Here is a 72089-nt window from a genome sequence, read left to right as displayed (position 1 = left end):
GGAATAAATATTACTTAACAAACGAGATATATCCAAAATGTGCAACAATTGACAGAGACAACTGACTATCTGGGCAATCACCCAAAGTCTCGTTTGCAATGTTGAGTCAACCAACTTTGGCTAAGGCCTAACATAACTGACATACCATTTTCAAAGGCAAGGAACTTTTCAAAACTATCTTACCCTGTCTTGGCAGGATATGACAGTCCTATTTTATCCATTGATGCACGCTCTGTATCTCTGTCAGTGGTTGAGGTATGGGCATTTCTTTGCCCAAAGGCCAGTTCTGCCAAAAAGAAAGGCTCCAGGTGGAGTGTCTTTGGTGCTCAATATTCTCTCGGGAATAGAGCAGTGTTGCCAGGAGCAATTGTGTCTCACTATCACGAAACTCTGAGTTAGATTAAAGGCCATTTTCTACAGCTCTTTGAAGAGGTTGAAGATTATCTATCTATACTGAGTATAATCTCTATATATCTAGAGAACCTGATTGGTCTAATTATAAATGATAAACTTAGATGACTATTTATCTATATAATTCTCAATATCTATCTAACTTAAAGACTAAGACAATAAACAACTGTGTAACAAATGAGGATAATGACCTCCAAATATAAACACTGTACAAATAAACATTGCAATATGGTAAATATATATCAATACACAGACATTATATAAATATCTTAATCAGAGGTAGAAATGTACACGCAATATGGTAAATATATACAATATATATGTATATATCAATACAATATATGTCAATACATAAAAAATGTTTTAAACAGAGGTAGAAACATCATGCATACAATAGTCAATATAATTTAACTTTGTATCAATATACAAGAATCGATACCAATATATTTGTCTAAAAGCAGTAACTCACAATTATAAATCTATTATCCCATCATTCCCTCTTTTTTTTTTCCAAAATAATCCCTGAGCTTATAAAATTCCTCCCCCAACCTCCCAACCCCTAAATGATGTCCCTAAACCCAGGGGTAAACTTTACTGGGAAAGGGGACATCGTCCTCTAGAATTACTTCCAGCTGTCATGGGGGCGACGTTCTTTCTGGGGGATCCTGTGAAAGTAAAATGGTGGTTAAATTTCAAGATCAATGTCTTTTAAAATTGCAAATAGTCTCTGAGTATTTTGTGCAGGTCTGGCCAAAATGTTGTATAAGATGTGTACCATTTCAGCTAACCAAGTTGGGATCGTCTTGTGCAGCTGGTACCCAAAGCAGGTCTTGTAGTAGCGCTATCAGTATCATGACGTCATATCAACCAGGTGGAGTTGTTGTTATGGGGCCCCATCTTCTTCCTGGAAACTTCAAATGTCACTTCAGGAAAAACTCATTGTTCATTGTAAAAAACTTAAACATAAATCATATAGACATATGTGTATATATTCACTGAAAGGCATGATAGATATATTCAATGAAAAGTATGATAGATATGAAGAAAAGCAAAGATGTTTTCTAAACTCATATTTCTTTCTGTCCCATATCATGGCTCTTGACATGAGACAGAAACTCCAGAAACTCTGGGTTTTTCTCTTACTAACAGGCTTGGAATTGGAGAGGGACTGAGCCAGAGTCCAACTTCAAAACCAGCTTTATAAATTTAGAAATATGGTTTAATATTACTTACACAACCCATTCAGTTTTCTTGATATTTCCTATTGGGCAGGTATTTTTCCATCTGTCAGTATCCAAACATCCAGGGTCCCTTGAATTTTTCAAAGATGAGTGTTTTCCTGTGGAGATAAGAACAGAACCCTGCCCCCATTCTATATGTTTTTCTTACCACCTGTATGAATATCATCATTGTGGTTAAGTTGTCATTTCTCCTTTCCAAGAGGTTTCTCCTCTTCAAATCGAAACTTTATTAATTTTGATGGTATCCACAATTTTTCTTCTCCTGTGGAAACAAGAGCAAAACCCCTTCCCCAACGTAACACATCTCCTGGCTTCCACTGAGAGGTCAGCACATCTTTGAAATAAATCGGTTGATTTAGTTCAGCAGACTTTTCCATTATCCAATGTCTTTCTGCTGCTGTCGTTCCTTTCTCATTAGCGTTAAGAAAATTCAAGGTTAATAAAGCATTATGTAATCTATTTCTGGGGGTATTTTCGGTCCCTTTCTGTTTGTTCAGCATATCCTTTATAGTACGATTTGATCTTTCTATGACTGCTTGACCTGTAGAATTGTATGGTATACCTGTAACATGCTTGATATTGTAATAATCAAAAAACTGTTTCATTTTCCTAGAGACATAAGCAGGACCATTATCCGTCTTTATTTGTGTAGGTATACCCATGATAGCCATGACTTCTAATAAATGAGTGATTACTGAATCAGCTTTTTCTGAACTTAAAGCAGTTGCCCACTGAAAGCCTGAATAAGTGTCAATGGTGTGATGAACATATTTTAATTTGCCAAATTCTGCAAAGTGGAACACATCCATCTGCCAGATTTCATTCCTTTGGGTGCCCTTTGGATTAGCCCCTGCAGACAGTGGCGTTTGGTTATAGAAAGAGCAAGTAGGGCATTTCTTTACAATCTCCTTAGCTTGTTGCCATGTAATTGAAAACTCTTTCTTCAAACCTTTGCTATTAACATGATGTTTTTTATGAAATTCAGAGGCTTGTAACACACTACCAATCAATAATTGATCAATTTCTGCATTACCTTGTGCTAGAGGACCTGGCAGACCCGTATGGGATTGGATGTGTGTTATGTACATAGGGCAAAGCCTGTTCCAGATCAAATCTTGAACCTGGAGAAACAATGAGGTTAGTTCTGTATCATCAGGTATAAATTCAGCAGTTTCAATATGTAAAATAACACTTTCTGCGTATTGTGAATCTGTAACTATATTAATAGGTTCTTTAAAATCCCTTAGCACCATAAGAATGGCATATAATTCCGCCTTCTGGACAGAATTATAAGGACTTTGTTCCACCTTACCCAAGTCTTCTGATTTGTAACCTGCCTTCCCTGATTTATTGGCATCAGTATAGAATGTACGGGCTCCAGTTATTGGAGCATCACGGACAATTCGAGGAAGAATCCAAGTTCTCTTTATGAAGTTAAGCCGCTTGCTTTTAGGATAGTTGTTATTAATGTCTCCCAAAAAATTAGCACAAGCTCTTTGCCATGGTTCATTATCTTCCCATAATTTCTTTAGTTCATCAGCAGTGAAAGGCACTATAATTTTTGCTGGGTCTATGCCTGCTAGTTGACGAAGTCTCAGCTTGCCTTTTATAATTAACTCAGAGACTTTTTCCACATAAGTTTTCAGTTTCTTACTTGGTTTATGTGGTAAAAAGATCCATTCCAAAATAATATCATCTCTCTACATTAAAATTCCTGTAGGAGAAATTTTTGATGGTAGTATGACGAGAATACAATCGAGCTCTGGATTCACCCTGTCCACATGTGCCTGTTGTAATTTTTCCTCAATCATTGTCAGTTCCTTTTCTGCTTCAGCTGTTAATTCTCTGGGACTGTTTAAATCTTTATCACCATCCAAGGTTTTGTTCAAATGAATTATTAGATCAGGTGTTATTCCAATAGCTGGTCGTAGACTGGAAATATCTCCTAACAGTCTTTGAAAGTCATTAAGAGTCCGTAGGCGATCTCTCCTAATTTGTGCTTTTTGTGTCTTAATTTTTTGCAAACCTATTTTATAACCTAAATAATTAACAGAATCTCCCTTCTGAATCTTTTCAGGAGCGATTTGCAATCCCCATTTAGGTAAAAGTATCTTTATTTCTTCAAACAGTCTGTTCAAGGTATCCATGTTTGAATCGGATAACAAGATGTCGTCCATGTAATGGTATACTATAGATTTGGGAAATTTCTTGCGTATTATTTGCAATGGTTGGTTCACAAAATATTGGCACAGGGAGGGGCTATTTAACATACCCTGGGGGAGGACGGTCCAGTGGTACCTCCTCGAAGGTTGAGAATTGTTATAAGTAGGCACTGTGAAGGCAAATTTTTCTCTATCTTCTTTTTGCAAAGGTATAGTGAAAAAACAAACCTTTAAATCAATAACTATGAGAGGCCATCCTTTTGGTAATAAAGAAGGCAAAGGAATTCCAGATTGCAGAGGGCCCATAGGTTGAATAACCTTGTTGATGGCCCTGAGATCTGTCACCATTCTCCATTTACCTGATTTTTTCTTAACCACAAATACAGGAGAATTCCAAGGGCTGGTAGATTCTTCTATATGTCCAGCATCTAATTGTTCTTGTACCAGCTGTTCTAAAGCCTGTAACTTTTCCTCAGCTAAAGGCCATTGCTTTGTCCATATTGGTTTCTCAGTCAACCATTTTAGAGGTAAGGCTGTTGGTATCTCTGAAGGGACATCAATTGCTTGTTCTTGTACAGCCTGAATGGCCGGTTTTCTGCGTTTATAATATCTTTTAATATTATTCTCAGAAATATAGACTCTAGAAGTAGCAGGAATGTTAATTTCGGTATTCCATTGTTGTAATAGGTCACGACCCCATAAATTCATTGCGATATTGGCTACATATGGCCTTAATTTTCCTATTTGTCCCTCTAGCCCTATACATTCAACCCATCTCATGCTCTGCCTTACTTGAGATAGGGTTCCAATTCCCAGGAGCTGAACATTTACATTCTGAAGAGGCCAATACGGATGCCAAGATTCTGGGGTAATGATACTTACATCAGCACCTGTGTCCAGCAGGCCAGTAATAAAAATGCCATTTACACACACTCTCAGTTTAGGTCTTTGATCATTTATAGAAGTTTGCCAAAACACATGTAACTTATCTTTCTGATCATTATTGCTTGTAACAGTAGGCATGGGGTTTCCTAATTGTCCTGTCGAGGCACGTTCTCTGCAGAAACTGGAAATGACTGAACCATGTTTGCCATGGGGGCCTGTAAGGCCCCCCCCCCCACGTTTCCCGTCTGTATCAGGTTGCCTTGTCTATTTCTTGTAGACCTGCATTCATTCGTCCAATGTCTGCCTTTTCCACATCTTCTACATAAACCTGAAGGCTGAGTCCTCCTATTCCTGGTATTTCTAGAAGATGTATTATTATTATTATTATTATTATTATTATTATTAATTATTATTTCTGAAAATCCGTTGTCTACAATTCCTTTTCATATGACCCATTTTGCCACAATTAAAACATTTGGTATTCTGGTGTCTCCTTTTACCATTGGAAATTGCTTCTTCTACCCATGCTTCAGTGCCATAATCAAATGTATCAACATTGAGTGTATGCAAGACCCATTCTTCCATGGGCGCTGATCTGAACTTTAAAGGGCCCAAAATCCTTTTTCATTCCACATTTGCATTTTCATAAGCCAAAGACTCAGTCATTATACGTCTTGCTTCTGGGTCAGATATCCCTATTTGTACAGCCTTAGTTAATCTTTGTAAAAAGTCACTAAAGGGTTCTCTCTGACCCTGTTTAACTCTGACAAATGATTCCATTCACTGTCCTGGGTCTTGTACCCTGTCCCAAGCCCTTAAGGCTGCTGTAGTACACATGGAGAGTGTGTTTTCATCCAAATTAGCTTGTTCCTGAGGGTCGGAAAAGAGCCCTTCACCTAGAATTTTATCTAGGGAAATGTCAATTACCTTCACTTTTTCCTGCTGTTCTAAGAGTCTAGCCTCTTGCCTGAATAAGCATTTCCATTTCAATTGCGGTCCACTCTCAAGTACCGCAGAGCTCAGCTGGAGCCAGTCTGAGGGGGTTGCTCTGCTTGTCGTGGCCCCAGTTCTTAGCATCTCTTTAACAAAAGAGGCTTGCATCCCAAAAGTCATGACAGCCTGTTTTATTTCCTTGAGATCATTCATACGGATAGGCTCCCATGTATCCTCCTTGATGACCCTAGGGTTTTGGGAACCAATCACCTTCTCTGTTGTTATTACTGGAAAGGCAGGTAGAGCTGTAGGTAGAGCTTTGTGGAAATTGTCCCGGAGAGATTTACCCACAGATGTAGTTAAAATTTGCCTTTCTACCCTTTGCTCTTCTTCATCAGAATTTAGAAATTCCTCAATCTTTTCAATTCTATTCACCATTGCCTTCTGCAATGTCTGAATCTCCTGTCCAGAATTATGTTCCAAAGCCTTCATTGAGGATTCTAAAGTATGAAGTTTGTCCGTTAGAGATAACATCTCATCTTTGGACATAATTTTTATGGCATAAACCGTGCCTTCTTGTATTGACAATCTTTCCGTCAATCTGTCATAAGCTTTAGACAAAATCCGATTGTCACATTCAGCAGTTTTGATTCTCTCAGTTAATGTTTCATTTCCTACAGAAAGGGACTGAAGCTTACGATCCAAATCAGCTGTTCCCTCTTCCATAGTAATGAATTTCTCCTTAACATCAGCCTGGAGAACTTCAAACTGATTCTTGAGAAGATCGTTGTCATTCTCAATTGTTTTTAAGCGTTCAATCTCTGCCTTAAGAATCCTGGATTCGTCTCGTAAAGACTTTATCATATTTCTATGATACTAAAATATCAATACTATTGTGGAAAGAATGTAGTATTTTTAGTTAATGAGCAGGCTGGTAGGTTAAAGATGGTTGCAGATTCTTTAATGCTCTTCCCTTTGAGAGGCAGGCCTAGCTCCCTACCTTGGTTTCTATTATCAAACCATTTAGTAGTGCCAATGAAAACTATGAATCCCAGAAGGATCCATAGATGTGGTGTGATAGACACCTCTTGTAAAATCTCCCACATGGTACAATTAAAAAAACTGTTAAATTCTTGAACAGTAATGTGTTCAGACATTTTATTTATAAAAGAAAAATGTTTTACCTGCAATGATCGGTTCCTGCCAGTGGTGGTCTCTGTGTTTTTGGAGCCTGTCCTAGAACTAGCTCTTGTAGACCAGGCTGGCCTCGAACTCACAGAGATCCGCCTGTCTCTGCCTCTCAAGTGCTGGAATTAAAGGCCTGCGCTACCACCGCCTGGCAGGCCTCAAACTCACAGAGATCTGCCTGCCTCTGCTTCCCAAGTGCTGGGATTAAAGGCGTGCGCCACCACCGCCTGGCCGGCCTTGAACTCACAGAGATCCGCTTGCCTCCGCCTCCCAAGTGCTGGTATCAAAGGTGTGCGCCACCACCGCCCAGCCAAGTCACTTTGTATCACACCAAATCTGCCCTTGTGGCAGCTTTTGTTGCAAAACCGCAGGTACTTGAGTTTCTGCTAATTCAGGCAGTGGGGTTCCGCTCCAAACTTAGCCAAGGCAGGCAGGGAGGGGTTAATTGCTCTGGCGAGCAGGCGGGGCAGAATGGGCCTGTGTGGCCGAGTGTGTCTGGGACTCATCACTGGGGCCCGAGTCAAGAACTAAAAAACAGCACCCAGGAGGGTGCTGTGTTAGATAGCGGGCTACCTGCTTGAGTCCGGGGCAAAATAGCCCGACGTTGGACGCCAAAATGTAACGGCGTAAACGAATGCAGACAGATTGTAAAAATATATATACAGCTTTAATGGCGAAATAGACTTACAGAACCACCGGTCCTGCCGGAGACCAGGAAAGCAGAAGGGATGGCTGGGAGCACGCTGGCCAAATTTATAGGCAAACATTAGCCCGAGGCGAACACGCCCCCTAAGGGGCGGGACTTATCCCTACAATGATCCATACTTGTCACCTGGTCATGAGTTTCATTGTGAGTTTTGTAAACTTAGCCTCTTGGTTTGCATAGCTTTTACCAGGTGACGTCTGTCTCCTAGTTTGGGAACTCTGTATGATTCCCAGGTTCAGATTCTTGGTGTGTGTTTAACGTTCTAAGAGCCTGAAAATGGCAGCGACTACCCAACAAGTCTCTACCAGGATTCTTGTTCCCCACCTTCAGGGCTAATCGAGAAGGACTAAGAGACCAACACTACTCCAACAAGCCTCAGAACCTGTTCACCTTCACACCCCAAAATATGCGAGTGCGTGCTGCTCTCAGGCAGGTTTCCCTGGCCTCTCTCTCCCTCTGACGCCCCTCAAAGCACCCAGCGATGAGCTCTGGTGGGGGTTAGCAGACGCAGAGCAACAACCTCGCGATAGCACTGGATCGTGTTGTCCGGGGACAGCGTTACCTGCGTGCAACCGGATCCCTCGGCTGTGCTGCTTTACAAGGTTCCGTGAGTGGATGTTTAGTAAGCAGACACCCACGGCTAATTATATATATACACTTTTAATTGGAGAGATAAACTAACAAGACAAGGCAAGAAACTTCAGCTGATAAAGGGTTTTGTGACACCTGAAACATTCAGCTGATGCGCACTGTTTTCGTGGTTGCTTTTCTTGGGCATTATGCTTCCTCGGATCACACAATGAAAGAAGCTAGTATGGAACTCATCGTCCTTAGCTCTGATAACACACCAGAGAGGAAACCCCTCCAGTAGGATTACTTACCATGGCGATGTTTATTCCTATAAAGTTGGATTTGCAATCAGCATAAGCCAAATATTAATTCGCTAAAGCTTTAGGTTAAGGGGAGTGGGGAGGACGAAGGAAGCTTCCTGGAAGGATGAAAGGTTTGTCTTCGCGGTAGCTCATTTTGATTTGTGCTTCTCAAGTGGGATTATTTTTTCCTTACTTGCAACTGTGTGAACTCAAGAACTTACAATTAATTCATGCTGAAATCACCAAAAATTAAATAGCAAAACTCGATGAGGTGTAAATAACAATTCTGGCCAGAGAAAGAGAGATTTTAAAGGGAGACACGTGTATTCTCAGACTAATGAAACAATGCTCTCCAGAGAATTAATTCCTCCCCAGGAATCTCATGCTTGAAGGGGGGAAAAGTTAAAACCGAGTGCCAGCCAGAGGAGGACCTTACCTCCTCTCCATCAGGAGATTGACACAATTCCAACCACTTCTCAGACCACTACATGGGACAGAACAAAGTGAAACAATGAGGGGTCAGTGGTGAGCCGGACTACACCTGGATCAGAACCGCTTGGCTCTGGACATCTCTAGCCCTCTATTTATACCTAAACATTATGTTAGTGCTTAATATATATTTAGTGTTAGATATATTTAGGGGCTCACTGGACCCCTTTTTTGTTCTTCTTCCCATTGTGACCACATTGAATAGGTATGTCTCAGCTTTTCAGTAATAGCATCTCTGTAACTGGTGTACTGGGCATGAATAACCACGCTTAGCTTACTGGGATTGCCAGAGCCTGTGATCTTCGACCCTAAAATTCCCAACAGTAATTTTGGAATGTTGGGCTGGAGAGATTTCTCCCTAGATAAGAGCACTGGAGAGAGAGAGAGAGAGAGCAGGGCACCATGCACAGAGGCTCACAAGCGTGTTTATACACCACACACACTAACTGCATGCACACATGCACACACATCCCTCCCTAAACACACACAACAGCTGTGGGTCATCAAACCACAAAAAAGACATTTGCACTCTGGACTACTTTCAGCAAGTCAGCCCTGAATGGAGTCTCCCCAGATGGGGAAAGAAGATGGAACTGACCCACACAGCTTCCAAGGTCATTGAAGCACCTTTCCTCTCCATTTCAGCCTTCATCTCTTTCCAGTGATGCAGAGGAATGAGTGCCTGGTCTCTGTAGACCCTGAAGTCTGATGCTTGGTAAGTCAGGGCACCTCAGGATTGTTCTTCCCTTTCCTTGTCCGGTTTGGTGTCTTTCGAGTTGTTTGGGTTCTATTAAGCCCTTTGGCCAACCGCCATTTGTGTGACTAGCCTTGTCCAGGGTTCCTTTTTTGAACCATCTGGGTGACCACTATTTATGTGACAGGCTTGAGCAGTTGGAAAGCTCTTTGAGAAAATTTGGGGTTCTGATGAACTATTTGGGCATCTGCCAGTATTGGCAAGGAAGCTAGAATTGTGTTGGAAACTAGCTGTGAGGGGCACCCAAGAAACAAAGGGTTAAAGACACCTCTATTGTGGCTGTGTAACCATGAAGAATGTTACAGCTACACTATCTTGGTGCATTTAGGGAGAATTACAGTTGACTAGTCTTTTTAACACAATGTTTGCATTTAGTCTTTGAGAATTTCATATTTGAATAATGCATTTTGGTTGCATTTATTCTTCACTCTCTCTTCCACCTTCAACTTCTCCAGGATTAGCCCCCGACCAATTAAATTTGGTTTTTTGTTTGTTTGTTTGTTTGTTTTGAGACAGGGTTTCTCTGTAGCTTTGGAGCCTGTCCGGGAACTAGCTAAGAACCTACTGAGTCTACTTGTGCTGTCCACATGTACTTGGGAATAGCGTCATCCCCTAGAGCATTGCCAGCACACCTAGGACCACACCTTAAAGAAAACTGACTTTCCCTCCCATAGTGGCTACCAGCTGTCACCACAGGTGCTGTGAGCTCATGCGTGCAAGAGTCCTGTCACGTCCAGGAGACACTATTTGGTCACAGTCTTCCCTGAATCCTGGCTCTTTTCATCTTTCTTTCTGCCCCCTCCTTCGTTACGTTCCACAAACTTTGGTGTGGAGAGAATGTGACAGAGATGCGCTGTTTATGGCGGAGCATTCCACAAACCCTTATTTTCTTCACTGTGACCAGTTTGTATCTCTGTATTAATTGTCATCTACTACACAAAGACGTTTATCTAATGAGGACTGAGAGCTGTATGCATAATGTGTGTATAAATTCATATTATGTTCATGTAGCAAAGCAATAGTGGCAGATCCACTGCTGGGCCTACGAGCTCCCCAGAACCAAATTCTTGGACAGATCTGCAGTATCTGGCATGAGTCTCTTCCTGTGGAGTGAGTCTTATAATCCTAAAACAATTGATAACCCCCATAACATTAATGTCATCATTTTTCCCATGGCATACTTTGCCAGATTAGTTGGTCATTATTGTAGCCCACAGGGTTCGTAGCTTGATAAGACTGTCTGTCAATAACATTTTTTCCCCAGCAGTTTGGAGAGCATCTCCCAGCACTCTGAGGACTGGCCAGCAGGATGGAAGCTTCCAGATCAGTACCAGCTTGACTTCTCCATGTCCTGTGGCCATGCAAAGAGCAAGAGACCCCTCTGACCAACATCATGTAGAGAGGTACCCCAAACCTGGCCCTCGGTGTTTTCTTTGGCAACCTATGGCATCTGGGAGGAGCATTTTCCCCTCGGCCATTTTTATTTCTTCTTCTTAAAGCTCTCTGTATAATCCCATAACCCATTTTTTAATTGGGTTAGGTTTTGTTTGTGTTGGTTTTGATGGTTAATTTTAAGTTCTTGCTATATTCTAGACACTAATAATCCTCTGTCAGATGTACAGCTGGCAAAAGATTTGTTTCCCATTTTGCAGGCTGCCTCCTTAGTAGATTAACGGTTTCCTTTGCAGTACAGAAGCTGGCCAACACAGCAAGCTCCAGGTCACCCAGGACTACACAGCGAGACGCTGTCCAGAGACAGAAGGGGTGAGACCACATGTTAGAAGCCTTACAAAAACAAAACAAAAACAGTTCAGATAGTATGCGATGTTTCCTTTTCCTGCAAAGGAAAAGATCTGTAAATGAATTTATTAAGTCAGGTGAGATTTTCACAGGGAAACAGCATGAAGCCATGAAAAATCAATTCCTGGATGAACAAAGCCTCAACAATGAATGCTGTACAGTGGGAAGGGCTTCTCCTCACACACGTCAGCCCTGCTGCTGTGTACAGCGGAAACTGCTGAGAAGAGCCTCTCCTCGAACACAAGACCTTCAGGATCAAACTCAACTGAAAGAGAATCTGGAGCCTGGATGAGGAGCCACCTGGCAATATCTTACAACTGTCGTTTCTCCACACACCAGCGCTGAGAACCCTGCAAAGGCTGCTCACGTTTATCCTCTCTGAACGGTGCAGCTGGCAGAATCCACGTCAGCTAAGCTGAAGAACAGCAGGCTTGACTCGACCACTCCCTTGCAGCAGTTTGCCTGAAGCTCACTCAGGAAGGAAGGAAGCCTCTTCCAGAGATGCTTCCAGATGTCAAACCAAGCCACATCTGGATTAGGAGCTGGAGCCAGAACCAGTCAGAGTCAGGGCCTGAACTAGACTCTGTTGGAGAATAGTCCTCAGAAAAGTGATCCAGGCTGTGATCAATGGTTAAGAGAGCACGGTGCTCCTGCAGAGGACCAGAGTTCAGTCCCTGATACCCACTTGGGGTGATTCCCAACCACCTCTAAGTTCAGCTCCAGGAGATCTGATACCCTCTCCAGGCCTCTGTGAACACTGCAGTCTGTACACACACACACAGAGGCAGAGAGAGAGAGAGAGAGAGAGAGAGAGAGAGAGAGAGAGAGAGAGAGAACCTAAAAAACAAACAGAAGACCACAGTTGCCTGTTGTTAAGCAGATTACTATACACAACACCCATCAAAACTCTGTCATAACTCACGAGGAGAAAAAAAACATTTCCTGAGAAAAGCCGGCTAAAGGCAGTTATGATCACTAGGCCAGCTCTATCTCTAGAGGATAAGCTATTCTTCAGACTGAAGAGAGCAATTAACATATCAAAGAAACTCGGGGGAAAAACATGATAATTGAACAGTTGTTAAACATAACGATTAGGAAAATACCAACACTACAAAAATTTTTTTTAAGGCAAGGGGGCTGGAGAGATCACTTGTGATTACGAGCATATACTGTTCTTGCAGAAGGCCTGAGTTTGATTACCAGCACCCATGCTGGGCTGTTCCTAGCCACCTGTAATTCCAACTCCAGGGGAATCTTATGCCTCTGGCCTTCACAGTCACACACACACACACACACACACACACACACACACACCCCAAAAAAACCTGAATATGAATGGTCTCAGTTCCCCAACCAAAAGGAAGGAAGAGACTCAGACACACTAGACCTGGCTTGAATTCTGAGACCTCAAAGCCCACCCCTAGTAACACACTTCCTCCAACAATGCAACACCTACCCCAACAAGGCCACACCTCCTAATAGTGCCACTCTGTAGTGACCAAAGATTCAGATACATGAATCTATAGAGGGCATTCCTATTTAAAAACATCACACTGATTAATGGAAAAATCTGGCATTACAATTCTAAACATATATGCACCAAACACAAGCACACCCAATTTCTTGAAACATATACTGCTAGAAAAAAAAATGAACTTAACAGACATCTTCAGAACATTCCACCCAAACATCACAGAATACACATTTTTCTCAGAAGTCCATAGAACTCTCTCTAAAGCAGACACTATATTAGTTTCAACAAGTACAGGAAAATTAAAATAAGTTTTGCCATTCTGAGTACAATAGAACCAAGCTAGAAATCAGCAGCTAGAAAAACTACAGAAATAAACAAACTCATGAAGATTAAACAACACACTACCGAATCATTAACGGATCAATGAATAAATCAAGAAGAAAATTTAAATTTTCCTAGGATTGGTGAAAATGGCCTGGGTATGGTGGTGCATGCCTTTAATTCTAGCTCTCGGGAGGCAGAGGTAGGTAGATCTCTACTTAAGGCCTCATCTACATATTGAGTTGTAGGCCACCAGCCAAGGCTACACAGAGAGACATCTTTAAATAAATAAATAAATGCAAGAAAGAAAATGAACACATAGAATACCAAAAATATGGGCCAAAATGAAAGCTGTTTTAAGAGATGTTTATATCTACAAGTGCCTACATGAAAAACAAGATCAGATCTCAAACAAATAGTTTAATGTTGTATTTTAGGACCTTGGACAAACAGAAACAAGCCAAACACAAAAGCAATAGATGTAAAAACCCAATCAAGATCAAGGCAGAAATTAATAAGTTAGAAACAAAAAGACAATGAAATAAAAAGTTGGTTCTTTAAAAAGATAAAGATTGATAAATCCCTGACCAAACTAAGAAAAAGAGAGATGACTTTTAATAAAATTAGAAAGAAAGGGGAGGAAATAGAGAGCAAGGAAATTCAGCAAATCTCAAGGACATACCTTAAAAACTTATTTCACTAAATGGAAAAAAAATCTAAATGCATGTGATTTGCCAAAGTTAAACCAATATAAGATAAATAAGGTAATAGAGCTATACAAAAATAAGACTGATCCACAGGCTTTAATGCTACCACTTGGGAGGCAGAGACAGGCAGATCTCACCTTATTAGACCTGGATGGAGGTGGGTGGTCCTTGGACTTCCCACAGGGCAGGGAACTCTGATTGCTCTTTGGGCTGATGAGGGAGGAGGACTTTACCGGGGGAGGGGGAGGGAAATGGGAGGCGGTGGCGGGGAGGAGGCAGAAATCTTTAATAAATAATTTTAAAAAAGAGATGTAAATAAAAAGAGATAACAAATAAAAAAGAAGTTGAAGTCAAAATATTCCTATTTACAGATGATACACTTCTATAAATATGAGATTCCAAATCCCCACAGAAAACTCATAGATCAGCAAAGTGGCAGATAGAAAGTCTTTATCTGTCCTGCCTCCCAGCTCCCAAATACCCGGATGGAGACTTCTTATTAAATATGAAGCTCAGCTGATAGATAGCTTAGGCTTTTTTTAAAAACTAGTTCTCATAATTGAAATTAACCCATTTCTATTAACTTACGTGCTGGTCACATGGCTCGTGGCTTGTTAACTCATCTCTTACATGTCATGCTTTCTCTGTGTCTGGCTGACATCGTCACCTTCTTTCCAGCATTCTCTCTCCCCCCAAATCCTGCCTAGCTATTGGCCATTGAGCTTCTCATTAAACTAATCACATTAACATATCTTCACTATGTAAAGGAATATTCCACACATTTCCCGCTTCTGTCTAAATAAAAAGGAAAGGTTTTAACTCTAACGTAATAAAACTATAAACAACAAAAATAATATCAAGTAAGAATTGCATTCACACTGTCCAGTCCATTTGGCAAATTTGGAGAAAATACTCCATTAACTATCCTCTCTTGATGAGTCCAGAGCTTTGTAAATAATTTACTTTCTATCAGGATCACGACTCAGGAAAACTCTATCTCTACTTATCTAGTTTTCAACTTCATCAAAGACCCCAGTAGGATATAATATTACCTGAGTAAACAGGAAGTGCAGAGCAAGTTAGCACAAATCAAAGACTGGAAACCATCCCTATGCAGCTAACTGAAACAAGCTCACACTTCTGGCATGGACACAGAGGCTCTCCAGAGTGTCTAAGGGTAGCCTGTGGCCCACCGTGATATCACTGGATAGAGATAGAGAATGCTAAGGAGACAGGAAGTTGTATATAGGACTGCATGTAACAGAACATGTAGGAAAAAGCTTTCCTATGCCAATGATCCCAAAAGCCCACACTAAGGTAACAGAAAACGCAAGCTCTGCAGCACTGTTGAGCTGCTGAGCCTCCCTGGCCCAGCCAGATTCCTCCCTTGGAAGTGTATGTTTTCCTAATATTGCTTCTGCTGCAACTCCGTATCTCTGGCCAATTCCTTGCTAAGGGATTAGAAGAACCTGGAATCCCTCTAGGGATACTCTCTAAATTCCGGTATCAGTCGATACCAACAAGAACCTTGGTACCATTCTGGTTCTGCAGCCTTGCTCTTACGTGATAACAATGGTTTTCAAAGCAGCCAAATGAACATTCCCTAAAGGCCGGCAGCACTAGAGAAAGGTGCTGAATGAATAAGCAGGTGACTTTAGTGGGAACAGTCACTGGTGTTGGTTCAGGTCCATAGCGTAGATTCCAGCACCCAGAAACATTTGCCTAGCATGCACACAGCTCTTGGATTGATGCTGAGCACTGCAAGGGGGGCAGGCAGCAAAGAGATCCACTTGTCCACTTTTCGTAATCTGCATTTTAAACAGAAGCCAGATGATAACTTATACCTTTGTCCCAATCAGGGACTTAAGACACTGGGAAAGAGCCATGCGATACAGCTCACACCTTCCCTGGCTGGATGCAAGCAGTATCGTTGTCAGGAGATGAGCCTGCAGGTCCTACCCCTCCAGGGCCCTCATGTATAAGTGATGCCTGAAATGTGAGGCCACGCTGCTCCTTGGCAGAGAAACCAGAGCAGAGGAATGTGTGGATGGATTGACGGGCTGAAAGCTCATTGCTCCCTTCCCCATCTTTCTCCCCCACGAAAACTACCTCTACCTTCATCTCAGAGACGCTCCAACTGCTGCCAGTCCCAGGAAGAGAGGCCAGTGATCATGAGAGCACCCCAGGCTGGTGGGACATGAAGATGTGAGCCAGTGTGAGGATCTTGATATTCTGATGACCATGAGCCACCAGTTAAAGAGCCTGGAGGAGGAAGGTGAGTCCTCGTCTGGATACCAAGGGTCCTACCTATCAGGTCTCTTGGCACAGCGGGTATAGGGGAAGCCATCTCAGGAGGCCTGGGAAGGCCCTGCATTTGAGTTCAGGTACTGCAGCTTGAGCTGAGCAACCTCAGGGTGGCCACTTAGCCCCTTCCTACCCACCAGTGGCATGAGGGTCGTTGTCACTTCCTTGCAGAGCTCCTAGAGGAGCTGAAAATGACCTGTGCAGAGAGTCATGCAGAGCCCACGTTAATGAACTTTCTGGAACTGGCCACCCATCTGTATGATCTTAGGAGCTCTCCATTTACAGATGTCTCTCCGCAAAAATTCTCATTCACCATGTCTGTCTTTCTGTCTGTTGTTCAGAGGGAGATAGGAGAGAGTTCTAAACTTATGACTTTTCCAAGGAATTAGGGAAATGTTGGACTTGGAGCTTTTTGAATAGAGTAACCGGAGCCCCGTTCCAGTCCGCAGCTCTCACGGTGAAACGGGCTGCTGCCAGGAGACTTCCCAGAGCGCGACCATTTGCCTTCTCCTGGCCTTGGGCCCATGGTGAAGTGAGAAAGTCCTCAGAGCAACTCTCCTGCATGGAGGATGAGGATGGAGGGGTGAGGCGGTGTGGAGGGTGCTGGATGCTGGGTAGTGTGCCAGGCTCATGTTAGCCCTAAACTTCAACCATCCCACATTCTCCTTCCTCTCCCCACCCCCACCCCTTGTTCCCTCTTTCCTTGCTCAATAACAAGCATTGAGTCTTTCCTGGAGAGCAGTTGGTTTAACTGTGGAAGAGGCCTTAGGCCAAGCAGAGGTGGTCTGCTGCAACGGGGACACTCCCAGAGTTAGAGACACTCTGAGCTTTGCCTAGGTAGGCTATGAATAGCCTGTAAGCCAGGAACTCTGGCAGCACTCAGCAGGTGGTACAGCCCAAACCCATACCCAAAGGCCTCCTTCTCACCAAAGGGCACCCTCTCATCTCTGAGCAGTCTTTTTGTATCTGGGGCTCAAGCAGATCCCCCTGGGAATGTGATTACAGCATTTCTGTGAGCCTGTGAGGAAGCCAGCCAGTCCCTAGGAGACAGGAGAAGCTGAAGAGGCCCTAGAAGCTACAAAGAGCGAGATTCTCCTCCATTGCCATGACTCCAACTTCTCCTATTAGTTAAACACACCCTACACACAGAAGACTGTGTTAACAAACGCTGACGTCCTGCGTGTCACTGGCACTTCCTGGTTTCCTTGTGCATGTGATTACTTCCAAAGTGACCGGATTACAGCCATGTGCCACCAGGCCCAGCTCCTTAGGAATATTTTGAAATACTTAATTTGTATAATCATTTATTTTTGTGTTATAAGCCAATTCCATAATCTCCTTTAATCTTTCTTAATTTGAGTTTTTCATACACTATTATCTTGATCATTTCCCCTCCCCCAACTCCTCTCAGATACTCCATCTCCCTACCCACCCAACTTGCTGTTTTTTCTTTCTCAATCTTTCTCTTAAAAAAAAAAAAACCTCACAAAATGAAAATCATAACAAGCAGAAGACCAATAAGACAGAAAATGCCAAAACAAAACAAAACGAAATGAAATAAATCCATATGCAAAAACAAAAGTAAAAAACATGGAGTTCATTTTTGCCAGCTACTCCTGAACATGGAGTGTGGTTGATACACTCACTGACACTCCACCAGAGAAAACTAATTTTCCTTTTCCCAGCAGGTATCAGTTGCAAATAGCTTCTTAGTTAGGGGGTGAGACCTCATGTCCACTTCCCCTCTCAATTCTTGGACCCTGTCCATCTTGACCCCTGGCAGCTCTTGTGTGTGCTGCCACAGTCTCTTTGAGTTCAAATGTGCCTAGAAGAACATGTTGTACTTAGAAGACACTGTTTCCTCGGAATTCTCCATCCCCCTGGCTCCTCTTCCTCATTGATCCCTTAGCATTGAGAGGAGGGATTTGATGAAGGCATTCCATTTAGGACTGAGTGCTCCAATGCTCTCACTGTCTGCACATTGTCCAGAAGTTGATCTCTGTGTTGACCCCCATCTACCAAAACAAGAATCTTCTCTGATGTGGGCTAAGGAACGCATTAATCTCTGGGTGTAGTGATGTCATTAGGAGTCATATTATTGTTATTTTATCAGAATAATAGCATTTAGTTTTTCCCTAAGCCATGACCTATCTAACCTCAGGTTCTCGGCCACTTTAGCAGTGTTGGGTATGTGTTCCACCTCATGCAATGGGCCTTAAATACAATTTTTAAAAGTGGTTAATTGTTTCCATAACATTCGTGCCACTTTTGCACCAACATATCTTACAGGAAGGTTGCTGTTGTAGGTCACAGGGTTTGTATCTGGGAGATTTGATGATAACCTTTCACCTCTGGCAGGGCAAAAGTTCTTTACGTTACCGTGAACTCTATTCAGTAGGGCTGTGGCTTCCAGTTAGGCACCAGCTCCACTTCTCTGTGTCGAACGACGTAAGTAAGGGTTGTCTTCAGGGCCTTACCATCAGGTTGTGGGGAGCAACCAATAGCCTGTAATGTTTGGGAGGTTCCATGGTACCCTTTTGGCCAATAGCTCAAAAGGCCTTTAGTGTTTGTTAATTGTCCCTCCCCTTATTTTCTCCCTAACCCCACCTCTCCCATGCATGCTTGGTGCTCACAGAGGCCAGAAACGGGCACCAGATTCCCTGGAATTGGAGTTACAGATGGTTGTGGGGAATTGAACCCAGTCCTCTGGAAGAGCAGCCAGTGACTTTAACCATTGAGCTATCTCTCTAACCCTTATATTATGGTTTTCTTTTACAGAAATTTTAGACTTATAGGAAAACTTGGCATAAATTACTTTCCTTTATCTTGCACTAGTTCACTGCATGTTATGACCAATATTGATACATTCTTTTCAAAGTTCAGGATCAACACTAGGATTCATTCTTTCTGTTGTTTCTTCTATGGTTTTGAAAATGCATAATGTCGAGGTGCCACATTGGACTGCCATCTGTCAAAGACCAGCTTCAACAAAATAAAATAAAATAAAAAATAAATAAATAAAGCTCATACGTTCTAGGGTAGGAACATGAGATTTAGAATTAAGCAAAAAGAACAAAGCTATAAGAGAAACAAGAGACAGAAACACAGAGGGCATTGGGAGGGACATTTTGGTAAATACTGACTCCTCCTCGTTTATTTTCCACCTGCTTATACATTCCACCCCAAAAGGGGAGTGGGGGAGGCAACAGACTTCATTAATATGATATAAGGAATACACTTGAATTCTCCAACCTTTGGTCCAGGTGGATCGGATCCACCTCTATATCCAAAATACTAATTAACCACACCCTCGATCAGATCTCTCGTTTGTAGCCACGCTATTGTCAACATCTTTGGGAGAGCAAACATAAGCTCAAACTCTCTGACCTCCAGTCAAGGTGGAGGTGGAACAGGCTCACAACTGTGGGTCCCCACTGCACAGTGATTACAGCATCCTTATTAAAGTATACTGTCACAATATTGTACAGAACCGCATGTTCCCAAATGCCCTGTGGCCCACCTAGTCAGTCTCCTCCTCCCACTCAGTCCTGGCATCCTCCGATGGTTTCATAGTCTCTGCAGTCCTGGCATCCTCCGATGGTTTCATAGTCTCTGCAGTTCCGCTTTCCTAGAGCATCGCAAAGCTGCAATCGGACAGAATGAAGTTTTCACAGGGACCAACTCTCACTTAGAAATGTGCCCTCGAGGTTTCCCAACACCCTCTCCACATAGCTTGACAGCTCATCTTTTCTTCTCACTTAATAGCACCCCATCATTATGTCTCAATCTTGTAGTGAACTTGGGCCACTAGGTGTGTGGCCTTCACATACAGCAAATCTCTTTCACCCTTAGGAGAGACAGAAAGGCTGGAAGCGGATGGAGTCAGACACTTCTTTGACCTTGGGGCCGTTAGTTTCCTTCTAACAAATGGCCCTGTTAAGGGCTGCATGTGGTAAGGGCAGTGTCTTAGTTAGGGTTACTACCGCTGTGATGAGACACCGTGACCTGAACCAACTTGGGGGGACTTAGTTGGCTTATCCTTCCACACTGTAGTCCATCACTGGAGGAAGTCAGGACAGAAACTCAAGCAGGGCTGAAGCCCAGAGGCAGGAGCTGATGCAGAGGCCACGGAGTGGTACTGCCTACTGGTTTGTTCCTTATGGCTTGTTTATCCTCTCCAGAGCAGGGATGGCGCCACCCACAATAGGCTAGGTCCACCATCAATCACTAATTAAGAAAACAGAGTACAGCTGGATCTTATGGAGGTATTTTTCTCAATTGAGGGTTCCTCCTTTAAGATTACTCTAGCTTGTATCAAGTTGATATAAAACTAGCCCAGACAGACAGCATAATGTTCTGAGCATGCTTCAAAATGTACTGGTTCCTCCCTCCCTAACGGAGGCTCCAGTCTTCAGTGTGAACTGCTAGGGTTCCTGGCAGGAAACCTCATGAAAGTGTTGAGGTAACGAGGAAATGAGGAAAATGGAGAGGACATTGGGAAGGGACAGAGCCTCCTCCTCCTGAGATCAGGTTTTCCATTGCATGCTGGCTAAACATCAAGAAACTACAACACAACTGGTAGGGTCAAAATTATCCACGGAGATAATAATGATCAGCTTCCAAAAGCCCTCCCAAGCAAGGATGTTTGAAACAGGAAAATAAGTAAAAGGTGTTTATTTAAGGTAAGAATATTTGTAACGTTAGATTTAAACATTAGCCCCTCTCATCTTCAAACCCAAATAATACACACCCTAAGACCACTTTACAATTTCATTTCCAAATGAGACCATGCTAAGAAAATCAGCAACCTAGCTTACGTTTTGTTCTTGTTGACTCTCCGGCTGCTATGATAAACACCGAACCATAACCAAAAGCAACTTGTAGAAGGAAAGATTCACTTAGCTTCCACTTCCAGGTCACAGTCTATCACTGAGGGAGGAACTCGGGGAGGGAACTGAAGCAGAAACCATGAGAAGTGCTGCTTGATGGCTTGCTCTCTTGCCTGGCCTCTAGCTGGCTTGTTTTTATATAGGCCAGGACCATTTTCCTGAGGAATAGTTCCCCACAGTGTCAATAAAAAATCAAGACTGTCCCCACGGACGTGGTAACAAGCCAATTTGATTGAGGAAATCCCTCAATTTAGGTTCCTACTTCCTAGGTGACTCTAGATTGTGTAGACTCTAGACTGAACTGACAATTTTATAAAAACTAAACATTTTACTTCCATTTAAATTTTTATTTATTTTTTAAATTTTATGCATATGAGCATCTTGCCCGCATGTAAGTCTGTGCACCACATGTGTGCGGTGCCTGCAGAAGCCAGAAGAGGGCACCAGATCCCCTGGAACTGGAGTGACAGACACTTGTGATCCTCCATGTGGGTGCTGGGAATGGAACACAGGTCCTCTAGATGAGCAGCCAGTGCTCCTCACTGCTAAGCCATCTCCCCAGTCCTAGTTTTCATTTAAATTTTAAACTTTGCTTAATGTTTAAATCTTGTTGTAAATTATACCCTTTGAAGGTACAACTCAAAAAGCCATGGGATCATAAATATAGACATTGAAAAGACACTCGAATGCAGCTTTTCTCTCTCTCGAGAAGCTCATGTCTTGACTACATTCCCAACCTCCTAAATACAATTTTTCTTTTTGAGACAGTCTTTCTATGTAGCCAAGCACTGATTTGCTTCCACTCTTTAAAAAATTTTAAATTTATAGAGGCTGGAGAGATGACTCAGAGGTTAAGAGCACTGGCTGCTCTTCCAGAGGTCCTGAGTTCAATTCCCAGCAACCATATGATGGCCCACAGCCATCTATAATGAGATCTGGTGCCTTCTTAAGGCATATGCATATATAATAAATAAATAAACTTTAAGAAAAAATTATATGCTTACTTACGTGTGTATGTGTGTTTACTTGTGTGTCTGTGTGTGTATGTGTGTTTGTGTGTGTGTATGTGTGTGTTTGTTTACTTGTGTGTCTGTGTGTGTATGTGTGTTTGCTTGTGTGTGTATGTGTGTGTGTGTTTACTTGTGTGTCTGTGTATGTGTATGTGTGTGTGTGTTTGCTTGTGTGTGTGTGTCTGTGTGTGTGTGTTTACTTGTGTGTCTGTGTGTGTATGTGTGTTTGCTTGTGTGTCTGTGTGTGTGTGTGTGTGTGTGTTTGCTTGTGTGTCTGTACATGTGAGTGCAAGTGTCTGTGGAAGCCTGAAGATGGTGTCTGATCCCCTGGAGCCGGAGTTAGAGACAGTTGTTAGCCTCTTGACATGGGTACTGGGAGATGCACTTAGGTCCCCTACAATAGCAGTATATGCTCTCAACCATCGACCTCTCTCTCCAGATATGCTCCCGCCCTGTTTTTTGAGACAAGATTTTACGTACCCCAAACCAGTCTGGAATTCAGTGTGTATCTGAGGTTGACCTTGAACTTCTCACCCCTCTGTCTTTGCCTTCCAGGAGCTGAGATCACAGATGTGAATGTCCAGGTCCATTTTAATGGGCTGGGGAAGCAGTTCAGAGGTTGAGAGTACTGCAGTCTTACAGAGTACCTAAATTTGGTTCCCAGCAACCATGTTCTTTGAATCACAAGAGCCTGTAACTCCAGCGCCAGGGGATCTTAACGCCCTTTGCTAGCCTCTGGCTGGTACACACACCCACATGCATACACACAGAGAGACACACCCACAGACACACACAAAATAAAAGTAAAAGTAAATCCTTAAAAAAAATGAAATAGCTCCTGTTCTATCATAAAATTGAGATCGAAGGACAAAGGCTTGCATGGAAGTTCTCCTATGCTCTAAAGAGCATCTGGGACTTACTTACTTAATCGGTTGTGGCCGTGGTCATGGTGTCTCTTCACTGCAATAGAAACCCTAACTAAGACAGAGGCTGTTCTCATTCAAACCACCACAAAATTGAAAGTCTGCACATGAATCTACTTTGATCCAAAGAACCACAAAACAGGAAGAAGAAAGGCACCAATATAGATGGATATTCAAGGTTTAGGTAAGATGTCGGGGAAGCCAGCAGGTTAGAGGAAGACAGTAACTCTCTCAAACTAGGAGCTTCCATAATAGGTCATTGGGATTGTGGAATGTACAGGTTCATGGTTGAGATTTCTATAGCAAGACAGATTAACAAGAGACACCTGTACAAATCTACTTAAGTTTTATGAGACCCAAGAGTTTCAGAAACGAAGACCTAAAACTCTAGAGAGAATTGGACTTTTTTAAAACTTTATTTTACGTGCATTGGTGTGAAGGTGTGAGATCTCCTGGAACTAGAGTTACAGACAGTTGTGAACTGCCCTGTGGGTACCGGAATTGAACCCAGGTGCCCTGGAAGAGCAGCCTGTGCTCTTAACCACTGAGCCATCTCTCCAACCCCCGAGAATTGTACTTTTATGAACTATGTTGAAGAATTAAATAGAGCATGAGCTAATATTGGTCAGCCATGAGGAAGTTCTGTCTGCTCAGCTTCTCTTTTCCTAATAGTGTGTAGAACGGGACCCCTCTCTATCAGAGTGCGTCTCCAGGGGTATGAGGGAGGGTCAAGAGAATGATCATCTGTGGTTTCTCAATTTTCTTCAGCATAAAGCTCTCAATATAGCAAGGTGCTATATTTGAGGGCATCATGCTTGGAGCTCAACAGAGCTCGTAGGCTCTAGGAAGCGCGTTGGATTTTTGTTGCCCAGCCCCTACAAGGGAGTGATGCTTTCGTGGGCTGAGTCTTGTGGAGCCATCACTGTCCATTTTCTGCTTTTGCAGGTGACAAGTCAACAAGGAGACCCTCAAGGAAACAAGCTTCCACAGCTGCACGTCCCCAAGACAGGCACCAAGTCCAGTCTAGCCGGAAGGAGCCAACTAAGGGTAGCCCCAGGCCAGGGTCTTCCAGGAAGAGGCAGGTGGAACATGGAAGCTGTCACAAGGGGCTTAGGGGACAAAAACAAGTCAAGGTGGAGAGACCTTCCCAGGGGAGGAAGAAGGACCAGAGGACTTCCCTCAAGGATCGGAGAACACCTCCAAAGAAGGAGAGGGAGGCTCGGCGGAAGGAGACAGACAAGCAGCTGAGGAAAGCCAGGTGTGTTGTAGCTCACACTGGGACTATCTCCCTCTACTCAGCTATCCTCTTCCATGCCCTGGCATGGGGTGGTTTTCACTTTTGGGGAAAAGTAGCTACTGCCCTCGCTGCTACTTTCCCAGGTCATCATATGTAGACCCCCCCCCCATACACTGTTCATTATAGCAGCTCGTATTGTAAGTGAATCTCTGGGTGTGGGGAGATGGCCTGGGGCGAGTGGAGATAACAGCTCAAGGTTCCTGACTTTCAGCTGGAGACTCACTATCACTCCAGCTGAAAACAATGAATGGCATTGGATTTGGAAGTCGTACAGGGATCATGCACACTCCTACCCTTTGTGTGTATGTACCCTTCTCACTTCTAGAAATATGACCGTCTGGATCTTCAAGAGTTCTGCCAGCTCTTAGGCTATGGGCATTTGGGTAATTGACCTGGAGTCCTTTGTTTCGCTAGTGTATGGGGTAGTAGACAGGCAACTGATGGAATCTACAGGTCGTGTTCCTTCCATTTTGTGGCTTTTGGTGACTTCTCTTTGTCACTCATTAGAGATAGTCTATGATTTACTCGCTTCTGGGATATTTGAAGAAGCCCTTATGACACTGATCAGGGAGACTTTTGAAGCAGGCATGGAAATCAGGGTAATGGCCAATACTCGATGTTCCTTCTGGGTTCCAGCAAGCTTTCTTTGCTCATATTGCTGACAGAGTTAGTTAGGGCCAAAGCCCAGACCCTGACATATTCAATAAGAGATAAGAATAGAAAGGGATTTATAAAATTTAACCACTTTGGGAAGAGGAACAAAGAGGTCCAGTAGCACTATCCCTTCCACCCCAAGTCTATCTGGAGGCCCTGACATGAAGTTTAAGTTTAAATAAAGGGCAGGAGTAAGTATAACTAGGCAGTCCTGGCCAAGGCATGGTCCCGCCCATCATCTGTTCAGGTCCGATAATCTCTCCTTCAAGGTGGTCTGATGAATCTGAGAACGATGTGAAACCTTTTCCTAGCACCAGGATTCAGTCTTTTGCTTCTCCCAGAATGAGATTCCTTGGAAATTCTAATTCCTGGGGTCCATTGCTTCAATAATATCATAACCAAAGGGAAAGGCACAAGTGTCTCTTTGGAATATCTTCATTCCAGCCCCTGGAGGTTACGAGCTTAGTGGTTAAGAGCACGTACTGCTTGCTCTTCCAGAGGGCCCAAGGTCAGTTGCCAGCACCTATGTTGGACAGTTCACCAAAGCCTCTAACTCCAGCTCCAGGGATCCAGTGCTCCCTTCTGGCCTCCTGTGCGTCACACTCGGATGCACACACCGCATGCTGACAACACATTTGTCTGGTTCAGGGGTTGTGCTTCTGCACAGGATTAACAGGTCTTGGTTCCCCAGTGCTGGGATTATAATCACATGCCACCAAGCCTTTTGATTGTTTGTTTGTTGTGCCTGAGGATTGAACCCAGGTTCTTTCACATTATAAGCACATGCCCTACCATTTTAAGCTACACCTTAAAGCTTAAATGCATTGTTGATTGCCCTTGAGCATCTTAAATTTTACAAGAAACCCATACCCTAAATGACATGCACAATAGAAGGACGTACAGACAAGAACTCAACGGTGCCATTTTTAGCTGGCTGCCGTGACAGAGATGAAAATACTCAGCCCTGGTTCCCCAGATGCTGATTGCCCAGGAGGAAAGATGAGCCTCAATTAAGACAAGGCAGAGAGGAATGTGCACACAAGACAAGATTTGATAGTGTTGTACCGCTGGGGCCCTGGGGCATCGTGTTTCCTCTACAGAGAAGGTGAGCATTTCAGTAAGTATCTGGAGAACAGATAGAATTTACACAAACAATGACAACTCCTTCCAATGAGGGAAAACATCATTCAAAGCTCCAATGACAGTGATCGCTTGGAATGTGTGAGGTATGACCTACAATGCCTACAGCTAGGCTTTCTGCATCCAAATTTCCAAGAGTTAAGAAGCTAAAACTCATAGAGATGTCTGTAAACTGATCTCCAAAACCTGAAGTAGTAGTAGTTCCGGTTAATCTTTTTATGAGCCTTATTAAGGTTTTCTGAACATAACGTCTTAGTTCGTATTCTACTGCTACAAAGAGACACCATGACCAAGGAAACTCTTACAGAAGAGAGAGTTTAACTGGGAGCTTACAGCTTCAGAAGGTGAGCCGACAATCATCACAGTGGGAAGCAGACAGGCATGGCTCTAGGGCAGTAGCTGAGAACTTTACATCCTGTTCCACGGACAGCAGAAAGAGAGATGCCATGGGCCTGGCTTGAACTTTTGAAAAGTGAAAGCCCACCCTCAATGACACACCTCCTCCAGCCTCCTAATCCTTCTCAAATAGTTCCACTGACTGGGGACCAAGAATATATGAGCATATGGGGGGTGTTCTCATTCCAATGAGTTATTATTTTACAACCTTTCTCCACACTCTTTTCGCCTACCTGTTAGCTATTGTGTCTTTATCACAGAGAATGTACCGAGCATACACAGTCATTTGGATCCTGGATTAGTTGAGCAGCCAGTATCACCAGGGCACAGGCAGGGGCATAGCATGGGCATTCTCTGCAGAAGTTCTCTGTAGTTGTGCTAGCCAGTACAATAACCACGAGGCACTGAGCACTTGGAATGTGGCCAGGGAGACCGAAGAAATGAATTTCCTACTTGATTTTTTTATTTATTTATTTTTTTTATTTTTCGAGACAGGGTTTCTCCGTAGCTCTTTTGGTTCCTGTCCTGGAACTAGCTCTTGTAGACCAGGCTGGCCTCGAACTCACAGAGATCCGCCTGCCTCTGCCTCCCGAGTGCTGGGATTAAAGGCGTGCGCCACCACCGCCCGGCTTCCTACTTGATTTAATGTGTAATCTGAATTTGACATTAATGCAACTAAGTTAGTAAATTTATCTAACTTAGACCAACAAATAGAGTTTTGAAACTGACCTTAACTGACTTTGGAATAAAAATATTTTGATAATGATATAAACATCAAAGAAAAATAACTGTATATCACTTGATTTGGAAGAATTCTGGAACTAGCTCTTGTAGACCAGGCTGGTCTCGAACTCACAGAGATCCACCTGCCTCTGCCTCCCAAGTGCTGGGATTAAAGGCGTGCGCCACCACTGCCCAGCTCAGAGAAATTTTTTAAAGCTTGTCTAAAGCAGTTTGTGTACGTGTATCTACTTTTTCAGCTATTATTTTACAAACTACAAATCCAGAACAAACATTTAAGATGGAAATTCGATATCTGAATTGACATGTACTGTAAATGAAGAGTGTCATGATATTAGAGTGTGAAGACAGTACAAAAAGATTATTAATAGAATATTTGGGCAAGGCAGTGGTGGTGCAGGCCTTTAATCCCAGCAGTAGGAAGGCAGAAACAGGCGGATCTCTGTGAGTTCATGGCCAGCCTAATCTACAGAGTGAGCTCCAGGACAGGCTCCAAAGTTACAGAGAAACCCTGTCTCAAAAAAACAAAAACAAACAAAGAAACAAACAAAAACACCCCCTCCAAAAAAACTTTAATTAAAACTTGCCAGTTTTGTGAGCTTTTGGGCTGAGGTTTGCAGCCATAGGAAGTCTCTGGTGTGTCAGAGGGCCCCTCAGGCTCTTGTGTCAGTTCATGCTCTTGCTGACTTATCTGTAACCCAGCTCTGAGTTGGAGTGAGATAAGTGTCCCCAGCCTAGGACACACCTGCTCTGGGCCCTCTACTGAACAGGACTTCTCAGAGTTTCCCTGACTGGAGCCCGGGCTCATGAATAGCTATTCTGATCAAAGTTCAATGTCGTATGACTGGTGCACTTAGATTTCATTGATCATTCTCAGTAGTATGTTACATTCAATGAAGGCTTCTACCAAACTGTTAATACAGGGAAAATCAAGGTCCCTTCTTGGGATTCCTAGTCTCATTATTAAAAGAATTAAAGAATAAACTCAAATGGAAACTCAAGGACAATGTTATTAAGGTTTAAAATAACCCCAGAGCGGGCCAGCTACACACCGCAGCTGCTACCCAGAGAACAGAGAGGAAGGGGAAAGCCATGCCACTGAAGATGGTCTGGGAGGCAGACACATGGACGAGCAGTCCCATGGTGTCGGGGGAGACTTCAGAGAAGGCATAAGGAAGCCCAAATGTCCGGTAAGTTCAAAGTGCTAGGGAAAACACAGTTGGAAAAGAGGAAGAGGAAAATCTATACTTTAAGCAGACTAATAAGGTACATGACTCTAGCCAGGTAAGCTACTGCACTGGAGACCTGGAAGAAGGGATGAAAGGGGCAGGCTGTTGAATTGAAGGAATAATAAATTCTTCTACTCATCTCCAGCATGGTGTATGGTAAGCCCACTTTCCTAAGGGTGGTCCCTAGGTCAAGAGATTGACCCTGCCCAACTGGAATGTTAAGTCTCCACCCAGGTCATAGATTCCATTCTCTTGACCAGAAGGAGTTGTTGTTGTTTAATGAACTTTTATTGTAGTTATAACACTATGATTAAAAAACAACACAAGAAAATAGGTGAATTTTAAAAAATCAGAGAGACAAATACTCATTATGTGCATTTGAATACTTAGGAATCCAGGGAAAATGTTATTCAAGCACAATTTGAGTGTCAAAGATCTTGCTCATCTTTCCTGTGAATTCCTCCCCTGTCCAGAGCCCTTCTAACCGGCACCTGAATCTGCCATGGTTCTGCCCCTAGGTCCACTTCCTTAGCCTCCAGTGCTTCTACTGGAGACTCCCTGTCTGAGGAGGAGCTGGCTCAGATCCTGGAGCAGGTGGAAGAAAAGAAGAAGCTCATTTCCACCATGAGGAACAAACCCTGGCCCATGGCAAAGAAGCTGAGGGAGCTCAGGTGAGTGGGCTGTAGGCAATCTTTCTCATGGCTACTGAGGAGGCTTGTCTTCTGCAGAGAAGGGGTGTGCCATCCTCTTCTTAGCCCTGGTGGGACTGAACAGGAAAGATCTGACCTTCTAACCTCCCCATTGTAAGCATGGCACAGATAGATGCATTAGAACCTGACAACCTTTAAGATTTACAGGCATCAATCTGTGCCCAGGCCTTCCATTCCTTACAGCCCTCTCCCCTGTGCCCTACCCCATGTGCTGGCTCCCTATCTCATGACCCAACACAGAAATGCCTTCTCCAGGAAGCTGTCTATGATGTCCCTTCTCAGCCAGGGCAACTGTCTTGTCTGCTTTAAACACCCACAACCTCCCTATGCAGCTATCTCTCACTTGAATGACTCGTGCAGCAAGTAGAAAGGTCTGTCTCTCCTGCAGGCATGTCATTGTGTCCTAAAGCACAGGGAATGGTGCTCTATTGGTATGGGTTTGAATTGTGATACCACTCCCTAGCTATGCCATTTGACTCTTATTTCCAACTCAACCTTTCCCTTGATTGCATATGAAAGGCTGGCACACCAAATATTTTCTTCTTCCTTCCTTCCTTTCTTCTTCTGGGTTTTGGTTTTGGATTTTGGCGTTGTCAGGGTTTTCTGTCCTGCCCAGTTCCCGCAATCATTAAGTCCCAAAGAAATCACACAGAGGTCTACATTAATCATAAACTGATTGGCCCATTAGCTCAGGCTTCTTATTAACTCTTGTAACTTATATTAGCCCATTATTCTTATCTATCTTAGCCACATGGCTCGGTACCTTTTCTAGCAAGACTGTCACATCTTCCTTCTTCTGAGGCTGGGAAAGGACTGTGGAAGAATGGGCTTCCTCCTTCCCAGAATTCTCCTCTTCTCATTGACCTACCTCTAGTTCCTGTCTGGTTGTCCCACCTATATTTTCTGCCTGGCTACTGGCCAATCAGCATTTATTTAAAATATAATTGACAGAATATAGAATTGTCCCACACCATTTTGGTTTTGCGGGTGGGGTTGGGTTTTTTTTTTCTGTCATTGCTCATGTTTAATTTTCCATATGCTTTTATACCCCAGTACAAAAGAGGGAAGAAGTCAACAGAAGACTTCTTTAACATGATACAAAGTACAACTCAAACAGTTTATAGTGTTAATACTTTGAGACTTAGCACTCTATTGTTAAGGCAGAGAAGTCATTCTAGAGCAAGTATTCTGAAAGCAACCACTCCCCAGGTAACTTCATATTGCAAAAGAAGGAGCAGAAATATGCTTGCATAGTCTGACCATCTGTCAGGATGGAATGGATCTACTTGCATGAACCATTGTAATGTCAAAAGAACCAAGTAACAACATCCTGAGTCGGGACATGTAGCTACACTTGTTGTCAATGATTTTGAGCAACCTCCAAACTCTCTGGCCATCAGACAAGGTGGAAATAAGCTTACATTTTTGGCCTCTAAAATTCTTCCCCTTTTATTAACTTTAATAAAGCCTGTTCTTCTGCAACAGGACATATATTTGTGTGTGCCTTAGGTGAACACTTTCCTGTTTCCGAGACTTACCCATCTTTGTTCCCTGCATTCCAATTACGCATGTCCATGTCTTAGGTGCCTGGGGGTAAAAGGATCAAACCTATCTTTGACTGCCAATCTCTGTAAGCAAAGGGAGAAAGTACATCTGAACTCTGTATCTCTGAGCCATGTTTTTGTCAAGAGAGCTCATCTGCAGTTAGATAATGCTTTGTAAATATACATGCTCCTATGGCTATAGTATCTGCTAACTATAGGAGTGGAGGATCACCAGGATTGGGAATGCCCTTTTCAATTGCTCTAGAGTGTTTCTTAATAATTTTCAGCTGTATCAAAACCTAAATTTCTTATCAAATACATCAGCTCTATTGCAAATGTCAAACTTTTTTTTAACATCTTATAGTAAACTAAAGCAGTTATGAACATTAACAGGTCAATACCATAATTCTGGAGTGGAAATTAACAATAAACACATAATTTGTCAAATCACACACAATTCTCTTAAAACCATTCTAATCAAAAGACAAGAAAAGATTTCTCTGATCGGTAAGAGTCCAAATGCATTTCCGCTTTTAAGTAATTGTCCCACTCTCTGAACACCAGCAACAATCCCTTAGGCTCTCCTCCTCATTTTTGAACAGGGGCATCAGTCACTCTTTGTGAGGATTTTTTCTCCTAAGGGGAAAATTGAGGTCTCAGTTCTAAGGTTCTACATTTTAACAGCAATTTGACTATCATACTGGCAAAATGAGTTCTGTCTCCAAAAGAGAAATACAGTCAAATGTTCAGTCTACATTTCTGGTCTGTCTCCAAGGTAAACAGGACTTACTAGATCTGAAAGTTTATGCAGCAAGTCCATCAAAAGGCTGGGAATCACTAATAATCACCACAATCTTTTTTCCCTTCTCAGACTGCAGCAAGGTGTATAAATTCAGAATATTGTTTCAGGTATCCATTTCCTTGGCCTGCAGTATGGTGGTGTGAGGAAGCCAGGATAATGAGTTCGGGAACCTCTTTCAGCTTCTTCTGTGTAGTCATTAGTGGATGCAATGTCATTAGGGCTGATATTTCTTTCCTATAGGCATCTAACCAGACATTCTGGAAGCCATCTCGCTTGATCTTCATCCTGTGAAAATACACAGACACACCCTCGGCCACATATTAACACAGGATCAGTTCCTTTCCATAATCCACTACAAGAGTCTCTCCACCTTGCTTTAGCAAAGGTCACCTTGGTGCCATCATGCCAAAACTGTCTGCAGCAGATTTGTCATGGACATCCATATTCAAGAATCTTAGCATAAAAAGTCCATGACTCAAGGCATTATGTGATGTTTGAGGATATAATTCTCCTGTTTTTGTTTTCGGTTTTTTGGGTTTTTTTTATTTTTTTATTTTTTAAATTTATTTATTTATTAAGGATTTCTGCCTCCTCCCCACCACCGCCTCCCATTTCCCTCCCCCTCTCCCGATCAAGTCCCCCTCCCTCATCAGCTCGAAGAGCAATCAGGGTTCCCTGACCTGTGGGAAGCCCAAGGACCGCCCACCTCCATCCAGGTCTAGTAAGGTTATATATCATAACAAACTGTCACAGTACAGTTTATTCACAGATGTAACACCAAGGGGCAAAGTCTTGGAGAGCAATGACAAAATCATGCCTATCAGTAGCGAACACTTGCCTGGCATTGGTGGCTTTGGGGGAAGTTTGGTGGATAAAATGTACAGTTTCATAAAATCGATATGCTAACTCAGGTACAAACATGTGAGACTTTCAGCCTCGCAGTTTAGATTTCTGATTTAGTTCATGTCTCTCCTCACCTCCTGCATGTTCTTTCCTGACCAGGGAAGCCCAGGTGTTCGTGGAGAAGTATGAAGGAGCCTTGGGGAAAGGACAGGGCAAACACCTGTATGCCTACAGGATGCTGATGGCTAAGGTAAGGGGGCTCCTCAGACAACAGCCTGGGAGAGCCTGCTCAGCGCGAGCACAGAGGGACCACCACAAACACCAGCCAGCTTGGCCATCAGTGCCAGGTTCCCCTTAGAACTCTGACTGTGGTGTCCGGCAGATCATCCTGAGTTCTCCAGGGATGGAAGCCGGCTGCCCCTTACCACGTACTCCACCCTTATCCATGGAACGTCATCGTGTGTGAGATGTGTTTCCTCTACAGTAAATAAACCCCCAGAATGAATGCTGTTAAGATCACTGGTATTTATTTTGTCTGGCAGCACTCAAATCAAGGCATCTTGACTTGGTGAAAACACAGCCAAGCTGTGGGATCATCAGGTTATGAGAATAACCAGTGATGTCCCCATAAGGGCTTGGCAGCGCTGCTTTATTGAGCTGGGTCAGAACCTGCTTCAAATGGCTGGTGTTTTGTGTGGGTCTTGTTGAGGTATCCTTTCTTCACTGTAGTTAATTCCTTCTGATTTAAAAGCTATGGTTCCTCATTCATTTAGTTCCTACGCGGAGCCTGTCTGGGGCTTTTTTTATGAAGAACCATTTAACATCATGACAGCTCTAGCTTTCTCCTTTTAGCTTTGTTTTTAAAAAAAAAAATTGCTTAAGGCGGGCAGTGGTGGCACACGCCTTTAATCCCAGCACTCGGGAGGCAGAGGCAGGCGGATCTCTGTGAGTTCGAGACCAGCCTGGTCTACAGAGCTAGTTCCAGGACAGGAACCAAAAAAAAAGCTACGGAGAAACCCTGTCTTGAAAATAAAAAATAGCCGGGCGATGGTGGCGTACGCCTTTAATCCCAGCACTCGGGAGGCAGAGGCAGGCGGATTTCTGTGAGTTCGAGACCAGCCTGGTCTACAGAGCTAGTTCCAGGACAGGCTCCAAAGCCACAGAGAAACTCTGTCTCGAAAAACCAAAAAGAAAAAAAATAATAATAATAAAATAAAATTTGAAAAAAAAATTGCTTACACTTTGTGAGTGAACTGGGGGCCAGTGGGGATGGGAACATGAGCGATGGGGGAGGGGGGTAAAGGGAAGAGACTGAAAGAGACTACTGGAAACAGGGAGCTATTTCGGGGTCAGGTAAAAACCTGGCATAAGGGAATCTCCCAGGAGTTTACAAGGATGACTCCTAGAGAAAGCGGATACAGAGCCTGAACTGGCCGTCTCCAATGACCAGATTAGTCTCTATCCCAAATGTCATCAGAGAGGCTTCATCCAACAACTGATGGAAACAGATGCAGACCCACAGCTGAACTTTAGGCGGAGTCTGGGGAATCTGGCAGAAGGGAGGGAGGAAGGATTGCAAGAGCCTCAGGGGTCAAGGACACCACAAGAAAACTCACAGAATCAATTAACCTGTGCTCATAGGGGCTCACAGAGACTGAACCAACAACCAGGGAACCTGCATGGGACTGACCTAGGTACACAGCATGTATGTTACAGTTGTGTAGCTTGGTGTTCTTGTGGAACAACTAACAGTGGGAACAGGGGCTATCTCTGACTCTTTAACTGACTTTTGGGACCCTACTCCTCGCACTGGGTCACCATGCATAACCTTAATACACAGGGAGGTGTTTAGTCTGACGGCAACTTGATCTGCCATGCTTTGTTGATACCCATGGGAGGCCTGCCCTTTCCTAAACAGAAACAGAGGAAGACTGGATTGGGGGGTGGGGACAGGAGGAGCAGGAAGGAGAGGAGGGGGGAAACTGTAGCTGGGATGCCAAATAAAGAAATATTTTACTTAAGAAAAACTCTTCCCTTGTTTATGATTTCACATTCATTCTTAAAATCACTTTGCCAGATTCCAAAATGGGTCATTAAAATTTTGATTGAAACTGTATTTTAACTGATACATAAAAGCACAAAAAGCATTATGTATCAGTTAAATAATTAAATATTAACAGTGTAGCATGAATGGGATAGTATTCCATGCATATATATACATACATGTATACTGTACATCATATAAACTAAATAAATTAATTAACCAGATTAAATAAATCCATCTTCTCTAACATATATCATTTCTTTTTTTTTATTGCGAAAAGAAGAAAAAAAAACATAAACAAAAAAACAAGTTTCCACCTCCTCCCAGCCTCCCATTTCCCTTCCCCTCCTCCCACCCTTCTCCCCCTCCTCCCACCCTTCTCCCCCTCCCCCCACTCCTCTCCCCCCCCTCCCTCTCCAGTCCACAGAACAGTCCGGGTTCCCTGCCCTGTGGTAAGTCCTAGGTCCTCCCCCCTCCGTCCATATCTAGGAAGGTGAACATCCAAACTGGCTAGGCTCCCACAAAGCCAGCACATTAAGTAGGATCAAAACCCCCTGCCATTGTCCTTGGTGTCTCATCAGCCCTCATTGTTCGCCATGTTCAGAGAGTCCGGTTTTATCCCATGCTTTTTCGGTCACAGTCCAGCTGGCCTTGGTGAGCTCCCCGTAGATCAGCTCCACTGTCTCAGTGGGTGGATGCACGGCTCGTGGTCCCGACTTCTTTGCTCATGTTCTCCCTCCTTCTGCTCCTCCTTGGGACCTTGGGAGCTCAGTCCAGTGCTCCTGTGTGGGTCTCTGTCTCTATCTCTATCCATCACCAGATGAAGATTCTATGATGATATGCAAGATATTCGTCAGTATTGCTCTAGGATAGGGTCATTTCAGGTTCCCAATCCTCAGCTGCCCAAGGAACTAACTGGGAACCTCATCTTGGGCACTAGGGAGCCCCTCTAGGGTCAAGTCTCTTGCCCACCCTAAACTGGCTCCCTTAACTAAGAAATGTGGTTCCGTGCTCCCCTATCCACCTTTCCTTTATCCCAATTCTCCTGTTTCCCCAGGTCCCCCCTCCTTCCCTTCTACCTTTTCTCTCCCCATCTCCCTTTACCCCTATCCCACCCCATCCCCAAGATCCCATTTTCTCCCCGGAAATTTGGTCTACTTCCCTTAGCCAAGAGGACAACTATATGTTTTTCCTTGGGTTCACCTTCTTACTTAGCTTCTTTAGGTTCACCTCTTGTAGACTCCGTGGTCCTTATTTATGGCTAGAAACCAATTATGAGTGAGTACATCCCATATTCATCTTTTTGGGTCTGGGACACCTCACTCATGCACACACAACACACACACAACCAAAACCACTACCCCACTTTCCTCAGCATCCCCCATGACTCAACTGTGCCCTGTGGTGTTTAAGGTCAACATGTTGGTGACTGGAGGTTTTATCTGTTTCGTTTCAGAAATGGATCAAGTTTAAAAGGGACTTTGACAATTTCAAGACTCAGTGTATTCCCTGGGAAATGAAGATCAAGGACATTGAAAGTCAGTATTTTAGCATCACTGTGTTTTAATTGGTTTCCTCAGAGAAGTCTCCCAAGGCTTAGATTCTGAGTATACTTGGCCTTCTGGTTAGATTATTTCATAGACTCTGCTGCATCGGGGGAAAAGTGGGCATTGGATGAGTGTAGGAACCAGATTCAAATCGAGATTCCTCACTTTCTCATGTGAGAGCTCGGATAGCTCAATTACCCACAGAGTTTCAGGTTATCTGGCTGGAACAAGGAAATCGAGCTCCGGGTGTTTATTTGACAGTCTGGTGTGAAAACCACTTTTGCAGGCATGCCGACACATCTCACTGTGCCGCCTTTCTCCCCCAGGTCACTTTGGGTCTTCGGTGGCATCATACTTCATCTTTCTCCGATGGATGTATGGAGTTAACCTCGTCCTTTTTGGCTTAATATTTGGTCTAGTCATCATCCCAGAGGTAAGGACGGAATTTCCTGTGCCTTCAGAGAGTGTTGAGGCTTTACTACAGCCAGCAACTTCAGTTGCACTTTCCAAATGCTCTTTTTCTATTTAGCTATAATCTCTCGTTCTTTTTAATTTTTTTTCTTTTGAGATAAGGTATTGTAATAAAGCCCAGACTGTCCTCAAACTCACAATCCCTCTGCCTCATTCCTCCTGACACCTGAATTATAAGCGTGCTGCACAATACACAGCTCCGTCTGAATTCAGTATTTATGTCAGTTGCCTTGGTTGTTCACTTGGTTGTTCTGTACAAAGCATGGAACTAACATACTGATAACACGTTTCTGCCTTTCATCTGTACTTAAAAGGAGTAAAAAAAATTAAGATCTCATTTATTGTTTTTACCCTGAGAAAGAAAAAGAGAGAAACAGTCAAAACTAAACAAAAGGAAGTGAATAACAAGGACAAATAAGGAAGCAGTTAGGAGATGAGCTCTCTGTTGAAGTGGAACAGGGCACAATTCTGGAGATTTTCAGGGTCTTGTTGTTTGTTTGTAGTGTGTCAGGGGGCATGTGTATTCTACGAGCACATGTGTGTGCCTGTGCACATGGACAGGGGCCAGAGGAAAACATAAGATTTCCTGATCCGTATCACTTTGCCATGGGTAAGACAGAGTCTGTCAACTGGACACAGTGGTGCACACTTTTAATCCCGGTTCTTGGGAAGGCAGAGGCAGGAGGATCTCCATGAGTTCAAAGCCAGCCTGGTCTACAAAGCAAGCCCCAGGCCAGTCAGGGCTACAGAGTGAGAGCCTGACTAAACAAGCAGGGGAACAGAAACAGGTTCTCCCGCTGAACCTGGAGTGAGGTAGGTAGCCAGCAGGCCTAGTGATTCTCCGGTCTGCTCCTCACTCGTCTCTCTCTCTCTCTCTCTCTCTCTCTCTCTCTCTTTCTCTCTCTCTCACACACACATACACATAGCACTGATGTCATAGCATCTGCGACTATACTCAACATTTTTCATGGGTACTGGGCCCTCACATTTGCACAGCAAGGATTCTTACCTACTGAGCTATCTCCCCAGCCCCAATTCTGTGGGATTCTTAAAAGTTATATAATAGTCGGATTAAAAAATAGTGAAGTTTAATCATTATGACTGACTGTATCTATGTATTACGTATGCTGCTTTATGTGTAATATATTTCCCAATAACAGTATAAATTGAAATCTGATAAATAGAAACAGAAGACCTTGGGTGACACATGCCTGCAGTACCAGTACTGGGAGGTAAAGGCAGGAGGGTCATTGCAAATTCTAGGCCAGCCAGAACTACAAATCCAGACCCAGAGAGGGCTGGTGGGGAGGGAGGGGAGGGAGGAACAGATGTGAAATCAGAAACCTATATATTAACAAGAAAAGCAATTTTATGTAGTGAAATATCAAAACTGATGCTGCAGAAGCTAAGAGTAGCATCTGCCAACATTTAGTATCTGCCAACATTTTTTGGAATTTTTACTGCAGCCAATAGATCAAAAAATTGAATATTTTGTATTTTTTAATAAAAATACAATTTGTCTATAAGTAATATCATCACAGAGGCCCCTAGATCCATGTATTCAACCGAAAAATGCTCAACTTTAAATAAGACTCTACAGAGCTGGACACAGTTGCTGAATAGACAAACATTGCCAACCAATCTCCGCTCTCTTACTGTCTGATTTATAATACACTCAAAAAATGTCAACACAAGAACAATAAATCTATAACATAACTAGTAAAAATTAGCAGACTGGGAGATTTCCAAGGTGGGCACTGTAAAGTTAATGGAGAAAATAAGATGATAAGCAGAAAGACAGTACAGAAGAAAAAAATGAATCTCCTTTTTTTCAAAAGCCAACCTGGCTTCTGGAAGGAGGGTTCAGCTGTTGAGCATCTACTGCTCCTGTAGAGGACTGGAGTTGGGTCACCTCAAGGTGCCTCATAACCACCTGCCGCTCCAGCTCCGGAGAATCCGGCGTCCTCCTCTGGCCTCCTCAGTGCCCCCTAAACTCACACAGACACACACACACACACATAAATAAAAAATAATTTTTTTAAAGCCAATCCATCCTAAATCAATCTGTAAGTTTCAGCCGGTTCTTATCTTTGTCATAAGGGTGTGAGGGAGGGTCATCTGATAGAAGAAACTGGGATTTGTCAAACGCATTTGGGGTTAGCTACGCACTTTGTCTGCTTACTCTCTGCCATCTGTCCCCGTGTAAGGTGCTGATGGGCATGCCCTACGGAAGCATTCCCAGAAAGACAGTGCCTCGAGCTGAGGAAGAAAAAGCCATGGACTTCTCCGTCCTCTGGGATTTTGAGGTACAAACCTTGGTATCAATGCCCTTCCATTTTGTGGCGATAGAACCGGTGTCCGTCCCTCTCAGTCAGGTATCAGTCCCCTCAGAAATGGAGGGGCGATCGGAGTAATTTCCCAAGGTGCCCAGCCACATTGCTGCCAGGGCTTTTCTTTACTTTTTTTCTTACCCAGCAATCCCTGTTGAAATCTCTTACCTACCAAAAACAAACAGAATTCATTCAGCAACAATCCCTGATGCTGCTTTCAGCAAAGAAATGTAAAAAGTACTAAAATCCAAATTAATACTGCACCTAACTAATTTATTTTATGTTTATTTACTTTCACGCGTACTTGGCTTTAGTATTGAGTAAACTGAAATACTAAAGTCAAGTACGCGTGAAAATGAAGAAGAAAACGGAGATAGATGGGAGGGCTCTGAGGGCGGGTGGGCTTGCCAGTGAGGCTGACAACCTGGGTGTGATCCCCAACCCCCACATGGTAGAAGGAGAGAGCCGATTCCCATAGTTTGTCCTCTGACCTCCACATGTGCCATGGCACGTGTGCATCTGCACACACACGCACACACACACGTGCGTGCATGCACACACTGAAAATTAAAACAAAACAAAATGTTTAAAATGTTAAAAAAATAAAAGAAAACAAAAATTTGGGTTGCACAGCTGTCTGAGGTCATTTTGAAATGTTACAAAACTCTACAAACTCTTGTCTATTTGTAGCACACTAAGAACCTAGCTATGGTCGAGCAGGGGTGGGGGTACCAAAAAAAACCTGGCTGCAGAGTTCTCGTAGCCCCCCAGAAGAAGGGAGGAAGGATTGTAGGCACCAGAGTGGTTGACGCCAGAACACAACTAAGCAGGTCTCTTGGGGGCTCCCAGAGACTGAAGCAGCAGCCACGCCTGCGCAGGTCTGCACTAGGTCCTCTGCACATGTGTTGTGAATGTTTACCTTTGGGATTTTGTAGGACTCCTAACAGTGAGAATGGGGGTGTCTCTGACTCTTTTGTCTGCACTTGGGACCTTTTTCCTCCTACTGGGTTGCCTCTTTCAGCCTTGATATGAGGGTTTGTGCCTAATTTTACCAAATCTTATCAATCCTGCTTTTTTTTTTTTTTCTCAAGGGAAACAGAGGAGCAGTGGCTCTAGGGGAAAGGGCAGGTGGGGGCGGACTGGGAGGAGTGAAGGGAGATGAGACTGCTGGCAGGATGTATTGTATGGGAAAAGGATAAGTTTCTTTAATAAAAAAGAACTGGGCAGTGTTGGCACACACTTTTAATCCCAGCACTCGGGAGGCAGAGGTAGGCAGATCTCTGTGAGTTCAAGACCAGCCTGGTCTATAAAGTGAGTTCCAGAACAACCAGGACTATTACACAGAGAAACCCTGTCTTGAACCGCACCCTCCCCAACCCCCACTCCCAAAAAAGAACTTGGCTATAGACCACAATAGCTTGGAGCTTTGCGTGTTCTTGAGTGTGTGTTCTGGGCACACATGCTCACACGCAGTCTCCTCTCCTGCCTGAATCTCCATGCACTCATGCAGTGGAAGAATGAAGAAAGAACAGACAAGGACTGTGGATGGCCTCTGGAGACACTGTGAACTGAATATGTAGGATTCTTCCTCTCTGTAGACTTGTGTTAAAGAACAGACAAGGACTGTGGGTGGCCTCTGGAGACACTGTGAACTGAATATGTAGGATTCTTCCTCTCGTAGACTTGCGTTAAAACTCCGAGACAGAAACCCCTGGTAGAATGGAAGTGTGCGATGGCTCTCGCCCCTGAGATTACAAACCCAGAGACTTTGCGTGTCTTTCCTACAGGGCTACATCAAATATTCTGCTCTCTTCTATGGCTACTACAACAATCAGAGGACCATCGGGTGGCTGAAGTACAGGCTGCCCATGGCCTACTTTATGGTGGGGGTCAGCGTGTTTGGCTACAGCTTGATGATTGTCATTAGATCGTAAGTATGAGTGTCTTGTTTGTAGGGCTTTTAAAAAAAAGATTTATTTATTATATTTACAGTATTCTGCCTGCATGTATGAATGCCTGCAGGCCAGAAAATGGCACCAGATCGCATTATAGATGGTTGTGAGCCACCATGTGGTTGCCAGGAATTGAACTCGGGACCTCTAGAAGAGCAATCAGTGCTCTTAACCTCTAGGCCATCTCTCCAGCCCTTGTTTGTGGGTTGCCATCTTTCTTCATTAAAACAATGCTCCTCGATTCCTCTACATGTATTTACTTTCTTGGGAATTACTTTGTTGAGAGGCAGCAAACAGGCAGCTCTATAAGCTTAACAGTTCCTGGTGTCCTACTATGGCACAGTAACTGACAACGGCAGTTTAAGGGCCAGAGGCTTAAATGAGTTCTCCATCATGGCAGAGGAGTTCTGGCGACAAGAGCCTGGGGCATCTAGTCACATTGCGTCCACAGTTAGGAAGCAAAGCGATGACCGCTAGTCCCTTGCACTTTAGCGTTCTCCTTTTTATACAATCCAGGAGCCTAGTCTATGGAACAGTGTCACCGACGGTCGGGTCCTCCCAACTCTGTTACCCTAATCTAGAAAACCCTTCTCTTTCATGTCCACAGATGTCTCCTAGGCGATTCTAGATCTAATACAATCAGTATTTATGATCCTACCAAGCAAATGCAGATTATGAAATATAAGTGATAAGCCAGATAATATGTGAAACTCTGGGGATGAGCTTTATGGAATGAAACTCCTTTAAACGAGGCAGAGAAGAGCCAGTTATGCTGAAAGTTTGAAGTGTAAAATGTGAGTGGAAAAAGCACACATGCAAAGACCCAAAGGCAGTGAACAATTCTAGAATTCCCATCTAGATAAACCATCCAATTACCCATACTAGCAAAGGGCCACTGTAGCGTGAGAGGGAGTGTAGAATCTTAGAAGATGGAAGTTTTCTGCCTGTTTCTTCTCTCCAGGGCTCCTTAGAAGGAAAAGTAAATCAAAATGCCAATCCTGTCACTTATAAAGAAACAAATAACACACCCATACCAAAAAAATTTATGTGGCTGTGGTTAGCCATGGCATCCTCTCTGGTCCCAGCTCTCTCTACCTCTGTGGTCAAGACTGGCCTTTATACATTGGTGCTTTTTTTTTTTTAATGTACATAAGTGTCTTCCTCAATCACTCTCCATCTTATTTTTTGAGAAGGAGCTCTCACTGAACCTGAAATTTACCAGTTCAGCCAGGTTGTCTGGTCAGTGAGCTCTGGGGATCTACCTGTGTCCACCTCCCCGATCCTGGAGACTGGAGATGCAGACAGGTGCCATCATACCTGGCTCTTCCAAACTTGGGTCCTCTTGCCTGTACCAAGCACTTTAATAACGAATCCATCTCCCCCAGCTTTATCTGTTCCTCTTCATTCATATTCTTAGTCCAGTCCATGACTGTGGGATGTTTCTGTGATGAACCAAAATTACCTAGGCCCTGAGAGAGAGCAAGTCCAAACAGTCAACAGTAAGACAGAGTTAGGGAGGAGCAGAAAATCCCCACACTTTGTGATGGAATCCACGACTGCAATTCTGTGATTCCCACAGGGCTGAGCTCCAGGGAGTACAGAGAGGCTGGGTCAGGGAGATCGAAACAGGTGGCCAACAAGGAAGGTCTGGGTGCTTTCATGCAAACTTGCTAAAGGAAATATCACCCAGATCCTCTAACCAGCATCCTCAAGAGTTACTGAGTTTTAAAAAACACTTATTATTTTATGTGTATAAGCATTTTTAACTACATGTCTGTATGTGTACCACATGTGTACGTGGTTCCCAGGGAAGTCAGTAGAGGGCATCAGATCCCCTGGACCTGTAGTTATAGACAGTTGTGAGCCACCGGGTAGGTGCTGGGAATAGACAGAACCTGGGTCCTCTGCAAGAGCAACAAGTGCTCCTAACAATGGAGAAATCCCAGCCCAAGTTACTGAGCTCTAACCAAGAAAATTAGATGACTTAGAAAGACATGTTTCTGTTTGAGAATGGAGTTCCCAAGTTCTCTGACCATACATACAACTGAGTCAAACCTCCAGAAACCAAAAGCAAGGGCAGAAAACATAGTGAGGTGTTCTAGATCTCGCAGACTCGTTTTTCAACACACACCATGGGTGCTTGCAGGGAACTGGGAATTTGGGGAGAGCAGTTCTCAACTGTAAACAAAATTGTTCTAGCTAATGTCCTCCCTGGCTTGTCCCTCCGTTGCGTGTCGTCTTCTCCTTGTGCCCAAGACTGACTTAGGCCAGGGATTCCGGTGGCTGATGTAGCAGAAAAGAGGCAGGTGTGACATCAGTGACATGTGTCCTTCAGGATGGCCAGCAACACCCAAGGCAGCACCGGTGAGGGGGAGAGCGACAACTTCACATTCAGCTTCAAGATGTTCACCAGCTGGGACTACCTCATCGGGAACTCAGAGACGGCCGACAACAAATATGTCTCCATCACCACCAGCTTTAAGGTAGCGACCCTGGGGCGTTCCCTCCTTCCTGAGAAATCTCTGGGTTCCCCCAGCCATTGGGAAGCTTTCCTCAGCTGGGTGAGCAGAATTGAGGTCTCCACATCAGCCGTGAGAGGAGCTGTATCAGTACACATCTTCTAAAAAGATGCTCATGCCATGCTAAAACTCTCTCTCTCTCTCTCTCTCTCTCTCTCTCTCTCTCTCTCTCTCTCCTCTCTCTCTCTCTCTCTTTCTTTTGGTTTTTCGAGACAGGCTCCAAAAACTACAGAGAAACCCTGTGATCCTCCTGACTCAGCTTTCTGGTTTTTCAAGACAGGGTTTCTCTGTTGAAAGTCTTTGTAAAGTACATGTGACAGCTTCCAAGATGGGTTCTATAGACTGACTACATGTGACACCTTAAGGGTCTAGAGGAGGTCTAGTGGGGTCTTGGTCGTACAGATAACACAAAGGCCTCCAGGCTATTAACCACCTCCATTCCCAGTGTCTGGTCAGAAAAGCCCTTGAAGAGACAACCCTTTGTATTTAACAATCTTGGCTTCCCTAATGCTTATCTGTGAACACAAGGACCTCTGTGCCTCCTCCACATAACAGGATAGATGTAAGGATTCTGCAAGCTAACATAACATAACTGCCTGATGAGTTAGCTAAACCTCAGAGCGAAGTCAGTAACTGGGGATTGGCAGAGGTCTCGTCCCAAGTACTCAGTTCAGGAGACCATGTCTTCTATCCTAGTCTGCCCCTTACTGTACAGGTCTTCATAGTTACTAGTGCAGGACACAAACAGCAAACAAAAATCAATTGTATTTTATACTAACAAAAAACAATTAAACTGATTTTAAAATTCTATTTATAATAATACCCAAAGCATAAATGTCTATCAATAAGGTCCCCCTACCAAAAAAAATGTGAGACACCAAACAATCAAATAAAACCAGCACTCAGTATTAAGAAACCCCAAGAACAGGAACTGGAAAAATATAGTCAGATACTTTTATAAATAAACCTTTATTGATATAAAACCATGCACAGTTACTTATATATTACCTATGGTTATTTTCATGCAATAATGGCAGTGGTGAGTAGTGAGATAGAAACATGGACTTCAGGCTAATAATGTTCACTATGTAAATTTTATAGGATATTTGACAACTCCTGTATCTGAGAGCTCAAGATTAAAATTTTAATCTGAGGGGCTGGAGAAATGGCTCAGCAGATAAGAGCAGTCATTGCTCTTGCAGAGGACCTGGGTTTCATTCACTTAACACACATGGTGGCTCACAACCGTCTATGACTCCAGTACCTAGGGATCTGAACCCTCTTCTGGCCTCCACAGGCACACATGTGGCCTGTGGCAAACAGACAGGCACAGACAATCATGCAGGCAAAATGCGCATTCACATAAAAATAATAGAATAACAAAAAACTTAAATGAATTAATTTCCAAATTTGAATTTATTTGGTCTATTGGTTTAAAACAACAAAAGGAAGAAAGAAAGAAAATTTATGGAAAATATTTAGTGCCATGTCTAGCACACAGTAAATCTCAGCTTTCATTGTTACAAAATAACCAAACCCAAGATAACAATAACAGTAAAGTTATATTTTTATTAAAAATATCTATAACCCTCTACAGGGTATTACATCACCTCTTCTGTATCATTTATTGAGAGACAGAAAAGTATTCTCAGGGATTCCCAACCATGGTAACTGGGTTCCTGGCCTGACGTTATTCATATCTCCTTCTTACATGCTAAGGAATCTATAGTGGATGAACAAGAGAACAACAAAGAGGAAAATATCCACCTGACAAGATTTCTCCGTGTCCTGGCCAACTTTCTTGTTCTCTGCTGTCTGTGTGGAAGTGGGTACCTCATTTACTTTGTGGTGAAGCGGTCGCAGGAATTCTCCAAAATGAAGAACGCCAGCTGGTACGAAAGGAACGAGGTGAGATGGGCCATTCCAGTAAAGCCGGGACTGAGGGGAAGTGTTGGGATCTCTCCGCTGTCAGCATAAGTCTGACGACTCAGCAGAGTCCCTGACAATCTGAGTCCCAGGCCTTGCTTTAAAAGGCAAAATTAAGCCAGGCACGGTAGCACATTCCTTTAATCCCAGCACTCAGGAGGCAGAGACATGAGGATCTCTGAAAGTCCGAGGACAGCCTAGTCTACATAGTGAGTTCCAGGGCTGCCAGGCTACATGGTGAGACCCTGTCTCAAAACAAGTAACTATTACAGATGATCTGGTGATTGACCGCAATCTTGAAGAAGACCCACCTTTATGTCTCAGTACCACATGGGGGCTCACAGGCATCTGTACCTCCAGTTCCAGGGGACCCAGCACCTTCTTCTGGCCTCTGCAGGCTCAAGGCATCATGGATACACATACATACATGCGGGCAAAACACTCAAATGTATAAAAAATAAATACATAAAGTAATTACTTTTTAAAGGCTGATGATACTTTAGTTCTATTTTCCTTGTTCCTGTTGCTGGAAGACTGTTTTGTTTCTCGTTCAGTAACTTGACTCAAATGTACCACGGAGTTTGTTTTTCTGGGTGAGAGTCTCAGCTAGATAGTGTACACATTCTAATTTTTTTATTTTAGGCAACTGTATTTTGTTTTATATTTAGAGTTATTGAATTATGATTTTAAAAATTTATCTTATATCCTTTTTGAGTCTGGCTATCTAAAACTCATTTTTCTAAAACTTTTAACTTCTTTATTTATTTATCTTTTACTTCAAAGTTCCCGTCCTTTGGATGTTTTCAGGTGGAGATCGTGATGTCTCTGCTGGGGATGTTCTGTCCCCCTCTCTTTGAAACCATCGCCGCCCTGGAGAATTACCACCCGCGCACCGGGCTGAAGTGGCAGCTCGGCCGCATCTTTGCTCTTTTCCTGGGAAACCTCTACACGTTTCTCCTGGCCCTCATGGACGACGTCCACCTTAAGGTGAATCCCACCCGTGCCACAGTGCCTGCTGTTCCCTGTATTCCCTTTTATAATCGAGTAACTTCACCGAGCGTCATTTCTATTAATTAAATAAATGTTAGCAGTTTAGGAAGGAATAGTAAACGGAGATATCTCTAGAACCCATAATGCAAAGGCCTCAGCTACAAACAATTGCTCCAGTTCTTTTCTGCTTTTTTCCTAGGCTGTCTTTTTCCATATCATGTCTGTATCATTCAGAACTCTTAATATTTTATATGCAGGTTTTCCCATGTTGCTTCTCGTCTGTCATGGCTAGTCAATAACCAAGTACTTGTCCACTGATGCGCTATGTCATGGTTGACCAAACTGCTCATCAGTGCTTGTCAGGCATGTTTAGTCCTTGGGTACAGCAGGGAATGAGACACAGTCCTGTCCCAAATGGCTTCATGCTCAGGGTCAGGAGGCAGATTCATTCAATACAGTGTGCCGGGAAATATGTTTCAGTGGGAACAAGTCCAAGGAAGTGTGTCAGAGCACAGGAGGACCTCAAATCCTCAGCTTGGGGAGTCGCAGCAGATACTGGAGGAAGCACAGGAAACCGTAGGATGACTGGAGGATAGAGAAAAAGAAAAGGAACGGAGACAGTGGAGGGACCGATGAGTCTGTTTGCTCATCTACCTTGCTGCCCTTCTGCAGGAACTTTCCCCTGAGGTAAAGGAACTTTTTAGAAGGTTCTAACAACGCAAGCACCTGGCACTGGTCCATAGTCCTTCTCCCTCTCTGGCTTCCCTCCTTCCCCCAGAAAGTGTTCCCACCCTTCTGGGTCTCACATTTTACTCTGGGGTACAGTTACCACTTGCTTTTCTCCGAGACTAGTTGACTATTTCCAGGTGTCATGGCCTTGAAGAAGTCCTTGTGCTCCCTGTTATCTGATGTGGGTGCTCCTCGGTCCCCAGAGAAAATGTTCACAGCTCAAACCGCTTTGTTTCCTAATTGGTCATCTCTATTACACACTAGACCATGAACTAACTGAGAAAAAAATCTCTCTTGGCCTTTCCTAGTTGGTCTCTCTATTACATACCAGACCATGAACTACCTGAGAGAAAACTCTCTTGGCCACTCACATGTCACTACTCACTTGTATGTACAGACTAGACCCTGAATAAACTCTTTTCAAGACAATTGAGTGGATAGATGGGTGAGAGGATTGGTGGATGCTAACAGGGAGAAATGGATGGATGGGTAGATGGACTGATGGACGCTAGTTAGGGAGAAAACTTTGTGGAAATGGTCCAGGGGTTTCAGCCCATTGCACCTTCTCTTGGTGGATTGAAAGCCTGAGAAGTTCATTTCTTAAAAGATAGTCCAGTGCGAAGGGAGAAACCAAACGGCAGGCTTGGAGCTAGTTTTACTTGTTCCCATGGAAACAGCTGAACTACGCATGGCTCCTCCCAACTTCCCATCACCATGTTTCTTCCAGCTTTCTAATGAGGAGAAAATCAAGAACATCACTCATTGGACCCTGTTTAACTATTACAACTCCTCAGGTGGGAATGAGAGTGTGCCCCGGCCACCACCACACCCTGCAGATGTGCCCAGGGGTTCCTGCTGGGAGACAGCCGTGGGCATTGTGAGTAGCTACGCTCTATGAAGAGGTGCCTTGTTCTCAGTTCTTTGGTGTGCCTTCTTTGATCTTTCCATTTTGAAAACAGCCCTGAACACTCAAATGTCCGTTAAGTAGGCATTGTTTTTAATGTTTATTTTTTTACTTATTTATTTTACATCCCATTCAGTTTTTCCCTCCCTCCTCTCCCTCTCCCCTCCACTCCTAGATTAGTGCCTAGCCCAATTGTCATCAGAGAGGATTCATCCAGCAACTGATGAAAACAGATGCAGACCCACAGCCAAACATTAGGTGGTGCAAGGAACCCTGCAGAAGAGAAGGGGAAAGGATTGTAGGCGCCAGAGGGGTCAAGCAGGCATTTCTTAATCATCTTGGAAGGTCCAAGATGAATAGAGCAGACCCTGTACACCCTGGAACTTCATAGATATCTGCTGTCTTTAAAGTTGTGATTACGTTGTGTGACCAGACTTTTCCTGGGGAGATGCAGCGCACACACACACATCCACTCACCCCAGATACGGAGCTCAGGACTGACCAAAGTGCAGACACCTCCAAATCCAACCAATGAGTTTTATGTTACTTGCAGGAGATGCTAGTGAGGTTACTTACAGCAACAGAAGTGACTCAAAGGCAGCTGCATCACTGAAGCCCACCCCAGCGTGGGTGAGAGCTCACTAAAGCTGGGGACCTGAGCACACTGCACAGCTGCAGGCAGTTCTCCAGACACCTCAGCGGATCTAAACTCCCTCTGCACAGCAGCTGAGCTTGGGGTCCTTTTTGCAGCTTGGCTTGTCGTTGCAGCTCCGCTCCCTTGAGAGTGACTCCCAGCAGACTTTATTATTTATTTATTAGTTACGCTTGGGAGAGAGGAGCCTAAGTCCATCTGGTCAGTTACAGGGACTTCCTGAAGTCATTTGGAGGTGTTTATCTTCCTGTTTAAGGAACTTCCCTGCCCGATAGACTATTTCAATCTTGGAAGAAAGCTGTTAGATAACAGAGGTCTGGCAAATCCTTCCAGTTAAAAACAAATCATTCATATATATATATGAATCATATATATATGAATCATATACATATGAATAATATATATATATAATGACTTCAGGAAGACCCTGAAACTGACCAGATGGACTAGGCTCCTCTCTCCCAAGAGTAAATAATAAATAAATAATATAATATATATATATATATATATATATATATATATCCTGTGTAAGTAGAAAAAGCTCTGTTCTTTTGATTCTGCTATGTGATGCTTTGGTTTATCTTCTCTATACTCCAAGAAAAAAAATGATTAGTAAGAAGCTGTTGCAAGTAATTGATGGTCACATTAGTCCTAGTGGGGTCAACCAGGATAGCAGAGCGGATGGGGAAAGCAAAGGGTGAGCCCTCAGATCTAGCAGATCTGAGGTACAGAGCACTGGTCATTACTAATAACCCAGGCAATTTGCATACATGACAGATAGGCACCCCAATAACTCAGAAAACATCATATTCCTGACTCCTAAAGGCACAGATATTATTCCAAAGTTATTTAACTAATTTGTGATTTATAGAGCTGAGGCTTCTCCCAAGGCTGGGGTACTTTCTCTGTTCGCCGCTCTGCCAGGAAGAAGCCGGCCACACAGACAGATGCAGGCGAATAGGGGAGATGTGAACAAACTCCCATCTAAGCACCCCTTCTTTTCCCTTGTTCCTCCTGCAGGAGTTTATGAGGCTGACCGTGTCTGACATGCTGGTGACATACCTCACCATCTTGGTGGGGGATTTCCTTCGTGCGTGTTTTGTCCGCTTCATGAATCACTGCTGGTGCTGGGACCTGGAGGCTGGCTTTGTAAGCTGTTTTCTCGTATATTCCACAGTAAGCTCAGTCACCACCTTCTCTGGCGTTCATATTCAGGTGCACTCTCGTCCGTTCTGTGTCTGTGTTCCGTGAAGCAGTGTGGCTCATCACATTTACTGAGAGTCCTCTGCATTCACAAAAGCAGCACTACCTTCTCCCAGCGTGACCTTCATCTAGAAAAGGGAGGCATGGGGGCCAAGGAGGTGGCTCAGTGGTTGAGAGCACTGGCCACTCTTCCAGAGGACCTGGGTTCCACTCATAGCACCGCTTGGCAGCTCACAACTGTCTGTAATTCCAGTTCCAGGGGATCAGACACCCTCTTCTGGTCTCCATGGACATCGAGCACTTGTGTGGTACACAGATATACATGTAGGCAAAACACAATACACATAAAATACCAAAATAAAAAGAGTTTTTTAAATTTTTTTAAGTGGAAGCATTCAGTTTGGGGAAAGGCGGAACCACATTCTTCAGTCCTGAACAGGTGACTGGTATAAATGCGTATAAATGACCTCCCATGAGGAAGGCTGGAACCTTAGGACAGATAAACATTTTAGAGACCCCAAAACAACCAAGAACCTGATGCCCCTTTCCATGTCTGCTGATTATGCTTTGAGAAGCCTCTTCGACTCTTAACACCTCCCCACGAGATACCTTCTTCCGCCACCTGCCTGGTAAAACGCTTGTCCCAAGCATATGCCATTTCCTCACCACGTGACTTTCTATGAATGGTCAGGACCCCAGGCCCACTCACTGGCCCAGTGACTGTCTCTTCCACAACACCTCCTTCTTCTGTTCATCAGTTGAGTTTAAAAAGGAAGTCTCCTTACCCGAGTTTCTGCCAAAAGACGACCTACGTAGCCCTTAACCCGACCTGCAGTAGAGCCTGACACTAAGGGCCACGGGTTTCTGGCATACGTTTTAAGACGTTTTAAATAAGCCTATTCAATCCCTCCAAAAAAAAAAAAAAGATGATGACATCTTCGGTTAGGAGGGCACAGCGTTGCTCTCTTCAGAGTAACTTCTAAATTCTATAAGATTTCAAAGTTATAATAAAATCTGCTGGAAATAAGCATATGGAACATAAAGGGAAACTGCTTAGAAAGGAAAAAGGGACGATACCGACCACTCCCTTAAAGTCTATTAGGAGCCGGGCGGTGGTGGCGCACGCCTTTAATCCCAGCACTCGGGAGGCAGAGGCAGGTGGATCTCTGTGAGTTCGAGACCAGCCTGGTCTACAAGAGCTAGTTCCAGGACAGGCTCCAAAACCACAGGGAAACCCTGTCTCGAAAAAAACCAAAAAAAAAAAAAAAAAAAAAAAAGTCTATTAGGAAGCCAGGCCTGGCAGATGGAAGTCTAGCTCGGTAGGTAAGAGTGCCTGCTGCACAAGCACAAGGACCTGGGCTCAGATTTCAGCAGCCATGTAGAAACCACACAGGGGCCATGTACACACCTGTAATCCCAACGCTGCATTGCTGGAGCTTGCTAGCTACCAGCCTAGCTTAAGGCTTGGCAAAAGCCACTGTCTCAAAGGAATGAAGCAGAGAGTGATAAATATGTACACACACAGGTGAAAATATGCACACATGCACACACATGCAAACATCACACTCACATCCACACACATACGAAGAAAGCAAGAGGACCAGGAGCATGGAGCCAGCCTGGGATAAATAGTGAGACTCTATTCCAGAAAGGAACGTGATGGTGCCGTAATAACTCAATGGGAACTGGAATAAACAGGCCTGCCCGTAGAGCCGAGGGCAAAGCCCTGAGGCTGGTATAAGCCAGGGGAAAACTGCTTAATAAAGAAACTGTTTCAAATCAGTAAGGAAGAGATGCATAACATAAAAATGAGCTGTAAGGGCTGGCTAGAGAGATGGCTCACTGGCTGAGAGTACAGGCTGTTCTTCCAGAGGACCCAGGTTCAGTTCCCAGAACCCACATGGCAGATCACAACTATCTGAACCTCCAGTCCTCAGGGATCCAACACCCACTTCTGGCCTCTGAGGGAACTAGGCACACGTGTGGTGCACAGACAAACACACAAGCAATATAAAATAAAATTTAAAACGCTTTACCTTGTCTACAGAGTGAGTTCCAGGACAGCGAAGGCTACACAGAGAAACCCTGTCTCGAAAAACCAAAAAAAAAAACTGGTTTTAAAACTGAGCTGTGGGGCTGGAGAGATGGCTCAGCCGTTAAAGGCTACACTCACAACCAAAATATAAAAATGAGCTGTGGGTGGGGAGAGGACCGTATCCCTCCCTTCGACTACATAAATTAATTGTATGTGAATCACAGTTTTTAGGGGAATAGGTTTAGGGTTTTGTCTGTTTCACTTTGATTTTGTTTTTAACGTTCTTCAAGACAGGGTTTCTCCCTAGCTTTGGAGCCTGTCCCAGAACTAGCTATTGAAGACCAGGCTGGCCTCGAACTCACAGAGATCCGCCTGCCTCTGCCTCCCGAGTGCTGGGATTAAAGGCGAGCACCACCACTGCCTGGCTGTCTGTTTCACTTTGAGACAGGTCTTTATATATATCTCTGGCGGGTCTGGTACTCATGATGTAGCCCAAGATATCCCAAACTTACAGCAATTCTCCTGCCTCAGCCTCCATAGTACTGGGATTACAGGCAGGTGCAACAAGACCTAGCTTGAATACAGAAACATAAATCAGATTTTTCTTTTAAAAGGCACATATACATTCATAATCCTGGGAGTGAGGTTTTTTTTTAAAGCGGGACACAAAAACAAGAAGATAAGATTTTTCTTTCTAATATTGGGGTTTGTTTTGTTTTTTAACATTATTGATTGACTATATATATATATATATATATATATATATATATATATATATATCCTACATGCTTGCAATTCCCCCAGAAACCAGAGGGTGTTAGATGCCCCCGGAACTGAGTTACAGGCTCCTGTGAGCCCCTAAAGCAGGTGATGGGAACTGCACTTGGGTCCTCCGCAAGAGCAGTAAGTGCTCTTCGAGTTGAGCCATCTCTCCAGGCCTGTTTTTGTAATATCAGTTTTAAATTTTAAGTTTTTAAAATCCACCCCTCACGCCTCTTTGCCGCTTTGCTCACCCTTCGTCGCCCACCCTCCCCCTCCTGTCCTCTCGCCCTTCTCCCCACTTCAGGACAAACTGGCAGCAGACCTGAAGACACCATGAGGACTCAGCTCTCGCGAGCTCTGTGTCCTTCCAGATTCCTGTCGAGAACCAAAGCTATGAAAGAGTCAGCTTCAAACCTGAACTCGTTTGTGCTCTTCCTGCAAACTCCCGTCAGACTGTGGGAGATGAGAGGAAGGGCAGGGAACGAGTCTGCTGTGCTTGTTTGAAAGCCAGCTTCTCATTTCGAGTCTTAATTCATTCTTCACATCTCGTTCATTTCATTTGCTTTCTCCCTTGATTATAATTTTAAGGTAAATTTCTGATTAAAACATTGATTAAATGTTTTCTTAAGAGCTAAAGTCTTCTCCAAAACAAAGAATCAGCCTGGCAGTGGTGGTGCACGCATTTAATCCCAGCATTTGGGAGGCAGAGGCAGGAGATCTCTGTGAGTTTGAGGCTAGCATGGGCTACGAAGTGAGTTCCAGGACAAGGTTCCAAAGCTACACAGAGAAACCCTATCTTAAAAACAATTAAAAAACAAAACAACAACAACAAAAAAAAAAGGGTCAAGCTACTGCCTGAAGAGGTAGATACAATTACAATGTGTTGTTGTTGCAAAGCTTCAGTTTTAATAACTTCATAAATTTGAGGACTGAGGAGATGCTTAGCAGTTAAGCACACTGTTGCTCTTGCACAGGACATGGATTTGGTTTCCAGCACCCACACAGCAGCTAACAGTGTCTGTAACATTAGTTCTAGGAGATCTGAGGCCCTCTGCTGACTTCTTGAAGCACTACATATGTGGAGCACAGACATGGGTGCAAACAAAACACCCATACACATAAGATAAAAACTAATTAATTAAAAACTTCAAAGCTTTTCTTTGAAAGCTGAAGGCAAGGATGTGGAGATAGTCCAGTTGGTAGAATCCTTGCCTAGCATGCCAGCGACCCTGGGTTCAATCCCCAGCACCACATAAAGTACGATAGCTCACATCTGTAATCTTAGTACTTGGGAGGTGTAGGCAAGAGAATCAGAAGTTCTAGCTGTGTAACAAGTAAGAGCACAGCCTGTACTACGTGAACCCTGTCTCAAAATAAATTCATATACACACAAAGAGAGACACACACATACACATACATAATACATCTATACATACATGTCAAAAGAAACAGTCTTTTAAATCTATTAAAGAAACAATCCTACTACCGGGCATGATGCTTTAATCTCAGAGTTTGAGAAGTTAAGGCATAAGGATCATCATAAATTTGAGGTCAGCCTGAGCTATACAGTAAGACTACCAAAAATCAACAAAACAACAAAAAACAGAATCCTGAACCCAAGGCAGACATTTTGGGGTGAGTTGTCTTAAACAGGATCTAGCTAGAATCACCTAACGTTTTCTCACCCATTCCCTCCTCCCTTCCTCTTCCCCTTCCTCTCCCTCTAGCCCTCATATGCTGAGTTTGATATTAGTGGAAACGTGCTGGGTTTGATCTTCAACCAAGGAATGATCTGGTGAGTTGTCTCTTTCATCTGAGGAGCATATAATCCGGGGAGTCAAAAAACTAGAACCTCCAACTTTGTCTCTCAACGAGCTTGGGGGGGCAGCAAATCGCCTCAGCTCTCTCAGCTCAGTTTCTGATAAGAACTAGAGAGTAGAGCAGCCTGAGAAGGGAACAGTGTAAATTAACCAGTGAGCTAGAGAGAGCAGACATGGGGAGAGAGGAGGGGAGGAGAGGGAAGAGAAAAAGATAGAACAAAGCAAAGAGGTAAGGAAGGAGGAGAAGAAAGGGGAAAGGAAGAAGAGATGAGAAAGATGGGGCAGGGAGAAGAGGAAAGTGGGGAACAAGGGAGGGAGGGAAGGAAGGAAGGAAGAAAGGAAGGAAGGAAGGAAGGAAGGAAAGAAAGAAAGAAAGAAAGAAAGAAAGAAAGAAAGAACTTCCTCCTCTGGAGGCTGCATGGTAGCAGCTTAAGACTTTGAAAATGCAACGGACTGTCTCCAAGCCCGTCTGCCTCTTGGCTGCTCACGGAGGCCAGAGACTGTGATCTGCTGAAAGCCACTAGGGAAGCAGTGGTGAAATCCTGGTCAGTGTCCCAGTCAGTAGTGCTCGGAGATATCTACCCTCTCGGGGACTGGATGGCTCCAGCCTGATGACAAATATCTTAAGTAAACCAGAGCCTCAGCTCTTGGAGTCTTCAGGAAAGTGCCTTGATTGCATGTCCCTAATCCACCCACCACATTACCTTCTGTTAGCCTGCCCTCGCCTGCCCTGCCACCAGGTCAAGCGGATATCCTGTCTGTGACCTTTCAGGATGGGCTCCTTCTATGCTCCAGGACTGGTCGGCATCAATGTCCTGCGCCTGTTGACCTCCATGTACTTCCAGTGCTGGGCGGTGATGAGCAGCAACGTGCCCCACGAGCGTGTGTTTAAAGCCTCGCGATCCAACAACTTCTACATGGGCCTGTTGCTGCTGGTGCTCTTCCTCAGCCTGCTGCCGGTGGCCTACACCGTCATGTCCCTCCCGCCCTCCTTTGACTGTGGCCCCTTCAGGTAAACTCTTTGTTGCTGGAGAGAGTTTTCCTCCTGAGGCAGTCTGCCCACGAGTCCTGGCTTGGAATTCCAGCTCTAATTTCATGCCAGCCTTTAAGTGGCTATGGAACTTCAGAACTATCTGGCAAGTTTTCTGTAAAGGTGGAGATGCCCGCGTGGTAGCAAGCAGCTACTTGCAGCTACTGGGTGCTTGAAATGAAGAACTGAGAAACATAGTTTCTTATTTTTTTTTATTTTGTATACATTTTTTATTGATATTTATTGAGTTCTACATTTTTCTCTGCTTCCTTCCCTGCCTCTCCCCTCCCCTCTTCAATTCTTCCCCAAGGTCCCCATGCTCCCAATTTACTCAGGAGATCTTGGCTTTTACTACTTTCTACTTCCCATGTAGATTAGATCTATGTAAGTCTCTCTTAGTGTCCGCATTGTTGTCTAAATTTTCTGGGATTGTGGTTTGTAGTCTGGCTTTCTTTGCTTTATGTTTAAAAACCACCTATGAGTGAGTACATGTGATAATTGTCTTTCTGAGTCTGGGTTACCTCACTCAAAATAATGTTTTCTAGCTCCATCCATTTTCCTGCAAAATTCAAGATGTCATTGTTTTTTTCTGCTGTGTAGTACTCCATTGTGTAAACATTTTCCTTATCCATTCTTTGGTTGAGGGGCATTTAGGTTGTTTCCAGGATCTGGCTATGACAAACAAAGCTGCTATGAACATAGTTGAGCACATGTCCTTGTGGCACGATTGAGCATCCTTTGGATATATACCCAAAAGTGGTATTACTGCGTCTTGAGGAAGGTTGTTTTCTAATTTTCTGAGAAATCGCCACACTGACATCCAAAGGGGTTGTACCAGCTTGCATTCCTACCATCAATGAAGAAGTGTTCCCTTTTCCCCACAACCTCTCCAGCATAAGTTGTCATCAGTGTTTTTGATCATGGCCATTCTTACAGGTGTAAGATAGAATCTCAGAGTTGTTTTGATTTGCACATTTCTCATTTTTTCATTGCAATTAATTTTGATTTTAATAACCACAAGTGGCTGACTTCTATATTAGATGATACAAGCATAACCTTTTAACAGTACCTGTGGTTATCGTAGCACAGGATGGGTGGCCAGGGAGCTGAGACTTCGGACATCTCCTGCAGGTTTAGATCACTATGTGACAGCCAGGATTCCGAGGCAATGCTGCTCACCTTTATAGAGTAGCAACATGGTGCATTCACGGCTGTCTCAGTTCCTTCACTCAGGAATTCACTCATCTTTGAGAGAAGAGAAAAAGCAATCCTAGCACACATGGAGTCTGAGAAAGAACAGCAGTGTCAGTCACGGGAGAGAAGAGCTGCCCACAAATTCCCAAGCAATTTGTTTGTGTTTGCAGCTCAGGTCTTTGTGTTTTCTTTTTCTTTTTCCTTTTTTTTTTAACTTGTAAGGGAGACAGATGAGTTTGATTCACTCTTCCTTCTGTAGCACGACTAATAAAATCCCAGAGGAGTTCATGCTGAAAGATCTAGAGAAGCGAAGCAACCCTTACCTCTACGAAATCGTCAGACTGTCTCATCCTGCCTTATATTCCTCTCTAGTGCTGGGATTAAAGGTGTGCACCACGACTAACCGGCTTCTATGGCTAACTAGTGTAGCTGCTGGGATTAAAGGTGTGTGTACAACCACCTGGCCTGTATGGCTGACTAGTGTGGCTGCTGGGATTGAAGGTGTGTGTACAACCACCTGGCCTGTATGGCTGACTAGTGTGGCTAGCTTTGCACTCTAATCTTCAGGCAAACTTTGTTAGATCATAAACAAAATATCTCTATATCCTCCTCTCTCTGGATTTGTTGAAATTGCAACAGCAGCCTTTGCAACTGGCTAGAATGAGGGAGACAAAAAAGGAGGAAAGGTACCAAGGACCCACGATAATCCCCAAATGACCATGCTCTTGCCAGTGCAGACAGAGGTAGTGATGTGGCGGTAACCAAGGTATTCTGAAAGCTTAGACTGGGAGGGTCACTGAACAGAGTACTTATTTATGCTTATAGCGCCACTGTCAGGCAGGAGGCTCTGGTTATGCTAAGCCCAGGTTAACTGAGTCTGTCTGCAGGTGCCTGATCATGTATATTTTAAACTTTACAAGTTACTATGGTTTGAGTATGATTCGTTGCCTCTGAAATTAATGTTGGAATCTGGTTGCCATTATGTCAGTTTGAGGAAGCCTGGACTTTAGAAGGTGACTAATCAATTAAATGATAGCAATGCCATTCTCTCAGGAAATTGGTCTACCATCATGGTCGTGAGCATGTTCTCACTCATGGAACTGATCTGCCAATCATGGTCGTGAGTGTGTTCTGTCTCATGGAACTGGATGAGATGATTAAGAGGAATTTCTTATAAAGTCTCTTCTTCACGCATCAGCTCACACCTTAATTTCTATCATGAATGATAGCAGCCACAGGGGTTAAGTAGCAAGTGGAAGACTCCATCAAAGGAGAACAGAAAGCAGGTGACTTGACAGCAGAGAAAGTTTTGGGAAATCCCAGATGCTGGCTTTACATATGAAAGAAGGGGACTTGAGCCAAGGGACACAAGGCATACCCTCCTCTGTGGCCTCCCTCAGGGGACTGTGGCCCAGTCAACAGCTTAGGTTAACCCAGTGAAACCATTTCAAACGTCTGGCCTCCAGGGCTGTAACACCGTCCACGCATATCATGCTAATCCATGTGTACTAATTGTCGTAGCAGCCCCCACACTCACACTTCAAAGACAAAATAATGAACACTCAACTTTGACTAAAGAGCATACTATATGAAGTTCTCTTTTTTTTTACTATTTTTACATAATAAGCATGTACTGATAATAAAAAAATAAATGTCATGACATAGTGATATGCATGACACCTGAAATGTCATAACTGAAATGTTGCAGATTGATTTTTTTGAGACAGAGCCTCTTTGCATAGCTCAGGCTAGGTTTGTACAATCCTCCTGCCTCAGCTTCCTAGATGCTGGGACTACTGGCATGCAGCACAACAGTGCCAAGCAATGAAATAGCCACATATGGTCTCTGATGCAACTGCATGGCTCTGCTGTTATAGGATAATATATTCCAGTATATCATATGTGATATAATGCCATTCTAGCTTAGCCATATACACGCTACCAATGAATGAGCACGGCTGTGTTCCAGCAGAAGTTTATAGATGTTGAAATGTAAAAAAAAAAAAATCATACTTCAGTTTTTATATGTCACAAGATATTATACTTGATTTTTTCCAACCACTTAAAAATATCAAAAGAAAAAAAGAAAGAAAACTATTTTAGCTTGAGGGTGACAAGCTGATCTGTCCCTGCGGCATTATATGTCGATCTGATCTTCGCACAGAGAAAACTAAGCTGCTGACTACAGCACTGTATGACACACACCTGCTAACTTCACAGAGCCCTCTGACTGTGGGAGCACTGTGCCTTGTTGCCGATAGAGAGGAGGGGGACTCGGAGCCCATCTCCAGAGATGAAGGCTCAGCCCGTGCAGTAGAAAGCCCTGTGGTCCCGAGAGCACCCCGTCTCCACTTTTCTAATGCTGTCTTCCTCACCACGGGACTGTGGACAGACACCCGAAATATATGTTTAAAAAAAGCAGAATTTCAAAATTGCACTTTAATTAATTTTTATAATTATCTTAGTGGTCACATTTGATGGTACAACTCTAGTGAAAAGAACCAGGACGTGAATGCAGTCATAAAGAGAAAGGGGAGACACCTCGGCTATTAAAGTGCTTGCTGCACAAGTCAGGTTCCCAGAACCTACATAAAGGTTGGGTAAGTGTGGCTTCCCCCCTGGAATCCCAGCCTCTGAAGGAAGATCCAGAAGATTCTCTGAGAAAGCTGGCTAGATAGACTAACCATATTGGCTAGCTCTGGGTTTGAAAGACTCTGTCTCCAATAAGGTGGAAAAACAATTGAGAAAGACTCCTGACGTCAACCACAGACCTCCATATGCACAGGCACACACATAGATATACACAGGAAAAGTGAATAGATGAAGGGCTGGAAAGATGGCTCAGAGGTTAAGAGCATTGGCTGTTCTTCCAGAGGTCCTGAGTTCAATCCCCAGCAACTTCTTGGTGGCTCACAACCATCTGTAATGAGATCTGGTGCCCTCCTCTGGTGTGTCTATATAGTATATGTATATATAAATAAACAAAAAGAAATCTTTAAAACAATAAGATGATAGATGGATGGACAGACAGACAGACAGATCTGGGCAGTGGTGGTGCACGCCTTTAATCCCAGCATTTAGGAGACAGAATCAGGTGGATCTCTGTGAGTTGGAGGACAGCCTGGTCTACAGAGCAAGTTTCAGGGCAGGCTCCAAAGCTACAGGAAAAACCCTGACTTGAAAAACAAAAAAGGTAGATAGATACATAGATATCTAGATACATACACAGATAGGATAGATGATAGAAAGTTCATGGTATTCTATAGCTGGGCGGCGATGGCACATGCCTTTAATCCCAGCACTCAGGAGTCACAGGCAGGTGGATCTCTGTGAGTTCAAGGCCAGCCTGGTCTACGAGAGCTATTGCCAGGACAGGCTCCAAAGCTACAGAGAAACCCTGTCTCGAAACCCCCCCCAAAAAGAATTTCAACCAGAATCTTCAAATTCCTAAGTCTACTTCATAGCATCAAAACTACCATGTAAGTGCCGCCAGTATCCAGGTGTCCCTGGAGAGCATTTTTGGAGTCAGTCTTCACAATAATTCTAAAAAATATTAAAAGGAAAAGAACCTATTATGGTAAATGGTGCGGAAGCCCACCTTGGGGCAATGCAGCTTCTTGGTTGGAAGATTAACTGCAGGTGTGCTCTAGAGGCGCTGTGAGGTTTCCACACTAATCATAGGAGGGCTGCCTCCTGGTCAAGGAGCCCAGAGGACTCCATGTTTGTCTTGTAACTAAATCATGGACCATTTCTCCTGTCACAGAGATGTGTGTGTAAGGGTCCAGCTGCCTGGGACTGAGGTAGAAGCATCCTCCAGCCTAGGAGCTCAGGAATAGACCTAGAGCATGACAAGAGCCTGTCCCCTAAAAGGGAAGAATATGTGAGAAAATCCACTTTTTTCTGGCTGAAGAGGTGTCAAACACAGACGAGCGGTGTAGTTTGAGAGTTCGTGTGTTCCTGAGGGCAGGAAGCTAATGAGTGCTATACAGCCAGTCCCAGCTGTCTGTCCTGAGCAGAACGGCAGCTCCTCGTGGGATCTTCTTTCTCGGTCCGTTTGGAGCAGAGCTCTGGTTCTCTCAGAAAAGCAGTGAGCGGCAGCTTTGTAGCCGTGGGGTCATGGACATGACTGTGTGTGCCACAGGATCTTGGCAAATGCCACAACGTGTCATCTCCTCTTTCTAGTGGGAAAAACAGAATGTACGACGTCCTCCACGAGACCATCGAGAACGATTTTCCTAAGTTCCTGGGCAAGATCTTTGCCTTCCTTGCCAACCCGGGCCTGATCATCCCAGCCATCCTGCTGATGTTGTAAGTTACCCAGGGCCCAGGCTCTGCCTCGTGGGAACGTCTCCTAGCAGCTGAGACTTTCTGGACAGGGTTCCCCATTTCACTCTCTTAGTTTAGATTCCCCAGAAGTAGACCCTAAGACGGGGTCAAATGTAAGTCATTTATCAGGGAGTGGGGGTGGTGGAGGATGTGTTATCTCTGTTATGGATGTGTCTGCTATGAGTCTTTCCGGGCAACAATGCGCCTCAGAGCTACTTGTCTAGGACTAAGGAGTTCAGGGCACTTGAAACCAGCCTGGCTGGCTGGCACTATCTAAGAGCTCTGGGGTCTGAACTTCTCAGAAAGCGGAGAGTGTGTTGTTACGCTTGGATATGAAGTGTCTCCTAAGAACCACTATTGAAGCCTTGGTCCCCAGCTGCTGGCATCATCTTTGGGAAGTTCCAGAAACTTTAGCGGGGGGGCTAGCTGAAAGAAGTTGGTCATTGCATGTATTAGTTACAACTGTTGGGTCGCTGTGGCCACCATTATCGCGTGTTTCATGGCACTGTTCCTGGGGAAATGTGAGCAAACATCTACCCTCTAAGAACAGCACCAAAGTCCGACTATGTGGACCAGTGAGTTGATTAGGATCACGTATAGGAGTATGGCTGCAAGGCTACGAACAGAAGTAGAAATGGTTCAAAGACAGCTGCATCACCAAAACCCACCCCAGAGTGGATGGCAACTCACAGAAGCTCGACAGCTGGCACTCACTGCACAGCCTGCAGGCAACTCAATGGTCAGAGGGGCTCTGCTAGGGATTCTGCTGAGCTCTGCCTCTCTGAAGCAGCTCAGACTGTCTGAGGGTCTCTCAGCAGTTCTTATTGCTTACGAGCGTGGAGGGGGGAAGCCTAGTTCATCTGGTCAGTTCAGGGACTTCCTAGGCTGTTTGGGTATCTCACTATGTAGCGTTGACTGGCCTGGAGCTTCCTAGGTAGACCAGATGGTCTTGAACGCAATGAATTCACCTGCCTCTGGCTCCTGAGTGCTGGACTAAAGTCATGCACCACTGTCCACCGTCCTAAAGTTTTGTGGAGTTGTTTTCCTGGGTTTTAGCAGCTCGTCAGCAGAACTGACAGCTTCATCTCCCTTTCAAACACCCTCAGTCTTGAGTTGCTTCCCTGCAGGATAAACAGAGGAAATTCTATTCACAATACTCAGCAAAAACAACCTGAGGGAGGGAAGGTTCACTTTGCTTCTCCTTCCAGAGGCTCAGCAGAACGGTTCTCGTCTTGGCTGGCTAGGAAACTGGGAGAGGAAATGTTGGTGCTTGGCTTTCTCTGTTCCCTCTCTACTAAACCCAGGCACCCCAGCTATGGGATGGCACTGCCTACATTCAGATGGCTCTCGCATCCTAGGCTGATCCTTTCTGGAGCCACCCTAGCTCACACCCAGAGGTGTGCCTTACCATGTCCTAGGTGATTCTACACCAGGTCAGGCTCACACTGGGCACGTGTCCTGGGGGCCTGTATCTTGTCTGCACCCCTGGTCTACACCAGGTCAGGCTCACACTGGACACGTGTCCTTGGGGTCTGTATCTTGTCTGCACCCCTGGATGTTTCCCACCCACCATAACAAAGCCATTTTACACCCTCTTTGTCAAGGAGGGCTGATAACTCTGAAACCACCGCCAACAGAATCGTTCCTCCTTTAAATCATTTTTCTCGGGTACTTCATACAGTAAGGACATAGCAACTGCCATAGAGGGCAGCTCAGCCTGACCCTGGGCTGTATTAGTTTGCTGTTTGCTGCTGTGATGAGCACTGTGACCAAAACCACCTGAAAAAGGAAAAGGTTTGTTTGGTTCACATGACCCCGTGTCCATCACGGAAGGAAATCAGGACAGGGACTCAAGCAGGAGCACACATGGGAAGCAGAGATGGATACTGCTTACTGCTTGTAACTCAGGACCTCCTGCCCAAGGGTGGCACCACAAAAGTCATTAGTGGAGAAAACATCCCACAGCATGCCCACGGGCCACTCCGGCAGAGGCAGTTTATCAGGTGAGGTTTCCTCAGTTTAAGTTAATAAATACCAACCAGGGGGCTGGAAAGATGGCTCAGTGGTTAAGAGCATTGCCTGCTCTTCCAAAGGTCCTGAGTTCAATTCCCAGCAACCACATGGTGGCTCACAACCATCTGTAATGAGGTCTGGTGCCCTCTTCTGGCCTGCAGCATACACACAGACAGAATATTGTATACATAATAAATAAATAAATAAATTTTAATAAATAAATACCAACCAGCAGATAGACTAATTTCTCTTCCCCCGACTCCTCCCAGTTCTTCCCCACCTCCCCTCCCATTCGAATCCATACACATCTGACTCTCATTAGAAAACAAACAAGCATATGAGGAATAATAATAAAATAAATAAATAAAAACAAAAATAGACAAGTAATAATAGAACTAAACAGAACAAAAAGATCCAAAGAAAAAGCACAAGAAACAGATACAGAGCCAGGTGGTGGCAGCGGCGCACACCTTTAATCCCAGCACTCGAGATGATTTTATTTGGATCAGTTTCATATATGTATGTATTTTAGGAAGCATCTACTGTATTCTTTCTGTCTGGCCCCTCAAACGGTCTTTAGTTTTAGATGTCCCTTCCTATATTCCCCTCTTGTCCCCCCTCTTCCCTCCCCATCCCTGTCTGATCCTCCCATCCCGGTCCCTACCTTGTCCAACTATAACTATCTGTTCTCTTCCCCCTTCCTAGGGAGATCCGTCCCTTCTTTGCCCAATGAAGCATTTATCTAAGTTATTCTTTTATTAATAAAAATTCAGGAGTCAGACGTTGGGGTAAAACCTGATAGATCCACAGAGTGGTGGAAAAATGATCAGCTGACCCTGCCTCTCCACATTCCCAGATCTAAAAGGCCCGAGACTCTTTCTAAGCCCTTTCCTATTCCTTCCTGTGTCTCTCTATCCTATTTGAGTCCTCCAAAACCTCTATGGTTTATTCTGGCCAGCTAAATTCAAGGTTAAACTTTATTGGCAGTCTCAGAGTGACAGTGCAAACAAATGTCTTGCTAGCGCCCACTTCCTTACTCTGTACATCACCTCTGTGGCTATACAAAGTGTAGCTTGCTTATTGATGACCTAACAGCTGATATCCACACATAAGTGAATACCTACCACATTTGTCTTTGTGGTGATGGGTCTCCTCACTCAGGATGACTTACCTACAGATTTTCATGATTTTGTTTTTTTAATGGCTGTGTAAATGTGCCCCACATTTTCTTTATCCGTTAACCCACTAACAATAACATCTAGGTTGTTTCCAGTTTCTGACTACTGTGACTAGAGCAGCAATGAAGATGGCTGAGCAGGTGTCTCTGTGGTAGGATGGAGCATCCTTTGGGTGTATGCCCAGGAGTAGTATAGCTGGAACCCGAAGTAGGTTGAGTCCCCTGTGGCACAACCACACTGTTTCCATGGTGGCTGCATGAGTTAGCATTCCCATCAGCAATGGATAAATGCTCTCCTTACTTCACACCCAGCGTATCAGAGCAAGCACGTTTAAAATTTGATTTGGTAGCCAAAGAAGAGAAAGAAAAATTGTACTTATGAGTTAGATCTCAAAAAGTCCTAAGGTTTATCAGTTGAGATCTGTAACAACTGTGTAAGTGAGGGCTGTGTGAGCACATAGTTCCATTGCGGCCATAATCATTCCTCCCGTCTCCTCAGAATGTCTCTAGATGAATCAGATTTCTTCATTCTACGTTGGTCTCCCATCCAAACCACTGGTAGACCCAGTTAGATTAACTTCTAGGGAAACTGACAATAAATTGTGATGCTTTAATCTTTGTAGCAGATTTGAATGTCTTGTCCGTACTTGGGGCCAGAAGTAGAACTCGGATTCCATTCTTTTGACCAGGGGGGATGTAGCTTTCAGTTAATGGACCGAAGCTGATCTTGAAGGAGGTGTTCATCCTCAGCGGCCTCCAGGCTGGTTAGCGCCTGTCTAGCTGCCCAGCACGACTTCATCAAGTTTCCATCAACACCAGTGAGATGACGATAACTATGACACGAACCTGCTGCTGGACAGCTACCCAGGAAACACTCGCAGCTTCCTCTGCAGACTAGAAACCCTGCTACGCCCTACCTCTTTGGAATCAGGGTGATTCCTTCTACCAACACTCTGAACGCTCTGAGAACTAGACATATGCAGGTCATGCCTACACTCAACAAAATGGAGAGGGTGTTCAGAACCCTCCCTATGCTGAGCAGACAACCTAGGATGGCAGAGCCAGCTCTGTCCTGCTAGAGGAAAAGCTTGGGTAATCCCGGGACCTAGGAAAAGCACTGAGCTGTTGCCATTTTCTAATATCACAGGAAAATAGGAGGTATGCTTTTTTCTCTTTTAGTCTGGCCATCTACTACCTGAACTCAGTTTCAAAAAGTCTCTCCAGAGCGAATGCCCAGCTGCGAAAGAAAATCCAAGCGGTGAGTCTCTCGGGAGCAACATCCTTAGCGGATTTGTTTCTTGTGGATTTGTTCGGTGATCTCAGGTGTGTTCTCCCAATGGTTTCTGATATGGCAAATCCAAAATCCTGCCCTGCAGGGAGCAGCCCTGTAGGGTTCAACAGCGAGCATGTGCAGTAGGAACATCTGAGAGGCTGACAGTGCAGCTTAGTGTAGAGAAAGTGCTTAGCAGTCACAAGCCTCTGTAGTCAGTCATTAGTGCTCACACATCTGCACACACACATACACATGCACACACATACAGACACACACACATCGAACCAAAAACAAAAGATAAACAAAATAAAGCCCTAGTCATCTTAATAGTGTAAATACTAAAAGAAATGGCCAGACAACACATTGCTGATCCTCAGCCCAGGATGTCTCCTCAGTCTCCTTAAAACACGGGCAGCTTCTCTCAGCAGCCCAGAGATACCTTGACCATCCTCTCTAGCAAGACAGACTTTCTTTCTCTCTCTTTCTCTGGCAAACTCAAATAACCTCTGCGTCCTGCCGTCCTCACTTCCTGTCATGCTCTGGAACTGACATGGATCTTTCCTCCCATTCCCCACCCAGACTTCCTTCTGTTAGCCTCACTGGCTCCTGACCAGATACAGGAGAACCCTGAGATAAAGTCTAGATATCCCGTCAAATGCTGTGTGACCCCCCCCACCCAAGCCGCACACTGCAGTCTCCAATTAGCCGTGGAACCAACAAGAGGCAGGTGAAGGTAACCAGCAAGATCTACAGACACAGTCCTCGCTCATGGCTCACGATCTAGGGCTCTAAGCGTAGGACAGCCATGCCCCTCGCTAGCATAAATAATTCATTTCCTTCTACAGCTCCGTGAAGTTGAGAAGAACCATAAATCCATGAAAGGAAGAACCATAATCCTAAATTCTGAGGACACACTTAAGAACAGCTCCAAAAGTACCACCCAGCTACAAGTCACTGAGGAAGGTAAACTCTTTCCAAGGCCCCATGGAAGTAGTGCAGCACATTGATGTGGAACGGGTCTGTGGTGGGCTTAAGATGGGGACACTGGTGATATTTAGCAATACGAAGCGCCTACCTCGTGGGCTGGCGATGACGAAAGCAGCGCATGTGAAAAGCTTAGCGGAGCCCCTGGCGTACAGAATGAACTGGCAAGTACTTGCTAGAGGGGATCGCTTGTAGTTTCTCCAGCAGACCTGCTGGAGCTGGAGAAGTAGCTCAGAGGGTGAGAGCACTAGCTGCTCTTCCCAGGGATCAGGTTCTAGTCCCTGCACCCACATGGCAGCTCACAGTCCAGGACTGTCTTCTAATATCCTTGGGCACTGTATGCACATGTCACATAGACATACATGCAGGGAAAACACGCAAATAATAATAATAATAATAATAATCATCTTTTAAAGAGACATACTGGATAGAATAAGGGTCTCACATCTCTAAAGAGTGGTCATAGATAGACCAGGCTCCAATATGGGGGAGAGGAAAGGGCAAGATGAAAGGACCTTGTCTGAGGTTATCTTGTTGTCTCAGGAGCCTCTGTTTTAAAAGGTACCACTGTACAACAGTGCTGACCTTGGATGGCAGAACTGTACAAGGTGACTAATAATTTAAGGGTTAACTTTTTTTTTTATGTGTACCAATTTATTAGCAGTTACATTTCATGTATTCTTTACCATTATTTTTGGGGGACTAACCAGAACAATACTGACTGCTATAACAAATAGGTCCAAAATATCTTTCAATGCTAAACCCAAGTCGGTGTTTCCAGTTAGTGGCCACAAATACAGGAGCTGCTATGAGTGGTCAGCGGCTAAGGCTGGGCTTTGGCAGGTTCTGGGCCTCGTAGCCAAAGAAGTGAGAATAAGGGCTCACAGAGATTGACTGAAGTCGTAAGAGAGCTTTATCGGGAGCGAAGCAACTGTACAGATTAGAAACAGATACACTGTAAATAAAGATTGACACAGGCCTTTAATCCCACAGCACTTGAGAGAGAGAGGCAGGAGGATCTCTGTGAGTTTGAGGCCACGAGGCCAGCCTGGTTTACAAAGTGAGTTCCAGGACAGACAAGGCTGTTACACAGAAAAACTCTGTCTTCAAAAACTAAAATAATAATATTAATATTAATAAAGATTGACAGCAAGCCACATGAGTGAAGGTATCCCATAGCCCTAAGCATACAGCCTGGATTCTCTTTTCTGGGAAAGGAGGAGCTGGTTACTAAGAGAGACAGTTTGATGGATTCTCTATTTTATTTATAGATTAATTCACGTGTTTATTTTTTCTACTACAAATATTTGCCTTACCATGCATGTGCCCAAAACAAGTTCAGAATGGATTAGCTCCTCTATTCACCATACTCAGATAGGTTGGGAGTGCACTTGAACAGAAACTGTCAAAATGTAACTGTTGGTAGGGCCAGGAAAATGTGTACTATCGTTCAGAGAGGGGAGTGCACGGGCAGGTAGGCGATCAGGGGTTGTTTGCCACGTGCATTATTCAAGATGCAGCGTTAACAGTCCATGAGGTAAAGGAACTAACCTGACAACCACATTATTACAAGAGGGGGTGTGGCATGCGTAATTCAAAATTAATTAGGACCCCAGAATAATACACCATCCCCATGCTTGTCTGCCTCGAAAGGAGGGCATGACTTCTTCCATCCCACGGTTCTGCCTGTATCACACTTCTGAAAGAAGAAAAGTCTAGAAGACATAGCTGGTAGTGGAAGCTGTAAATCCACAAGAGGAGCATGGTCTATCTCTGTGTTCCAGAAGAAGGGGACTGGGTTTAGGAAGGAGCGTGTCCCCATCTTGGAATTAGGAGGAAGGGAGAAGTTGAAAAAGTGAAGGAGCTGGAAATCAGGCTATTCTCTGAGAGCTAATGTAGCCTCTTCCCTTCCACCATCAGATTTGACCTGGCCATTGCCCTGAGAGGCTTCTGTCACTATTGTACCAGTTTTTATTATGGAAAACCTAGGATAAAAGCTCTACCCTTGAGGCTGAAGAGATGGCTCAGCAATTAAGAGTGCTTGCTGCTCTTCAGAGGCCACAAGTTCACCCAGCACAGACAATCCGTAGCTTACAACACCGCGACTCCAGCCCCAGGGGATCCAATGACTTCTCCTGTCCCCCAGACACAAATCCATAGAAATAAACACACACAAATATAAATAAAAATTTTAAATAAATCTACAAAACAACCAAGCAAGCAAAATTGCTAGCCCAAGACCAGAGTTCAAAGTCTAGTTTCCGAGCCAGTAGCCAAATCTCTTCCTATTGGAGAACAAATCAGACCCCAGGACAGTCTGACAGTTCTCATGGCAGCAAACGGGGATAGCATCTACAGATACAGCGGGGGCAGCTCCCGACGCTCCAACTGAAAAAAAAAAAAAAAAAACTCCTACATCTTCATTCTTGTCTTTTTTTCCAGAGCCCGCACCTTATTCTCCCAGCCAAATCCAGACCGTGGAGAAGAAAGCGCAGGGCCCCAGCAGCTCCAGCACTGAAGGCAGGGCCTCACGGCATCATGTTGGAGCTCTGCCACCGAGAGACAGACCAGACTCTGGCCAACCCCAGCCTCAGGCTTACGCATGCAGGTCAGCTTCTGGAAGGAGTACCCGGAGGCCTCACAACTGAGAGCTGGCATCTGTGGGTCTCCCAGTCCTGGGCTTGATCCACAGGCTCTCTCACACACATGCATGTGCCCATATCCCACGTGTAACAAGAACTTTGATCCCTGCGCTTCAGAACTTGTTACTATTCAAAGGGAAGGCAATGGCTTCCCATAATTTGGGCTATGGGAGGCTAAAACTTTGCTCAAACTGGCCCTCCTTCCCAGTGTCTTGTTCAGGCAACCCTGGACCCTACACGCTAGTGGTTTCCCTTGGCTCCAGACTTGGGAGGTGGAGATGAGGCCATGACTTCCTGTGTGGACATTTTTTCATGGTGTACAAGTTGGAACCCAGTTTCTGTGGCCCCTCTGGGCAGAGCTATGGTGTGGAAGAGCCTACATTTCTAACGCCAGCCTTATCTAAAGGAGGCTGGATGGTTCAAATAGTAGGTCCAAGCAAAGGAAAAGAGGCAGATGCACTAGAGCCCTCTTGACAGGAAGGCCGGTGATACCCAGTACCCAGCCTGGGGGAAGCTGATGTCAGTTACGCACAGAAGCTACACTGGAGCCTCCAGCAGCCAGGCAAAGGGACACAGGCAACACAGTTGTGGTGATCCAACTGAAGAAAACTTGACGACTGCTCAGGACAGGAAAGTCTTTTTCATGAACCAAAATCTAAAAGGAACTGGATAACCTGTTTCCTGTCTAAAAGTCGTTAAAGGCGGTGGTTCTTATGTCTACTAGCAGGCCAGGGAAGGCTTTGCTAGAAGCCAAAGGCTTAGCAAGGTAGACATCTCAGGTGAGGGTTCTCTAGAAACCCCAAATGTTCTACAGACAGTACTCGGTGTTCCCAGACCCAAGGGAGCACCTCACCCCATGTCTCTGAATATTCTGAAGGGAACCCCTTCTCTCAACCAGTTGCTTTTGTTGTCGCTAACAACCAAGTCCCCCAGGACCCTCGAGGTACCCCACAAATTGTGCATCAGGTGAAGCCCTGGTAGCGAGAAGACTTCCTAACCGAGACGGTTTGCAAACAGAACTTCACTCAGGTGCGAGCAGGAGAGACAGGGCAGTTACTTCACCTCAGCCCATCCTAACAAGATTACAGTCTCCATGGAAACTCTGTGAGCCTCCAGATCTGGCACCGCCTGCAAGTCATGCAGGAACTCGGGCAACCTAACCCCTGCCAGCCAGCAAAGCCCACAGCAGCTTCCGTGCCTCCAGCATCATCGTGCCTGCACAGCGCCAACTCAGAAAGGAGAACAAGGGGGCGGTGCCTCCTGCACCATCAGCCTCTGTTACTGTTGTGCCTCTGACAGTTAACAATACACATAAACACCTACTACAGACCAAATAAATCACCTGTTTAGAGGATGCGTAATTCTATGGTAGTGACTATGTTTGCTGTCTATTGCTATATACAAATGACCTCCTAAACTGATGCCCTAAAATGGGTTGGGCATAGTGGCACATACCTATAATTCTGGGCACTCCAAGGCAAAAGCAAGAGGTTTGTATCCAGCTCAAAGCCCTTCTCATTAACACAGTGAATTTCAGGCCAGCCAAGGTTATATAGTGAGAACTTGTCTCAAAGATCCAAAAAGAAAGTAAATAAATAAAGCACATTAAATATTTATTATGATTGAATAGTGTCATGGCCAAGAATTTGGGGGTGAGCTGGGGAGATAGCTTAATCAGAAGAGTGTTTACAGTGGAAGTATGAGGACCTAAGAACCCCAGAACCCATGGAAAAGTCAGGAGAAGCAGCCTGCCACTATAACCCAGTGCTTCTGGGCAAGGGTAATGGAGACAGGCTGATCCTAGGTTCTTGCTGACTAGTCGGTCTAGCTCAATCAGTGAGCTCCAGGTTCAGGGATGCTATCTCACTAAATAAGTAGAGTGATAGAAGAAAGCTCTGGGTATGGATCTTTACATGTGCACACATGAGAGTTCACACACACACACACACACAGAGAGAGAGAGAGAGAGAGAGAGAGAGAGAGAGAGAGAGAGAGAGAGAACTCCTGAGTTAGGACACCCAGGTTGATGGAGGAACATCTACATACCTGTGCACCCATGTGTACATGTGCGCGTGCGCACATACAAACACACACACACACACACGAGAATCTGAGAATGACTTAAAAGGTCATACAGATGGCTATGGGCAGCAGTTTAATTCCTCCTGGGTATTGACAGGAGACCATGTTGATTCTCCCTGTCAACTGCTCCCTAAAGCGGTGTCAAAGTCAAATAAAACTACGGGGGCAAATCTCCAGTAAGGGAAATTCTGTTAGTAAACAAAGGACAGGATTACAATCTGGAATACAGACAGCACGCACAGGCCAGAGGGGATGGTGTTACATCTGGAGAAGGAAGAACGGTTCGGTGTTTATTAGGACAGAGAGAGCTACTCAGGATATCTTGAAAGAAAGTCCTGTGGCATTGTGGGTATTTTCAGGAGCTGGGAGTTCAAATTGGCAGTATTTAATGTATAAACCCAGTCTTTTTTTTTTAAGGTTTTGTTTTGTTTCTTTGTTTAAGATAAGGTTTCTCTGAGAAGCCCTAACTGTCCTAGAACTCTTTTTGTAGACCAGGCTGGCCTTGAACTCAGATCCGCCTGCCTCTACCTCCTAAGTGCTCGGATTTACGGTGTGTACCACCACCAGCTAGCTTTAATATTTACTTTTATTTTATCTGTCTAGGCGTTTTGTCTGCATGTTTGTCTATGCACCATATGCATGCCTTGTGCCCACGGAGTCCACAGGAGAGCATCAGATCCCCCTGGAGCTGGAGTTACAGTTGTTAGCTGCCAGGAAGAAGCTGGCATTTAAACCCAGGTCCTCTGGAAGAGCAGCCAGTGCTCTCAGCATGGAGAGATCTCTCCATCCCATTGTTTAATAGATGTTCTCAGCTATTTGAGTGAGCTGAGGAACAGGGTGGAGGAAGAACACTGGTAGGCGAGAGAAGGGCGTTACTGTGACGTGAGCTTCCAGACAGGACATTACTGTTGAAGACAAACTGAAGTTGCTGTCTCCTCTGTTTTCTTAGGTTTGGCTTTCCAGCACCTTCCATCTTAACACTTCGCATTCCGTGAAGGCATTAGAGTCTGCAGAGGCAGGCTGACGATAGGGCTGTGGGTAGGGTTCACCCACCCAGGT

The 72089-nt window shown here is 44.3% G+C and overlaps 1 protein-coding gene across 1 annotated transcript; it reads left to right on the top strand.

Moving 5' to 3' along the window:
• Positions 1-16184: 16184 nt before the first annotated feature.
• Positions 16185-68954, top strand: Tmc2 (transmembrane channel like 2). The gene is made up of 19 exons (XM_041670924.1): positions 16185-16218; positions 24015-24327; positions 29045-29197; positions 32585-32675; positions 35926-36007; positions 36343-36449; positions 38695-38793; positions 40605-40747; positions 43105-43252; positions 45008-45196; positions 46022-46201; positions 47661-47810; positions 49510-49638; positions 54217-54284; positions 55082-55321; positions 60716-60841; positions 65229-65307; positions 66168-66285; positions 68749-68954. Exons 1-19 carry the CDS (start codon positions 16185-16187, stop codon positions 68952-68954), a joined length of 2655 nt encoding a protein of 884 aa, XP_041526858.1.
• The last annotated feature ends 3135 nt before the right edge of the window (positions 68955-72089 follow it).

Source organism: Microtus oregoni, unplaced genomic scaffold (genome assembly GCF_018167655.1).
Source record: "Microtus oregoni isolate MIOR12 unplaced genomic scaffold, Mior012 000020F_ref0000438, whole genome shotgun sequence".
NCBI classification, from domain to species: domain Eukaryota; kingdom Metazoa; phylum Chordata; class Mammalia; order Rodentia; family Cricetidae; genus Microtus; species Microtus oregoni.
The sequence above is the reverse complement of the archived record's forward strand: the minus strand, read 5'-3'. Positions and strand labels throughout refer to the sequence as shown.

Coding starts and splice junctions, on each gene's coding strand:
- Tmc2 (XM_041670924.1), top strand. CDS start 16,185: ATGAGCCACCAGTTAAAGAGCCTGGAGGAGGAAG. Junction 29,198..32,584: donor AAGAAGCTGAGGGAGCTCAG/GTGAGTGGGCTG, acceptor TTTCCTGACCAG/GGAAGCCCAGGTGTTCGTGG. Junction 36,008..36,342: donor GAAGATCAAGGACATTGAAA/GTCAGTATTTTA, acceptor TTTCTCCCCCAG/GTCACTTTGGGTCTTCGGTG.